The sequence below is a fragment of the Lepeophtheirus salmonis genome, chromosome 10 (assembly GCF_016086655.4).
Source record: "Lepeophtheirus salmonis chromosome 10, UVic_Lsal_1.4, whole genome shotgun sequence".
Lineage (NCBI taxonomy): Eukaryota > Metazoa > Arthropoda > Copepoda > Siphonostomatoida > Caligidae > Lepeophtheirus > Lepeophtheirus salmonis.
This window is the reverse complement of record NC_052140.2, coordinates 6,463,712-6,535,800: the sequence shown is the minus strand read 5'-3', so window position 1 is coordinate 6,535,800 and position 72,089 is coordinate 6,463,712. Positions and strand designations below refer to the sequence as shown.

At 32.6% G+C, this 72,089-nt stretch overlaps 4 protein-coding genes and 1 long non-coding RNA gene across 24 annotated transcripts; 4 read left to right on the top strand and 1 right to left on the bottom strand.

The window, feature by feature from the left end:
• The first annotated feature begins 10,734 nt into the window (after positions 1-10,734).
• On the top strand, positions 10,735-11,332 carry LOC139906516 (uncharacterized). The gene is made up of 3 exons (XR_011782093.1): positions 10,735-10,868; positions 10,920-11,059; positions 11,122-11,332. It is a non-coding gene; the product is annotated as an uncharacterized lncRNA (long non-coding RNA).
• A 1,045-nt stretch (positions 11,333-12,377) lies between these two features.
• LOC121125530 (uncharacterized) lies at positions 12,378-40,650 on the bottom strand. 18 transcript variants are annotated; one of them, XR_011781969.1, is made up of 10 exons: positions 39,472-40,650; positions 39,331-39,406; positions 39,146-39,265; positions 38,773-39,090; positions 13,938-13,998; positions 13,527-13,877; positions 13,292-13,467; positions 13,188-13,230; positions 12,888-13,025; positions 12,378-12,825 (listed from the first exon to the last, which is right to left on the bottom strand). XR_011781969.1 is itself a non-coding variant. In XM_071891311.1 (10 exons), the coding sequence occupies exons 6-10, from the start codon at positions 13,844-13,846 to the stop codon at positions 12,509-12,511; spliced, it is 966 nt and encodes a 321-aa protein (XP_071747412.1). In that variant the 5' UTR covers positions 13,847-13,884; positions 13,938-13,998; positions 38,773-39,090; positions 39,146-39,265; positions 39,331-39,406; positions 39,472-40,650; the 3' UTR covers positions 12,378-12,508. The 18 variants fall into 18 exon arrangements, 5 of the variants coding, with proteins under 5 accessions (XP_071747412.1, XP_040576663.1, XP_071747410.1 ...); XR_011781970.1 differs by having other exon boundaries at positions 12,888-13,010; XR_011781967.1 differs by having other exon boundaries at positions 12,888-12,996.
• A 1,419-nt stretch (positions 40,651-42,069) lies between these two features.
• On the top strand, positions 42,070-44,559 carry LOC121125383 (uncharacterized). 2 transcript variants are annotated; one of them, XR_011782025.1, is made up of 4 exons: positions 42,070-42,196; positions 42,290-43,376; positions 43,442-43,672; positions 43,735-44,559. XR_011782025.1 is itself a non-coding variant. In XM_071891388.1 (3 exons), the coding sequence occupies exon 2, from the start codon at positions 42,433-42,435 to the stop codon at positions 43,372-43,374; it is 942 nt and encodes a 313-aa protein (XP_071747489.1). In that variant the 5' UTR covers positions 42,070-42,196; positions 42,290-42,432; the 3' UTR covers positions 43,375-43,376; positions 43,442-44,559. The 2 variants fall into 2 exon arrangements, 1 of the variants encoding a protein (XP_071747489.1); XM_071891388.1 differs by having other exon boundaries at positions 43,442-44,559.
• A 4,802-nt stretch (positions 44,560-49,361) lies between these two features.
• LOC121125626 (uncharacterized) lies at positions 49,362-51,873 on the top strand. 2 transcript variants are annotated; one of them, XM_071891496.1, is made up of 3 exons: positions 49,362-50,028; positions 50,103-50,883; positions 51,645-51,873. In XM_071891496.1, the coding sequence occupies exons 1-2, from the start codon at positions 49,689-49,691 to the stop codon at positions 50,543-50,545; spliced, it is 783 nt and encodes a 260-aa protein (XP_071747597.1). In that variant the 5' UTR covers positions 49,362-49,688; the 3' UTR covers positions 50,546-50,883; positions 51,645-51,873. The 2 variants fall into 2 exon arrangements, with proteins under 2 accessions (XP_071747597.1, XP_071747596.1); XM_071891495.1 differs by having other exon boundaries at positions 50,103-50,953.
• Positions 51,874-53,714: 1,841 nt separating this feature from the next.
• On the top strand, positions 53,715-55,959 carry LOC121125420 (uncharacterized). The gene is made up of 4 exons (XM_040720619.2): positions 53,715-55,423; positions 55,489-55,556; positions 55,621-55,749; positions 55,805-55,959. The coding sequence occupies exon 1, from the start codon at positions 54,480-54,482 to the stop codon at positions 55,419-55,421; it is 942 nt and encodes a 313-aa protein (XP_040576553.1). The 5' UTR covers positions 53,715-54,479; the 3' UTR covers positions 55,422-55,423; positions 55,489-55,556; positions 55,621-55,749; positions 55,805-55,959.
• Positions 55,960-72,089: the final 16,130 nt, after the last annotated feature.

The following is a 72,089-nucleotide window of genomic DNA, read 5'->3' as shown; positions in this document are numbered from 1 at the left end:
CCACCCCGGGCACAAGGCCAGGACCACGCAGCAATGGCTTGAGGATAATTTTTCCAATTTCTGGAAACACAATTTATGACCACCCTTCTCACCTGACATGAATCCTCTCGACTGTGGTATCGGTTGCTATGTCAAAAGTAGGCCATTGCCGTCCTTCATCCCAGTGTCGACGCGCTAAAGACCTGTGGCTAGAGGCAGTGGGCTGTCATGTCCGAGGGGCACGTAGTCAAGGTGAGCACAATCCTCAGGCCCAGGCTTGAGGCCACGGTGGCAGCAGAGGGCGGCTATTTCAAGAAATAACATTGATCTTATTCTTCTTTGAATAATATATAGCCCACTCGTTTAACACAAAGCTGTTCTTGATCATGTCGATTTTTCGTATCCTACGCTAAAAAGTCACGTTTTGCTGTCGCACATTGTAAATAAAATAGGAAGGGCCAAAAACAGAAGTACGATGTAAATATCGGAAGATATCTAATTATCTTGCACATGACACTTGTTTTTTCATCAAAAGGTCCTCAGGGAATTTTTAGCGTTCAGCATTAAAATAAAAAAACAAACTGTTCCAATCATTGAAGGGATGTTTCATGGAACGCTGTTCAATTTTGTGTTCTGTTCACAAACTTGGATGTATTTTATGATATAGGAATATTTTATTTGGCTTTAAAAAATCATCGACGCTTTCAAGGACTGACAGTTAAGGACCTTTCCTAAGACTAGAATAAGCTGAACTGTACTGAATAAATAAGGACCGACACAACACTACCGTCAAGGCTTACAACATCTATTCAGTGTGCTATAATCACAGTTTATTGAGTGAATTATTAATTATTGTTGTTGTTTTGAGTAACTATGAATGAGCATGGATTACTTAACATCTGGATAGACTATTCACTTTTAAAATATTACAACCTCTCTATTATAACCGTTACTGTTTTGATTCAGTTATTTTTTTTATTTTATCGTTTAGGTGACACATGAATGACTTAATCTAAAGTAATCCATTTATTAAAAAAAAGTTCATCAAAAGACGTTCTTCTCCAATACATGCAAAATATGATTAACTACAACGGAATAGACAATATAATAGATCTTTGTCTGGACTCTTTTAATCAATGATGTAGCCGTCCTTAGCGGCAATGATGGCTTCCAGGCGGCGGAAGGTCTGGCAGACGGAGTCCTCTGTCATGACGTCCCAGTAGTGGGGGACAGTGGCTTCGAGGGCATCAGTGTTTGGATGACGGACACTGTAGGACTTCCCCTCCACATGCATCCAAAAAGTGTACTCAAGGGGCTTTGCATCAAGACTCCAAGGGGGCCAAACCTCTGTCATGACGTCCCAGTAGTGGGGGACAGTGGCTTCGAGGGCATCAGTGTTTGGATGACGGACACTGTAGGACTTCCCCTCCACATGCACCCAAAAAGTGTACTCAAGGGGCTTTGCATCAAGGCTGCAAGGGGGCCAAAAGTATCATTGAAAAGAATCTTGCAACGGAGGATATGTTTTTCTTTCATTGCTGGTGTCAAAAGGAGCCCTTCCACCCTCTCAAAGCTGTGTCCACCCAATATTTATAGATCTCTGGAGATTTTGGTGTTTCACATGCATGGATCCTAAAGGACTTGAGAGGATTGGCCTAGGCTGTTTTCTTTAACTCCTCCGGATCCATTTTGGTCTTTTTAAGAGAGCCCTTCTTCCTCCCCAAAGTTTCAAACTCACTAACGGCGTAGACGGGGTCCTGGAGACGCCCAACTGCTTGGAGTGCAGGAAAAGAAATTCGTCGATCAGGTACAAGTGTCGTTGTCTCAACTTGTACGCTGGCTAAAGACCTCAGGTTTATTTTGTTTAGTAACTAATTGCATATGCTTTAATATATCAAAGTATGAATGAATTTCAATCACTCAACCTTCATAAATTATTTAATTAGTAAGTGTTGAGATTTAATAAAACCACTCGGTACAGACATGGGATGAAAAAAACAACTTATTTATTTATGTTTAATCAAAATTAATGCGGATAAAATTGTAACTAAATGTTTCTGCAAGTTTAAGGTACCTGCTCTGTAATAGGTCTCCATATCAAACATAAATCTTTGATGAGTATGTTTCACTTATGTTTCATGATCCCTTAGAAATTCCATAATCATGGGGTTCTTTATAGAGGGCATGATGCACAGTAGCTCTCTTTTCTCCTTTCGGAGAATAAGTCATCAATTCTTGTGAACTGAGTGAAAAAAGATGAAATAAAGAGAGAAATATCAAAAATTTCTAATTTCCTAATTATAAGTCTTAAAAAAAAAACATCATTTCTTCTTATTTTCCCTTTCTCTATCTAAAACTAATAATTACATAGGTATGTGATTCTTATTTGATATAAAATTTTCCTTTACTCACTTACATCTCATTTTCTTCCCTATTCACTTTCTATGTGTGTCTTGGACATGCTTTTATTATTTAAGTATGTTCCAGAACAGACATAGTCTTTTTTAGTCTAGAAAACATTTAATGATTTTATGTGTGACATGCCAGGGTGTTTATTCTTTTAATGATTCATTTTACAAACACATTATCAAGTATCTAAGTTCAATAGCTCTTCATAAACCTAATAACGTCATACGTATTATATTAGATACTTTAAGTTTGGAATTCTCTATTTGAGCAGTTAAGACGGGTCACTACACATTTCGTGCACCTTTGCGTGTGGATATACCTATATTAACTCATGTAAGTTAATTAAAGGAAATCTCCGTGAGAGCAACTCTTCTCAGATATCATCTACAGTCAAATATGGATAAATGAAACTGCTATTTCTTTATATGAAAAGTTGACTATATCCGGACTTTTTTAATAACTGAAGTACATAAAAAACTACGATTTTTGAAGAGTTATGAATTATTTTTCATTAAGAGCGCTTCAACTTTTTCTATAAATAAGACAGAAAGGATTAAAGATTTTGCCAAATTTATTTTTTCGGTAAAAATTATGAGCATATGCATTTATATTTAAAAATCAATTTCTCTAGCATGACCTCCACGAGCAGGTTTAGAGAACTCCAATCGCTGAACTCAATTTTCCACTACTTTTTCCAATAAATTGACCGATATTTCAGCAATTTTGCGTTCAATATTTTCTCTGAGCTCTTCTAACGTCGATGACTTTTTGGTGTAAGCCAATGACTTCACGTGACCCAAACAAAATAATCTAAAGGCATTAAATCACGAAATCCAGACGGCCAATCAACTGGTACATTTCCCAAAATAAAGCGCTCCCAAAATTTACATTATAATAAATCGATTGTTAAGTTTGCTGTGTCACAAGTGCCACCATCTTGTTGAAACAACAGATTTGCCAAATCCATACCCTTGCACTTGGGGCAAGATAAAATACAAGTTATTATGTTGCAATAACGATTTTCATTTGCATTAACGTGACCATTATCATCATCAAGAAAAAGAATATGGCCCAATTATCTCTCCGGCATGAAGTCCACACCAAACAAACAAAAATGATGGACGTAATGATGTCTTCTGAAGCATTTGTGGATTGCTGCCTGACCAATAATGTATATTTTGCTTATTAACAAATCCATTGAGGCAAAAATGAGTTTCATCACTAAAAATGATTTAGCGAGGAAAATCAATTTTGTTATTGAACAATTATTTTGATAATAAATTTAGATAATTTACAATCATTGAACATGTGTTTATCACTCACTGATAAAATGCATACTAAATAAGTTCCTAGATGTCAAAGAAAGAAAATAAACAAGGCGTCCTTTTTTCCCTAATGGAAAAAAAAATTGAAGCGTCCCTAATGAAAAACACTTAAGTTATATAAATAAGTCGTTTTGAAATCCCATTTCGAGGCAACCAGTTATTAGCTTAGATCCTGTTTATTGATCAATCATGGAGGATTTTTAGGTTTGTTTTTTGGTGCGCAATTATGATATGTGTTGATTGCAAGGCAATGCAAAATAAAATGGTTTAACCTTCCATAAACAGTCCTAGAGTACCCTATCTGAAATAACAGAACCAATTTGAAATATTTGACTAACAAAGGATCAGATGAAACCAATTTCAACACTCTAGTATTTTTAGTTACTGGCGTCCAAAGAATTTTGAAAATTTCAAATCAACAAAAGTTTCTCCATTTCGACAACTGACTAACCATGAAAACAAATGGAGGTTTATATTCAGAAGTGTTCGCAAGGGGTGGGTTGGAGGGGTTAAAATTGAATATTTCAAAAAAAATATTCACAAAATTTAATTTAAATTTTTATATTATTTTACTGAAAAATTTAATTTTCAAATTTTTTCTAAGGCAGTTGATTTTCTTTGAAGAAAAAAAAATCGTCCATATAGATGGTACCGGAACTGGAATCGGCCGAAAATTTGGTATAGGTGCATCCCTACATGTAAGTCTTCCAAAACTTTCTCTGGCCTCATACTTGGCTCCAGTCCAGGATATAGCCCTTGGGTGGGCTTCCACATCCTTAGCAATGGTTGTGGATTTCCCATGTACACGGGAAAGATCGATGATCTTCTGTTAGTGAGCTTCTTCTATCTTTCCCATTGACAGAAGACGAAAAGTATATGGATGAAAGTTGTTTTCCCCCCTCTTGACTACCTGATTCAAAAATGTCAACTGATAATATCATAAAGTTGCCATTCTATAGCCCTACAAAAGGAAGTACATTTTAGGGCTCATAAAATGTATAATTGACTCAATGTCTATGAAATATTGTTCAGTACGACGGTCCTTTGAAAAGTCCGTGCAAAATACGATAAATGGCACTAATGGCACGTATGGAGGTTATATTTAGTAAGTAGTATCTCTTAGAAGAACACACACCAGCTTTCAGCCAGATCGGTCTATTTCTTTCTGTTTGACATTTGTTTGAATCGAAGAAGTGGAGTGATTTTCAAAAAATGGACGAAAAAGAATTCCGTGGTTTGACTAATCACTACATTATGGTAGGCAAAACGCCTCAATAGACTAAAAAGAAACTTCATAGCCATTATGGGTACTCTACACCTTCGATTAGAACAGTTTATAAGTGATTTTAATATTTTTGGAGTGGACATATAGGCACAAGTGACTATGAACGTTCTGGACACCCTGTTGAGTTTACTACACCAGAAATCATTCATAAAATCCATGATATGCTGATGGATGACAGAAGAGTCAAGTTGCGTGAGATTGTTAGTGCTGTGAGGATCTGGAGTTGGAACCCTATTTCCATTATTTTTGCGACCACAACTGCTGAGGTGTGAGCTGGTGCATTGTTGTGGTGGAAAAGGACTTTTTTGTGGACCAATCGTGCTCGTTTTTCTTGTAACTCGATTTTCAAACGGTCCAATAGTTATGAATAATATGAATCTATAATAGTTTTACCCTTTTCGTGATAGTTGATTGATGAGGATTATTCTTTACGAATCCAAAAGAGATTCCCCATAATCTTTCAGGACGATTTATCGATTCAAAAAATGATAAAATAGAAAGAAATTGACCGATCTGGCTTAAAGTTTGTGTGTGTTCTTCCAAGAGATCCTACTAACTAAAGATAACCTCGATACATCGATTTTATGTTGACGCACAATATATATATAATACTAATATAATAAAAAGGCTAAAGACATTAAAAGTATTTCTTCAATTTAATTTTGTTAAATCAAAGGATGCAAATTATATGTACGTTGTTGTTACATCCCAAGATTACCGCATTCAAATATAAAGAGTGTGAAATGCAATGAATTTCACAAGGAAAGAAAAGTTATTTGTTGTATATAGGCATAGCCATGAAACTTGGATGAATAAATGGTATTGGGAAACGTGACATTGTACCAATGAATTTCCAAGTTTACCAATTGTTTATATTATTCATTTTTCGCAAGGACTTTAAATGTTTGTTTGTTGACTCATATAACTAGTTGAGTTCCTTCATTAACATGATGAGACCAAAAGGAACAAGGCTATAAGTCTAGGTTGTAAAATATAACAATGGAATATTGCTCTCTTTTTTGTAATTGCAACCTAAACAAGATTTTGCAATTTTCAATAACTCTTATCCCTATTTCTGAAGAGGAAACAGGGCAACTAAAATCATTAGTTTGTACTTATTAACTGGTATTAAAGACAATAATTATATACATTGCACATCTGCCACTCATCAGGTCAAGGGTAAATCCATTTGTGTATTGATATCATTAATATGATATCTCTAAAAAAAATATTATTTACATATTATATTTCATTAACAGAAAAGGATCAGAGTCAATAATTCAACTTTACGAATCCCGCGTACTTGAAACATGTTTATAAACACTACATGTTTATAAAGTAATAACACTTTTATATGTAAATATATTGTAGGATAAAATATAAAAGAAGAGGTGACAATTTCAATTCTGCGGGCAAAGTACAATTGGTACGCTCGATTTTTTATATTTGTACACTACCCACAAACATATACTAACTGTTTCAGCTATATCATATGTTTAATTTGTTTGTGAGAGGCATAACAGGAAGTATTTTGCGTGTTTGGAGATTTTTTGTTATTGGAAAACATGGATCAAAGAATTTGTATCTTTATGTAAAAATGAAATTAAGTGCTCCAAAACACTTACAATATTTACAATCACAACAGATGAAACTGTTCTGAGTAAAAAAAAAAAAGTTTACAACTGACACAAACTCTTCCAAGATGGCTAGAAAGATACCAATGACAAGCCTCGCTTTGGACACCCAAGAACGTCAACAACAGATGAAAACGTTGAAGCAGTGAAGAAAATTGTTTATGAAACCCGTAGAATAACTATCAGAGAAGTTGCTGAGGATATTGTCATAACGATTGGCTCGTGCCGTAAATTTTTTTCGAACATTTTGGGCATGAAACGAATGTCAGCAAAATTTCTTCCCAAATCACAATAATGTTCCTCCTCACTCATCTTTGCTTGTGAGATATTTTTTGGGCACAAACAACAACACAATCATGCCTCAGCCACACTAATCTCCGGATTTGGTGCCATATGACTCTTTTTTTTTTTTTTTTTTTAGTTCCCAAAGCTGAAGAGACGGATATTTGCAACAATTCAGTAGATAAATACAACATCGCTGGAAGAGCTCAAGTCTATACCGAAAAGTGCTTAAAAGAAGTGCTTCGAGGATTGGAAAAGTGTACAAGCGTATTGTATCTGAGAGGGATTACTTCGAAGGAGACAACATAAATATTGATGAATAAATAAATATATATATTTTTTTTTTTTAAATATAAAGTCACCTAACTTTTTGAGCACACCTCCTTTGCATCCACACTCGTTAAGAGTTGGAGCTCAATGCCGGTTCAAAAAAAATGTCTTAAATTAGTATAAAGTATATAGCATACATAATGTGTCTTGTACAAGTTGCGATTTTGTGCAAGTTACAACTCAAAAATGAGATGATACATTTTTAATGACGATTTTAGATAATAACTTGTTATGAAAATAATGTAACAATTCAATATTCCATGAATAGTCGATATATTCAGGCTTTCCGAACCAATGGGTGGAATTGCACCCTACAAATTTTGCAATACAAAATTTAAAATATGAAAAAATATGAATTTTGATTTATAACAACTTTGTAATCACCTGGCCAATTATTATAACGCTATGGGTTTTTTTTTCAAAAAAATGTAATTTTTTTGTGGATAACTGTGGATTGCGGGATTTTTTTTCCAAAACATTCAATATTTGAAATTTAGTTTTTAGAAAAAAATTTAGTTTTTGTAAATAGCTCTCGCTTTTTTCCAAAAAAATTACAAAAACCAAGAACCAAATATATATATATCTGTGGACGCCCAAGGTTCCCCCAAAAAATATACTCCCCTGCACTTATGGATACAGATATATGTAAGTGATCCGTAACATCACGAACGTAATAATGTTTGTATGTGTCACCTTGATCGAATAATTATATATACATAATATATTGAAATATATGCATTTTCATACATACATTTATATTTAAGAAAAAAGATAGAAAATAGGAATTTTGAAATCACATCTCCAAATTATGCATCACCAAAATATCATATCAATAAAAAGTAATTTTCAAAGGTCATTTGAAGTGTGAACATTTGTTAATTTTACGCCATTGTAACTACATATGCAGTTTATTCTATACTCATTCCCTTTTCATTGGAAAATAGGTAAAACGGACAAAGTAAAAAGAATGGTAGCATTTTTAAGCTTTCTTCAGCAGCGTCCACAGGGGGTGGGCTGGAGGGCTGTAGTCCAAATAATTCCAAAAACCAAGCCCCCACTCGAAATATATATATAGGTATATATGTAATACTGCGGACACACCCCTCTTCTTATAAACTTTAAAAAACTCAAGGAATAGTTTCATAGGCTTAATTTAATTATTTATTTTACTTTTAAATTGAAAATTGAGTAATTGAGAGTTCAACAATTACTGTTATTTTTGTCAAGTATTTTCCCTCAGCTTCAAGGACACACGTTGCCGAAATGAGGAGGAAGTTTGAGGCAATCTCCTTCATGGATGGGACCTCCTATGCATCCGTGATGGCTGACTAGTAGATTCGGTACTGTTGTGGTGGGGGCTCTTGAATTTACTCTCCAGGATGGTCTCCCAGAGGGTTGAGGTCGGGAGATGATGGGGGCCAAAAATCCAAGGGACAGAAATCTGTAAATTTGGACTTGAGAATGGCCTGGTTCTTTTTGGCTCTGTGGGAGGGACCACCATCCTGCTCCCATAGATAATCACCCACTTCGTAATTGACATTTCAGCCACTGCAAAACATTGTTCCTCAGAACTTCCACGTCGAAAGCGTGTCCTTATTAGAAAAGTAGGGGACACACTCTTCATGACACTGCAATTGAGCCCAAATACAATTATTTTGGCAGGATGCTTTGTATGATAATCCTCAGAGCATTTGTCCCTCAAGAAATATTGAGCGCTCTCACTCTCAGTTACTAATTTTGTGCAATGAGCTCGCTCTCGCTCAATTAAAAATGAGCAGTGCTCTTTTTTTCGCTGTTATAGGAGTTGATGATTGTAATTAATTGCCTGACATTTATATAAATCATTTATTCAAAAAAAATGGAAAGAAATAGGGTACAAAAATAAATAAAACTTAAATGTTTAAAATTATATTTATAATTTTAAAAAATCCCTAAAATGATTAATCCAAATCATTAACTATGAAATTTTTGATTCGTTCACAAAAGTTTTTTTTTTTTTTTTTTTCAAAGTTTTTACCTTTTAAACTTTGATATTTAATTTTGCATAAGAGACCACCTTCAGAAAATACTCTCTCAAAGGAAGCTGAGGACAGCAGTGTACAAATCAGAAGATAACATTTGTGTTTGATTAGATCTAACGTCAATTCTACCAAATATTCAAATATCTTCAAATAATAATTATTAAATTGATATAATTCACATTACCATAGGGTCATTCCACCTCAATTCGCCCAAGGGTTGTAACCCTATCCTCTCCGATTTTTATGAAACTTGACACAATTAATGCTTGTGGGTAGAAACTAACTCCTATGAAATTTTTATCACATTTGGATAAATAGTCTATTAAGTTGTTGTTTTTTTTTTTTTTGGGGGGGGGGGAAATTGAGATGGAATTATCCCACACACAAATAAGAAAAAAAATTGAATCGGTTATGAGTTTATGACTATCAATTAATTTGAAAATGAAGCATCCATAAAATTATTTTAATCCCCTTACATCTAAGTTATTAATTATATTAGTGTATATTATTAGTTATAAACTAATCCATTTTTGTTACCCGGAATATTATTTTAATTTATAGTCAAGCAAACTAACCAATTTATTTTATTAAATTTCTTTAAATATTAAAAACTAAATTGACCAAAAAGGGTCAATTAAAATCGACCATTTTTAGAGACTTTTTTTTTTTTAAATTGAAATATAATGTCAATTCTATAACTCCAGGTAGGATGTAGAGCACTTGAGGAAATAATAAAAAAGATATTAGCTTCTAAGTTTGTTATTTACTTTGATTTTCATATATTCATTCTTTTATGTCGAAATATGTCACTGAATCGTAGTGATACCCTAAAAACTTGATTTTAAAACAAGGCATTTAAGACCAAACCTGTAAAGGTTGAAAGTCTTAATGGTCAATTTCATGTTTTACGGCTTAAATAACAATGACAAATGTGGGTTTCAACCTGCGGGCCAAAATGCTGTTGCATGTTGTTATCCTCGTTTTAATGAATGTGTAATATGTTTTCTGATCATTTATCTACACATGGAACTCCCAAATTTATTTAGGTAGGATCCCTATTTAAAAATTATAACAAAATAAAAAAGTTTCATCAACAAATTTCAACACCTTCTTATTGCATTATTTTCTCTTGCTCATTTGGCAAACTCGTTACCCTTCTAGTTCTTTATATTTATTTAACCAGCATCCCATCCTCATCAAAACCCTCTTGACCTTATTTTCCATCCCTTGAGGTATTCCCCTTTTATTAGTCCTCGCCGCGTACTTGACTGATAGTACTTTCGCTATCGAGGCTTCTATTTTGAACTTTTCTGGGTGACTTGACGGAATTGACACAAGCCAATCGTCCTTCGAGGATTCTGCAGTTCCATTGCTTCTGTACCATCTCCTTCACTCTGTTAATTAATTGCCACACTGACATGGGACTTCTCAGCCTTAAAATCTATGCATCCCCACTACTTCTTAACTATCATCCCTATAAAGTTGTAGACATGATATATTTCGACTTGTTTTTTAAGCCCTAAAACAGGAAAGTTTTCATTAAAACATTCAGTCGCAATAGGTTTGGTTTCAAATGGAACTTTGAATTTTGTGCCATCTAACAGTCAGTATTCATTTTTTTTAAATCTAATCATAAAATATGATTCTATTTTAGCTAAAATTATCAAGAATTATGATACACAACTCATTAAATGGCAAAAACAAGTGCTTAAATGGTCACAACAACGGGAGTAGTAGCTTTGGATGGTTTGCAACTAGTTTGTCTGACATTAGTTTCTTCACTTAAAGACTTGAGTATGATCATTAGGTTTTCCAATATTACATAGTCAATAATTCTTACTTTTTTATCACTTAAGGATTAGCTATGGTTGATAAGCCCCAAGAAATGTTGTTCAGAAAACTCATAAAAGGCAAAAACAACTGCTTAAATGGTCACAACAACGGGGGTAGTTACATTAGGTGTAGCATTATAATTAGCAATTGTGCGTATCCTTCATGATAATAGTATGTTGTTACACAAGCATAAATAACGGGGGAAATCTTTTTGAATGCCCTTAATAAGGAGTAATATCGCAGGACATTACTACATAATTAGCTTTTGCACTAAATCTTTACGATGGATTTAATTCTAACATTTTTTTTTATTAGTATATTTATTGTCTAATTTTATAATTTTGGCATTTACTTTATTATTAATAATTATTTAGATCTCATCGGTAGAGATATATCTATCCTGTGCACAATTGTATATAGCAATTTCCACATGAAGAAAAAGGGGTGATTATCTTTTTTATTAAACTCCACGTCTGGCTTGTGTTTTGCACCCTAAAGTTATGACATATTGAACTGAATTCCGATGTCAGAACAAGGAAATATTATTTGGATTAATCTATTATTTCATTTTCTGTATTTATAATTTATTGTTATTATTAGTTATATGATTACAATTGTTTAATTTTGTTTATTTAACATAAATGTATGATGGTATATTTTTTAGTATGTAGATTATATTTAATTTAAGCTTTCTTTTTAAACTTAAAACTTCAAATATATTTCGAAATACTCTAATTAGTAGTTTCATGAGTTATTATTCTGAGAATATGGTTCATAATGAATTACAATTTCATGGAGTGTGACGTTTTCAAATCTACTTTAACGGATAATTCAATTATACGTAGTTTATCTTCATTAAACATTTTGCTAATAAATACTTTCGTTATACCCTCAAAAATCATAATAAAGCAGGCAAATGATAATCACATCAGTATTTTAAACAACGATACCATAAGTCAGACTTTTCTACAAATTACCATGTTGACTTTTTTAACAACCATTCAATACTGGATTTTCATAACTGAAAATAATAATAGTAAAAGCTTAGGAAAAGAAAATGACTTTTCAAATCCCCAATTCCTAAAAAATATAATCAACTTTCATAACTATTTATAAATAACACATTTGAGATCATTACCTATAACTCCCGGGCAACCCCTAATTGTTACTCTCAGTCTTTCATGTGCACACGCACTAGTTATTAATTAATACTTCAATGAAGTAAGTAATGTAGAAGCGTACATTACAGACAGAAAATGAGTAAGTATATATAAACAAATTAAAATATAAATGCATTATATAATTTATAAAACAATATACACATTAAATGACTAAATACATAAAAAACCTAATTGAATAACAATAAATATTTTGACATGCAATAACATTTGATAGAATGAAGCAGGAAATTTATGAGCTTAAGTCCTCTGGAAATGGGTACAGAACGTTTTTAGTCAATTCATTAGTCGCTTCATTTCCTCTAAGAGCTAAATAGATATGTTTGTCATCAATTTCGTACCTTGGATTTTCATCCTTTTCCAGGAACACCTTGGCCATATTAAGAACTTCATGCGTAAAATACTCTAAAACCGAGGAAAGATAGACAGATGACAGAAAACTAACTTTGATTGCCTCGCCATAAAATTTTTTAAGAGCACTGTGTATGGACTTGTATTGAAAATTTGGAATCCGATTTAAATCATATATTTTTTCGGTAGATTCGTCACCTAAAAAACATAAAATAACTAGTTATTTAAAAAAAAACATCCGCAATAAGAAACAAACTCACCGATATTTAAGACATTAATCGAATGTGAAACTCTTTTTTTGAAAGGTATGGCAAGGTAAAGGAGAGGATCCTTCCTCTGACTGTTTATGGTAGCTCCATTAAATATGATCTTACAAATATTAGCTTAAGTTTAGAGGACTGAGTTCCATTATATATATAAATATATTTCCTTATAAAAATTAAAATTTGAGCTACGTGGTGAAAAGATAAATCAAAGGAAGTTTTTTTAAAGAGATTTGTTTTAAAGTAGCTGATAAAAAATAGTATGTATATATATGATAAATCTATGGAACTACAGACCCCACATCTTCACCATTTTGGATAGGATTTTTGGGATGAAGACCTTAGGATAATATAGTTCGTAGTCATTCTAATCAGACTGCATTAATAACGATTATACTTACTAGAAGAATACCCTGTACTGAAAATCTGAATAGCTCCATTATAATAAGACTCTAGTAAAACCCTTTGAGGGGTAACGTTGTACGTTCCTTGAATATTCGAAGATACTTCCAACTCAAACTCTTTACTTTCCATTCGAGTTGATTCTAATTGATAACATCCGACGTTGTCAGCAGGACTAAGTATAACGTCAAGTTTATGATCATAGAATAAATATACTATTATTTTTTCCCTTACCTCTCACAGAGCACGGGCTTCGCACTAAAAACATGATCTCTCAACAACTCTTGAGTATCCATACAAGTCTCATCACTCTTTCTTGAACTCATTATTGAATCTTTATTCACATGATGTTCTTCTTCATTGCTATTAGAGGATATATAGCAGTCTTCTTTAAATGATTTATTTGCAATAAAATGACGTATCAAGTTTTTGTGAGATATTTTTGTTGATATCCGAGATCTCTTGATTGAGAGAAGGGCTACGTTCCGAACCTTTGGATTCCCCTCTCGAATACGGTTTATGACAATACGAGAGCAGGGGTCATCATGGTCCATGAATGGTTTACGGATACTCTGTATAAATCAGCTAATAACTTATTGTCATCGAGTCATTCAATTATATTCTTTTCTAATTAAGTTTAGTTACCTTACGAAACCGTAACTTCTCCTATTGCTTCCTTCCTCGTCCTTTCCGTTGAAGACGCGAACTAAAGAATATATTTTAATTGTAAATACTTCTTGATTTAAAAATAAGTGTACCTAAACAGGATCTGATTAGTAAAAGGAGAAGATTGAGTTGCTCGATGAAGAATAATGAGGGGAGTGTAACAATATAATCTTCATGATTCTCTAATAGTACTTTATTAATGATTTTTGCTCATTAATACGTTTGAATTTTCAAAAATAGGGAATAATTATTTATATGAGTATTTATATTTTGCAGGTTAAAACATAAATTTTCTTATAAATGTAATACTCCCGAGGATTTTGGAAGTTTTTACGTTCCTATTCTTAAGTAAAGATGTGAAAATTGTCGAAATGCTCATGAGTTTATATTTAAAATATAGGTATATATTATATATATTGGTAACTTGCAAGATATTAGTGTTCTTATTAATTATACAGAATAATGATTATTAAGGATGATTATTCATCCCTATTTTGAAAATTCAAACGTATCAGCAAGCAAGGAGCCGTGATCTCTGTCAGCAAAAATATCGTTAGTGATGAAAATCCAGTGAATTTTTCAGCTTGCCCGGTTTTGTGGAATTGGTGATTTGAATAATGCATTTTCTTTTCTTCAGCTGTTGTCATTATTATTTAACTCCTAAGTAGTTAATTTACTTTTATAGAGCATTCAATTATATTCAAAATCTAATTAAACATTTGTGTGTGTGCTCATAAATGACGGGAGAGTGCTATTTCCAATCTGTTTCAATGCTTCTATTGTAGAATCATGAAAGAACTTCAATGATAAACTCACTTTGGTTTTTTCAATAGGTTGAGGAAATAAGACTTGGTGAGAGAGTTGATGTGCATACTTGGTTTCTAGCCCCATTTCTTTCTGATAAATTTGTACAACATGGTGATAATGAGCACCCAAGTGTTCATCACAATGACAGGGCCGTATGTATCATAATGACTGAAGGGGCTAAAACCCTAAATGCCCTCACTGCACTTACTACAAAAAGTGCCTAATAGGTCCAGCGTCTCCCCAACCTCCGCAGAGGAATTGCTCAAAACATCCAGCATCCTTCTCCCACTACATTATGGGGACTCCGTACGCTGTTTATCCGCCCCTGGAGCTTGGAGTTCACCAATTGTCTGATGCAGAAAGAACTTGACATAATAATTAAAATCTTGCCTCTCTCCTTCAATTATAATCGAACGAATCATCTCTAGTAAAAACCTGAGGATACTTTTAATAACTAAATAAAAAGAAAAAACAAGGCGGATCTACTAAGATAGTAAATAAAAAAGAGTACTATTTCAATCTCTCGTGTACTCTCTGCATTATTCAAATGGTCAAAAGAAACCCGTTTGGAACCATCTAAATCGGAGTATTCTAACTATGTTATTTTTATTGTCAAAATAAAGCGAAAAATTGCTCAGACCTTTTTACACAAATGTATATATAAATGTTAGAAGCTTTCAAGCAAAACTTTCTGTACTTTTTGAGAAACTAGAAAAGGTTTATCATATGTGAACATTTTCAGGATTTGCTTCCCCCACACTATGTTAAAGAATGAACAAAAATGAACAATCTTTTTAATGTATTGGATGTGATCATTCCCTACATTTTGCCTTTCTCCACACTTTTTGACTTCCAATCAAACTTGGCTGTTAAAGGATCCCAAAGATGGCTGACATTACCCTAAACGCTTTATTGCTTTATCTTAAATGACTACGACAAATTCCTTTACAGAATATATTATGTTCTATTATTGTATTTAAATACTTTTTTCATTCAGTAAATAAATGTGATACTAACCCACTCAAAAATCCATAATTAAACTAGAGTTATTTTTGTAGTAGGCAGTGTGCCGAATATTATGGGGGTATTTCGTAGCGTACTATTGTTATTTCATTTTGAATAAATATACCAAGCTATGTAATCAAACTCCCTTTTAAAAACCTATTCAATGAATAGAATGACTAATTATAATTGAAACGATTTGAATTTATTCATAAGAGATATCATGTATTATTCAATTATTCACAGTTACTTCTGAATAATTAATTAATCCTCATTAGAACTCCATAAGCCACAATTATATTATTACTACCTGTCAGGGCTTCCAGCGGATCATGAAGACCATTATTAAAGATAAGGGAGGCTATATTGAAGATCAAAAATTGCAAAACATGTGTCAACATCTATACAAAGTTTAGCTAATGTAGCTCTCCTAATCTTGGAAATTAAACTCGTTAAAAATAGTTTTTGTGTGTAATATCCAAAATAAACGTTTACAAGGCAAATATTAGGTCGGGGAAAAAGTAATTTCGCATTTTTTACTTTATTTCAATGCATTATAAGAAGTTTAACAATCATCCCATTTAAGCCAACTATGCCCCTTTCTGTTCGATATATTTTTGCAAACGAGAATCCAATTTCATAATACCCTTATCCTTATTGGCAAAAAAATAGCCCAACCAATTTTGACAGACCTCTATTTAAGCCAAATTTGCACCCCCAAAGACTTTCACTTTGTTACAGGTCCGGAGGGAATGCTAGATTCATAACAACTTCCCATCCGAGCTCGCAGAACTTTTGACGCGTCATCAAAGATGTGTACCACATGGTGTTGTCTTGATGATGTCTTGTGCTTCTGTTCAATCGCCAACTTCAAATGGGCGAGTTGTTTATAGTAAAGAGCAGAATTGATTGGAAAAAAATCGTTCGAACCACTGTTGTGCAACTCGAACCGAAAGAGTATCGGCCCAGTATACATCTCAAATTTTCTTGGTTTCTTTCGAGGTGTTTTTCCTTTTCAGAACGTAAAAATGTAAAATATGGTGAATGTCTTCCATTGAGACCTTTATACTCGACGCAGGATAATTCACGGCTTAACCACAGCAATACCCTCCAAAAACAAATGTGGTATACACTCAAATCTTTACAACGTCTTATCGTATGACCTGATGTGACCAATAATGAACAAGATATACTTAGTTTAAAAAAAATGGGTGTGAAACTGGACCTAATATACCCAACCTAATATAATTTGCCTAATGTCAAATACAATTTCTGTTAGAGTATTTTCTTATGATTCATAGAACTAGTTTGTTAAATATTTGAACAAGCCGTGTAGCGACGCGTCTCATGGCCAAATTTTCAGGCAGAATGGTACGAACGGACTCGTGAGAGATATTAAGGCAATGTGATAACTTCCTTAAGCTGTTATGACAATTTTTCTGTTCAATTATTTCGTTCATTGTAAAAATCGTGGAGCACTAGTGAGGTAGACTGACTTATCCAGCTGTTGCAAGCAAACTAAAGTACAGATCGCGCTAAAACTTGGCATCATAATGAAAATCAGTGCTGCCGACCTCGAAAAAAAATGTTATTAAATCCCTTCAGCGCGAGCAATTAAATTTTTTTTTTTTTTCGATAGAATGTAATGTATGGTGACCAATCGTTCTCTTCGTTTTATCCGAACATGTCCTCTTTTTACTTTTTTATTAATTCATGATAGGTCCAGATTTTTTCGGAACAAACAGATGAATACTTTATTTATTTGCCTCGACCTGCAACAATAGTTAAAACGGTTCTGGAACACATTGCCAAAAATCTTATTGCCGGAAACCACCATGCCTAATGTCATTTTGCCGAAAAACATATTAATCATATTTGATGATAATTATTGTGAGAGACGACCTTAGGATAGAGGAGTATAGATTAGGACTCGGCCATGTACATAGTAACTCCAACACAAACCATAGATCAATTCGTATTGTTCATTGAATCTCAATCATTTATTGATTTATTGACCTCTTCTCTTCTTGAAACATTTTTTCTTTTAAAACTAATTTATATAATATTTGGAGGGTCGATATGATTTTGGTTCAAATAGTGATTCGAGCCAACTGTTGAAGCATCCTTATAACGAAATAAATCAATTATTACTTAATCATTGCAATACGTGGCATATATTTATACAGTTTATCTTTTCAAATTTGTGTAAAGTGAATGGGAATCTTATATATACAAAAATAAACTTTTGAATCTTCCTCCTCCTTCGTTTTTTCTGCCTAGCATCATTTTTTGTTCTACATTCTACTATTAAAAATTAGAAGGAATGATTGCATTAACCAGTTGATTCGTCTGGGTTTGCTGCAATTCAAATGAACACATGAGCATTCAAACTTTTCAATAAAGCCAAATAGTGACATTGAATAATTCGTCTTGGATTGTTGCAATTTGACATATTAATCTGCTCAATAAAGTCAAATAGGACATAATATTTGTTTTCTTTGAATATGTTTTCTTGATGACTTAAGACAACATCAGCTTTATATATTGGATGAGGGTACAAAAATAGATACATTTCGAAACAACATCATATCACACTTTCATTATAGTGATCATATCCCCATGCGTACGTGGAACAGGCAGGCTCATACTAGTCCGTAATATACATATATTATAGGAGCATGAATCATCATTAAATATATTGACTATTATTTTCGCCCATGCGGTCGTTCAGCAATGTGTACTTTCGGCAAAAGTAGCTTTTCGATAAGGATGTACCAATACCCAAAGGTCCGCCGATTATGATATCATCTTTAGGAACAATTCCGATAGCGATTCCTTAATAATATTATGTATAAAGAAATTACATAAACAAATAACAAAATTATTTACTTTTTTTAAAGTACACTTTTTATTGATTGGGATTTGACGAGAAAAGACATAACTGGTTCATTCCACGTCAAGTGTACACACTTTTTTGCAATTTAGGGTATAATCATCACCGTATTAAATGATCTTTGGTGAACTGGCTTTTCTATATGAAAAAGAGAGTGTGTGAAATATTAGGGTTCTGTGACTCGCCTGGGCTTTTCTAGGCCAGCTCAAACTTGGGCCAAATGCGTTGGACCAGTGCTGTTCAGAAGACAATTATTTATTTCACAGTGACTCGATTCTAACAAAAATTACGTCAAAAGATGCACAAGAACAAAAACTATAACTTATATTTTACAATTTTTTTTTAATGTTTATTTATTGTATAAATTTTTAGTATAGTTTTGTCAATAAAGAGGTCTTTAGGTACAAATTTTAAATTACAATGTTTATTTATATTTTAATCAAATATAATTTCCCAATTTATTATGATGTATTTTTTTTAATAAAAACCTTAAAAAAAACTTTATCTAGTTAAATTTTAAGTGAAAATCCGTAGACACATTGGCCTCCTCCGGTAGTTATCTTACGAAGCAAGCTTCCCTTATATTGCTTTTCCGCTTCAAAACAAAAGATGTTGGGAGTTTGAATATGTATTATTTTCTTGATTGTTCAATTGGAAGTGGAGAAAATCCCAGGCAGACAGACCGACAGAATAATCTTTATTATGTAGGCTTGATAAATTTCCCAATTGACTTGAACTTAAATAGTCATTTTTAGCCTCAAAATTAACATAACTTAACCAAGGTTCTGTAAGTTCGTTAAACTTAAATTACTCTGAAGTTAATTAACTTCACTACTTTAAAAAAAATTAACTCAAAATTAACTTTAAATTAACCAGTTAATTTTTATAGAAATTAACTCTACCTCAACCAGTTATTAAAAGACAAAATAATAATTAACTTTAACCTAACTAATGAAAAAGTTAAGTTAACTTGCCCAGTACTGTAATATATTGCCCGCACTACAGAATACTCTTTCATTTTCTATGGATGGAAGTCCGAATTTTGTTATCCAGGTCTTTTATTATTGTACTTGTTATATGTTAAAATTATAGAAATAATAATTTTATTAGGAGCACCGATAGGTGGGAGCCCCCGGTCTTAAATTAAGTTTGTCCATACTTAACGATCCTCCATACCTTTTAATGGTTGACCATTTCAAAAATTAAAGTGATTTTTTTTGTTTCTTTTTCCTAAATGAGATATATAATTAAGTAAGCACACGTTTAATTGGAATTGGTATTATTGAGACAATTCAAATACTTATTCATCGGTACACTCCTAGTTTTCGGCAAAGTGTGCGCGCATGAGTTAAAGCCCATAAGGGTTACTTTTTAAATATTAGTGTAATGAAAAGAAAATATATGAAAATAGAATGTCAAAGATATTAAAACGAACCTAAAAGCTTATAAACAATTCATAAATGTACATCTATGACTCATAGTCATGTATATTTGGGTGCAAATAAGGGGCATGAGTGCATCAAAGTCTCTTATCAGATGAGAAAAATAAATTTCTATTATGACATAACACTTTCTATTTCATTACAACGTATATAGGTTTGTTTTTTGTGGAGATATCGAACAAGGAGAAGAGAATCTTGCCCACAAACAACTGTAATTAAAAAAATTATATCCATAATAGCCGTTGGTAAAAGAAATTTTAATGTTGATAATATGATTGATTGAAAAGCTTCTTGTTATTCAAATCATAATATTTAGGAAGTTTAAAATACTTCTTACTTAGGTATTAGGTTGGGGAATAAGTTAGTAGCGTTTTTATCAACAAAAAAAAAGACTGTTTTATGACCGCAGCTCATTTGTTCGTCAAATTGACGAGTTGTCATCCGACCCTTTTCCTTTAAAAGTGCTTTGAGACTCTCTTCTTTTCGAATTCAGTATGTCTTCCGCTTCGGCGTGAGTCGTCGACGTCAAAATCGCCATTTTTGAATTTTGCTAGCCATTTAGATTCTGTAAACATGCTATATGATATAAATAAGGCGCACAACCTATCTGTGCTTCAAAAATGATTTATTCGAAAGCAATTCATCTCCAACCCCTTATAAGATGAAAAAATAAAACCAAACTTTGAAAGTTGATGGATTATGATTGATTTTATTCCATAAAATCACTTCTAGCCTCAATTACAGTCTTTATATAAGGGCGTTTGCACAAGCTGACCTTTGCCACCTGGTCCCTTGGTCAATCCTGGAACTCCTCCTTGATCTGACTGATGATTTTGTGTTTGGTCTGTCGGTTGATAGCGCCACACACACAAAAAAAATCATCAGATTATGATCCGGCGAGTTTGGAGTCCAAAATTCTAACAAGATTAAGTCGTCAAAATTGTTTTGGAGCTTTGCCCGCATTTCTGTTTGCTCAAAATCACCTTTAGAGGCCTCAGATTTCCTCAAACGAACGTCTCCCTGAGTTTTAGAGGTCAAACAATTGTTATGTTGTCGTTCCCAGTGCGGATTCCAAGGAGGGCTCCGCGCTTTTCCAAATATTTGGGCCCACGAATTTTTCAATTGATTCTATATATATTTTTTTTTTTTTACAGCTGGTGCAGGTTTGAACAAGCTATCTAACACAAGGAATCAGTTGTCTAAGTGCCTGTGTTTGCCCAAGATAGCGAGTCAAAGTAGCGACATATATAGCTTCTGCACCCTGTATTTCGTTATATTTTGTAAAGAGAATGGACATTTTGATCTAGATGAGTTCTTTTGGTCTTGTTTTTGAAAAAAGAAATAATATTATGCAGGAAAAATTTTCACTTTTTATTTTTTTTTGTCTAATTTAGAAATTTAAAAAAATAAAGAATATGGAAGATGGGGAACATTTCCGACACTTTTTTTTGTTTTTAGGTCAATTACTCAGAGTTGATTTTATTTAGACATGCCAAAAGTTAACATAAAATATATATGTCACCTATTAATTGAGTGTTAAAAAATGTGGAGTATCAACATACAAATAGTCTTGAACAAAAATGAAGATAGCAAGAAGCTCCCAATTTATTTTTGTACTTTATATATATAAAGTGCAATATTTCACAGATATAAAGTGTGAGTAGTCAAAAATTAGAATCTTCTTTGAGGCAGTCTAGCCTTAGTTCTAAAAGTCTAACAATTTTGTACTTGGCGCCATTCGAAAGAGCTGACAAAAAGCTACGATTTGATGTTTGTTTTGTTTTTGTTTGATCAAAAATGTCGGAGCAACAGGCAAAACGACAGAGAATGTGTGATCTTCTTCGTACACAAGTCGATTTCCAACAAGAAGATATTCACATTGGACGCTGGAGAAATGATCGCTTCTTGGCTGAATCAAGAATTCAGGTCAAGGAAAACTTCAGGACCAAATATCCAGCTCTGGTCATACTCCTCGGTGTCGTGGTGTCTGACGGCAGTAAGATGCCTACCTACTTGGTCATGACCAACGAGAAAGTAAACACGGACGTTACTACAATATCCTCAGATACCATGTCTTGCCATGGTAGAAGAAAATGTTCCCTCTGGACAACTATGTGTTTACCCAAGACGACGCCCTGGCACACACGTCCAAGAATGTGCTGCATTTCTGCAGGGAGAACGTGGCTGCCTTCTGGCCTTTGCCCTCCCCCGACGTGATCCCTCTGGACTTCGCTATTTGGTGTTTCTTGGAGGTCAAGAAGAACAAGACTTGTCGACTGAATGTCGATGTCCTGAAGGAGTGGCACAACTTGTCCTCGGACTTCATCAAGGCCAGTTGTGCTTCTGTTCATTCCAGTATTGGATCCATCATTCAGAATGGAGGGGACATATTGAATAAAAAGTGTAGAAAATTGTTGAACTACCAACTTTTGCTTCAAAAGTTTATCATACAAATGGTACTAAATAAAAATATATAAAAGTGAAAACGGCTTTTGTATTTGAGTCAATTATAGGCCATATATTCAAATTGGTAGGATGAGTTTAGATATGCAATAATTTTGGTTATAGTTTAAAACCTTTATTTGATTTAAAAGACTGATATTGTCCCGAATATTGTCTTTTAAAAAATATATATATCAATATCCCATTAAGTGCTACTATTAGTGCAATTTGCGGCGAATCCTAAGGAATAATAATAATATGTAATTTGTTGATAGAAATTAGCGATAACCCCTCAAGAATAAAAATGTAATCCACAATCAATTTTGAGAAAAATCATTCTAGTTGGCTTTTGTGTTGACAGGCCACATTTTATTCATTGTAAAATGATCGTGGTAAAAAGGTTGGAGACAAAAATTTTGGGTTAATATCGCTGCTTGGTAAAATTGTTGTGTACGTTATTATTCTGAAACAATATTTTTGTGCGTAATACACCGCGAAGCAATATTATGGTGTACAATTTCATTGCAATTATATTATATTCGAGCAATCAAATTATTGAATGATAAAATATTTCACCGCAGCCGCTTTCTTGAGCATCATGGACTCCTTCAAATATCAAAAAATACAGTTCAGCCCTCAGGTTTTAAAGACGAAGTGCTGCACTACAAGGAAGTTTAAACTCCACAAAAATATAACCTCTCCAAATCAGTTTTTGTCCAATATCTCAAAGGGGAATTGACAAAGTATTTATTTTTTCACAATAATTTTCATTATTTTATACGATGGTAATGTATATTTTATAGTTTGCCACAAAAAGACCTAACACAAAAGTCCGATGATGTCCACAGTCTCTTCTACATTATTTTTACATCAACAAAATATACTAATCAATTAGTCATTTCATCACAACACAGGTTAATAGGAATACAAGGTGAGACCATCATGTAATCGGGCTTGCTAAAATGTTCAATCTGATGTATTGTACCGACTGCTGAACAAGACAGTCAGATTTTGACAAAATATGCAACCACTCATAGTTTATGACGTCACTTTTTCTAGAATTTTAAATTTAATGTATCGTACCGACTGCTAGGGAGGAAAAAACAGATTTTGATAAAACATGAAACCACTCATCTATTATGCCATCAATATTAAAAGTGTGGTGCAAGTCAAACATCAGTTGTACACAGTTTTATGGTATAACCTTGTATTTCTATTAACCTTGATCACAACGAGACCTCACACCCAAATGTGGACTCTCAGAAGCCCTCCATAGTGGCTGCATGGGACAACTTGTCAGAAGAGTTTGTCATCAACTCCTACATGGCCTTCAGACGACATGTAAAAGCTGTGATAGATAATGAAGGTGTCCATATTGAGTGAAAAAGTTTTGTAAAAACCTTGTCTACATGTTAAAATTATTACATGACTCCATAAGTTATTTGTACTTTAGGGTACAAGCCTCCGGTGGGGCCGGGTGAGGGATATGAACCCTCAATTCTTTGCAATTTATATAGTAATGGCAATCTTTTTGGAAATGGGAAAAAATAATACATAAATTATATTTTGCCTTGAGCATAGGGAGGGGGAGAAAAAACCCTCGCAATTTATATAGTAATGGCAATTCCTGACGTCCACCACGAGCCAACACTATAGCATTACAAAAAAAAGTTTATTTATTCTATCACCTAATTTTAGTTCTGATCTGATCTGAACCATAAATCAGGGATCAATTCATATGAATTTCAAGAAATTTAGTGTGGGGATTTAACCTTATGCCGTGATTATGTATTTTAACTTTTTATTTTACACAAAATATGGGCGTGGCACAAAAAGTCTTGCTTTCATTGTCATTTGAGGAAGTCGATTTTCTGTAAATATATTTAATAATAACACATTTATATTTAATTTTCTTTTTTTGTACAAAAGTTGTGCAACAATTGGATTTGCTAATTTTCATAAATTAAAACCCCACCTATTTATATATGCCTGCAAATCAATATTTCATAGACATATAGGAGTCAATTGGGGCCTTTGTATTCCAATTAGTGCAGTGAGTTAAAATAACAAATAATTTTATATATAGCCTCTATATGACCTACGAGACTTATATTGGCCATTCAAATAAAATCCATGCATTTCTCATTCTTTTATTGTGACTATCAATTTGGCTACTTCAAGTGTAATTTATAGCACATCCAAAGGGTTGATCAATATAATTTGTTGATAGTAATAGACGAACATTCGTCAAAGAGTACAAATGTAATCCGTATTCAATTTTGAAAAAGATCCTTTTTGCTTGCTTTTGTATTGACAGGCCACACATTCGTTTGTTACATTTTGAATTCAAAGAATATTTTTATCATTATTTGATGGCATAATATGAACAATTATAATGCAAATAGATTCGTTTTCCATAATGCATAGACTTAGACAAAATGCCTTGCACGAAACCAGAAGATTATTATGTAAGTGTTTTTCCACGACACAACTCCCAAAAATGCAAAAAAAAAAAAAAACACAAAATTATATAGGCCCCTTTGTTTAAAATAAGAAAAAATTTAATGACGCGCTTGTGTTCTATTTGTAATATTTCGATGTTTAACCCTCATAACTTATTGTAAGCAATTTTCTAAATAAAAAGTAAAAAAAAAATAAGCAAAGTCAATCGAGAAATAACAGCGTCATAATTAAAAACAGGAGCAAGGGAGAGCTGCAATTCTGGATCTATCTGGCGTAAAAAACCACCATTAGAGATCTCAAAAGTGGTGGGCTATAACTGATTTACTCTATACCGGATGACCGCGAGAGGAACACCAAAAGCTTCCACAATGTCAAAATCTAGACCAAAGAGAGTGAAGAGTTTGTTGAGGCAGTTAAAGCCACCATTTTATTCAGAAGAGGCAAGGTGTCTCTCAATGGTCTTGATCGTAAGTTTGACAGCAGCCATGCTCCACTTGTTGAAGCCAGACTTAACCCTTAATACCTACAAAAGAACTCCTCCTCAGGATTTGAAGATTTTGGATCGAGGGAAGTGACCCGGTACAAAATAATTCTCAATAAGCTTGAAAAGCAAGACTCCTGGCCGCCCCAAAGACCCGATTGTTCCCCCTGGACTTTGTTATTTTTGAAAAGTCAGGAGGAAGCTTTTGGGAGTTTAATACCCAACAAAGGACCACCTGAAGGCCACCATCATCACTGCTTGAGCCAACCTAGAGTCAAGCTTTGTAATTAACTGCTGTGCAAAGTTCCGCGCCATTCTGGAACTGGTCAATAAGACAAAAGGCGGTTATATAGATCGAAAAAGTAAAAAAATGTGTTCCTTGATTGTATTTAGGAAGTTAATTATCCAAATTTGATGATATTTTTGACGTATAACAATTTTTGTAATTTTCAAAAAGTGGCCTATTTTAGAAAGATGAGGCTATATATAGCCCCACAATACATACGGAAGAGGTTTGAGTCTCAAAATATCTTGCTTTACAAACAAGCGGAAATATGTTGGTGTACTCATTATATACTTAGGTATGTAGAATATTCATATACAGACTTGGTCTTTGATGGATAAGTATAATTACAGTCGTTTTGTTTTCAATTACTTAATTGCTTTTTAATAAGAAGATTAATATATCTGGTATTTCATTCGTTCATTTAAAAATATTGAGTAAGTATCTAGATGAGTAGTGCAGATCAATTATACAATAAAATAATTAATAATTACGTAGGCATTTATAATTTATAATACTCATTCATATTTATCAAACATGGAGGGATGAGCATTTCGTAGAGCACGAGGAGATGGTGGGAGTGAGACCTATGTAACTACTGAATTAAGACCATTGTTAACATCTGATTTTGGAAGAAATTTTTTTTTACCCCTATGGAGAGGAGAGCATTTAATATTTATTCAAGTCCCTTGAGTCTTTACGGAATGTATCCTGTTCCGTACTCTTTGAACAAGAAAGAAGGTTCATAAAGAGATAAAGAACATCGCTTTCATCTCCAATATCCACTCTAGGTTTCTCCAACTGTACTGAGATTTATAGTTTTCCTCTCTTAGATCTGTCATTTCCTTGTGATCTCCTATGACTTACCATTTGAGTGCCTCCCCGAGTCATTTCAGTGATTTGCCTCTCCATATCCAATCCTGGCCAATAATTAAATGGACATCGCTGCTCTCGGCTAATTTGATGTTATGCTTGTTCGTCCGTCTATGAGACTTCTTCAATATGAATAGCCCATCATGTTTACAGTCTAATGATAATTGATAACGGATAATTAAGTATTAAGCAAATTCTTCCGTTCGAATGGCTGTCGCAATAGATGCTAGATAGTTGTGACTAGCTTATATTAACGAGTGTTGCTATCTTCATGTTGATATCGGAAAACTTTTCAGAACTGCCTCGTATGAGCGCCTGCTATAAATAGGGTAGAAGAGCTGAAAAACTACTCTAATGACATAATATAAGTTCAAAAGGCGGCCATTTATCGGCAGTTTAGACTTAAATCGGCAAATACATATATAACTATATATTAAAAATCAGGCCTGTGAAACTCATAAATCACAGTTTTTATGTAATTATTTAATTCCAATATCAAGCCTATCAAGTGTTTTTTCCATACAAATATTACAAATTGTCTACCATTGGCCTTTTGATCTTATTTTATGTAATTCGCTTGAGCCTTTGCTTACAGGTTTCTAGTATAATATGTATGCATAATATATGTCCCCGCCGGTATGTTATGTTGAAACAAAAGAAACCGAAAATAAACGGGGGAAGCAGGTGCATTGCTAGCTTTCATCCTTGCGGGGGGGGGGGGTTAAACAATGGTATATAATTACTTATATAAATAAGTATATTTTATTTAGAAACGATAAAAATTTGACGTGGGGAACTTTAGAAATTTTAGATGGTATTAAGCCCCCCCAGGCAAAAAAAAAAAAAAAAAAGGACCTAGCGATGCCACTGTTGGCTCCCCTGATAATTTGAATAATGTTCCGGAGGAGAACAATTTGGCTGGTATGAGGTTTAATTAGATAATCTGCAAGCAACCGTGAAAGGAAGGAAATTAACACAAATCCCACTCTATTACTATTGGATGAATTCTAGGACTGGTTTCCTAATCAGTCTCCTTCCTCCTATAGTCTTCTTTTTTTTATGGGTCTGATCTTTTATACCATTCAACGGTCCTAAGGACCGATACGTCGGTCCTTCAGTCCTATGGTCTTAGCCATCTTTTTATTTTCTTTACTCCTAGCTAGGATTGAAGAATACAAAATAAAGAAAATAATGAATGATAGCTAGAATGTATAATAATAAGCTGTATCCACAAGCCTACTACTTCAAACTTCAGATAACTTGTCTCTTTGAAAGAGGTTATGATGAAACTTCAACAATTGAAAGGGCGTATTTAGTAATTGCGTCATTTCAGCTGTTATAGTGCACTTAAAAGACCCAAAAGGACTGTTAATTTTTTTAGAGTGATCCAACATAACACTCAGTATACTCGTATAGAAGGGACATATGTGCTGGAATTACTCCAATTTCGATCCTGAATTCTACTCGGTGTCCAACAAAAACTTACAATTATAACTCTGCAACAAATCCTGATTGTTACTCTCTTTTCTAAACAATTAAGAATTGCAAAGCCCTTGTTACCTCAGAAGTTCCACCCTCCTTCTTTGAAATTCCAAAAAGAACAAGACCATTAACATATTTTTCTTCCCCATTCGTGAGCCCTTTTAGATTTATAGATACCAAATATTTTAGGATATAGATGGCAGGGCAGTCCACAAACGCATGAAGTGTGTTATTATATATATACAGTCCTCGTAATCCTTACAATCTTTACACTTCGTTTTTGCTAAATAGTTCATGCTTTTTTGAATGTGATAATATCGTTCCGGCCAAATACTAAAAATAAACAAGAAAAGAAATATATAAAAAAACAAGATCTTTCTAAGTGTCTTAGAAGTCGAGAGGATGTCATCTGAACGTAACCAACGAATTTTCGTCTGCGCACTTTTGGACGCTGGCAAGAAACCAACGGAGGAGAAGTTGTTACCATGGGTCCAGACCAACAACTTGGACATGAACATGGGGTTCCAGCAGGAATTTGCGCCTGCATACACGTCCAAAAAGGCCCAGAAGTGGTTGGAGTACAACTTGCATTTCTGGCCAAATATGATGTCGCCCACTACTCACCAGAAGCCAACCCATTCACTTTTTGGGTGCATGTTGGGTCCAAGGTCTGCATCTAAATATCAACAACCTCAAGCACACCGTCAACCAGCACTGTGATGCTATGTCTGATAACTACATCCACAATGGGTACAAGGCTTTCCATGGCCGCCTGGAAGCCATCATTGCTCCAAAGGGACATACATCGATGATTAGGGTGGCCAAGCCATCATATTAGTTATTTTTATTTTATTGACATACCCTACTACAGCTGGTTGTTGAAATACATCTTCATAAAGTTCTAGAAAGTGTAAATATTTTTTCGCCGCACCCGGTAGATGAAATCTTTATTTTATAACTAGGATTAAGATAAATCCATTCCATAAGCTTTTTAAGACCTGGAAAATCCGTTGGATCTTTTTTATTACCCCTAAAGTTATGGTACCCGAAGCCAGTTCAGGTCTCGGATTTTTTCGGATAATAAAAGTTTACTTATCCAGTACCTGGGTACTTCAGATCCGGATCCAAGACCCGTCCTATCTGTAGTGGGCAGCAAGGCCAGATAGTGGAACTGGAAAAAGGGAAGAGTAGGAAAGAAAAGGCAGTAACAAATTCGAGGAAAAAAAGAAGAAACATCGACAGCTGACATCAAAATACAGAGTGCATTTTTTGTTTTAGTGACGTATCACCTTGTCACGCAAAGCAACTATTTACGTAGATTTGGCTCCGAGCACAAATCAAGATATACAGATATTGCTATAGATAATATCTTTTTTTAACTAGGATTAAGTACCAACTATAAGCTTTAAGCTTTTTAAGGTCCTGAAAATACTTCAGATCTTTTTGAGGATCCATAAAAGTACAAGTACCTGAGGCAGGTTCTAGTTTTGGATCTTCTCGGATAATACAAGTTTACTTGTACCGTACCCGGATACTTCAGATGAGGCTCCAATACCCGTCCTATATCTAAAATACAATAATCACAATAATTTATCGGACCACTTCATTGTTGTCTTGGATTATGTATCTAGAAGCATCATCTACTTCATGTAAAGGATTTATTCGTCGAAGATAAAAAAGAGCTGTATGATCAAACACGAGGAATCAATTACCTACGCAAAAAATAGTTAAAAACTAGACATTTTATTGTCTGATGGAAGTTCATAGTAATAATATATCTAAATTATAATTATTATTCGTTAATTAGTCCTGTATGAGGTTTAATATAAGTGGAATGCTTGTTAGATACTTGGCTAGAACATGACATTGGTGTACAGGGTGATGCTTTGAAATTTCCCCTTTAAAAAAAAAGTAAGCAAAATAATAGAACTCCCTCAATGATAATACTATTTAATCTATACTAATAAAGCAAAATATGTCTGTACGAATATCTGAATATAAAAAAAACGCTACTGGGTGCACTATAAACAGTGATCCATGATGTATATCATAAACATACTTTGATCGAAGAAATAACAATGTAGCCGTATTAATGAAATATTGCAAGCGTGCTCATAATATATATATATATTTTTTTTTTATCAGTCAAAAAAAAAATCTTGAGGAGGGAAGACGTCATATGGATTGATATAAGTATTGAGTAGTTACGTGTGAGTGTGCACATGAAAAACGGAGAGTAACACTGAGGAATTCTTGGGGAGTTATCTTCTACATTGTTCAATCAAAGATTGTCTTTTAGCCGACGCCTAATAACTCGAGGCAATGCCGAGTACTACCACTAGTATTAAATATAGTTATCATACTCAATTAGAGGTTGCTGTGAAAAATATATGTTACATATCCAAGCTACAAACTGTCACACCACCTTGGAGATCATATATTTTTATTAGTTGGCTCGCGCCCTATTAAGTGTATTCTTGAGTGTGTCGTTTTGAGGAGGTTTGATCAACTTTTTCGAATTTTGAAACGGGGTATCTGGGAATTTTCAACTGAACTTGGTATCCTACAAAATGCATTCAATTGTCCGGAAATTTGCCATAGAATATTTTTTCATACTATTCCAATTTTTCGAAAACTCCATCATTGATTTCTAAAAACTTTATTTTTTTACCCACTTTTGTATACATATTAATGCAAAGTTAGTATTCAAAGTTTGAGCCTCTGGTGACGACATATTTATCCAGCTTGTAGCAGAAGCTTGAGCATACCTGAAGAATTTCTTCCTCATTAATAAACCTAAGACGTCAATATTTGGATGGCAGGCATGACAAACCTTCCATTCAGTTACAACCGAAGAATATTAATCGAGGGGATTGAGATCTAAAAAAGAGGGCAGTCAAATCCAACGATTTGAATGCCCTCATTTTTATCAATAAATTTGTTTTTTTTGTTATCCATACAGCATTTTTGACTTTTCCTACCAAAAATATCCTTCATTTCGATCATGTTCTTTAGACGACTTCTTGGAGACACATATGTAGAAATGGGAATTCACTTTTGGCCCTATCTACCCTTTCAGGATTTAACTCAACCAAATCATTCCTTTTAAGAGATTATAACATTTTCACACAACGACTTCGGATATACCCTCTTCTAGGTCCTTTAGTTGATCACCACTCTTTAGTATTGTCTTGAGACTAAAAAACAAAGGAACATAGAATAAACTAAATGATTATTTGTCAATTATATTCTTAATTCTTCACATACTGGGTGCATAATTGGAAAGTAGACATTTGGAGTTTTAATAAGTTTAATTTCGGAAACTAAGTCTTGGGACTGTCAGTACTAGAACACATTGAAAAATGAGATAAAGTTGAGTAACGTCATCAAGGACAGACCTTTTTGAGTTTTTAGGACTGATTCCAGGACCACACTGGAGGGGACTGAGACTGAACTGGAGGGGACTGAAACCACACTAGTTATAACCATAGAAAAAGAAAATTATAGTTAATTCATAATCACATCCAGAATCTTCCGGTTTATTTCTGACTTTCCAGAGAAAGGACTCGTCCATGTTTAAGAATTATGCAATATCAACATTGTCTTGTCCGGTTCAGATCGTAACAAGGACATTGCATTTTCCACAATTGAGGACTAAATACTTCAATGTTCGATGCACTTTTTTTAACTGACACTAAACACTTCTGGCTACCCGCCAAAACAAAAAGCAATGTCTTATCTGCTTGTGTGTTGCTGCTGCAGGCGTTCAATATTTGTTGTTAGATAACGGCCGTACGCCTTACTCCCCTTTTTTTCAACACAACACTAGTTACACACAAAAATATCCAGACATTATTTGCTTTATTAAAATAGATTACCTTTTTAGAAACCAGGCTAATTTTTTTTTTTTCAAAATATTTAATTTTCTGTTACATTTTTTTCCAAAAATTTAATATTTGAAATTTAATTTTAGAATTTTTTTTTAAACATTTTAATTTGTGGACCTTTTTTCAAAAAAATCAAAAGACCAAGCACCAAAAAATATATGTAATCCTGCAGACGCCCTGGAAGTACTCCAAAGAAACTTTGATGTTTAATCAGACGTAAATGCAACTCTTTGTAACATTACTTACAGTAGTTCGACCCTTAGAATCCTGCATCTGCTGTCCGTTTAACTGAATATAGATACTACCATTTTCTTTTTCAGAAAGAGTTCCTCCTTCTTATGCAATGGACTAAGGATGCATGGATTGTATTACTCGTATTTTCCCTTAGTCATTGGCTCTGAATGATTTGAGATGAAGAAGAATAAAATGATATACCCTTGAAATACATTAATTTATTTTAAATTCATTTTTTTTTTTTTTACTTTTTGCAACTCAGTTCATGATAAGTAAATAATTATAATAATAATTGTATTAAATCAGTTGCATTCATAATATAACTTTAACAAAGGATATTCAAGAAAATAATATAACGACTATAACTACATGAAATGAAATAATTACCTAATCAAACAAAGAATGCTTCTTTAGATATATTCGATAATATATACCTTCTCGTATGTACAAAGTCAGTACGTTGAATTAGATTTTTTTTTTAAAGAATGTAATCACTAATTATGCTAACTTGTTCCCAATTTTGATATTACTATAAGGCCGATTCATTGATGGGCATGCGCCTCTAAAAATACCTACTATTAACATATTTCAAACGGTAAGTCCTAGTTCTTCCATATTGCTAAAATGGTTCAACCTAGTAAATAAGTAGTAACAGAAGATACTGCTCTCATTTAAAAGATTTTTTGGGTGGTAAACCGGAAAGGTGCGTTAATCCTACGGGAAATACGTTCCTAGACATTCCATACAATGTTCAAGTTCGAACCGATTTCAAAAAGTTAGTTTCATGTACATTATTAATAAAGGATTTGGATTGACGAATCTAGTTAATTACAATCTGTGATTATAGGCAAAGTGTTCAACTACAGGATTGGAGAAAGAAATCTCTTGGGTTTAGCGTATATGAAGGATTCCTCGCTGTCACATAAATCAATTCTACTCCAGGCGTATGACAATGAGATGACAATTAATATTGAACTGAGTCATTAATTAAAGGACATTCACCAATGCGGGTAACATTTGAAGGACTAGCCCAACTCCATACTCGAAGCACGATAATTCACGGCAAAAACGACCAAGTGCAATACTGGGTTTGTAGCTTAGTTGTTTGTAGTATACATTCACACCTTTACAACACATTATCGTATAATCTGATGTGACCAATAATGAACAAAATATATTTAGTTGAAATAAAAGACCGGGAAATACTAATATGCATAATACTTATATTTTGTGTAACTTGTATTAAAATAGTCTTAAGCTAGACCACTTATAAATCGATCATCCATGGAATATTAAATTCTTGTATTATCCTCATCGGAAGTATTCTAAATTCTTTATCTTATTTTTAGGGGAAATATAAAGATGATATATTAGAAGCATTGTGAATGTGTCTTTCTTTTGTATATGTAATATATTCGTGATTCCTTCCCCCTTGTTCTCTTCTCTTATTTTCTTGTATATATATATGTGTGTAAAGTACAGTCTTTTCACCTCGCTTTAAGTTTAAATAGTCGTGTATTTTATGTATGTATTAGAGTAGGTTTTTGTTTAACTAATAATATAGATGTTCCTATAAATAACCTTTTTATTATTCCTCCACGCCTTTCCTTCTCCTCACTTCTCTCGGTCGTCCTGGATCTCTCCACCTTATAAATAGTTTGTGTCTCCTCAACTTCGTCAAGACACAAAAGTATAGTTTTCTGAATTGTCAGGATACATCATCCAAGAATGGTCTGGCATTATGCTTTCATTCCAAAATCCTCGGTAGCGATTCTCCATTGTGTAAATATCTTGGTGAAATCTCTCTCCTTCTATGTCAATCTCCGCACCAAGGTTTTTGGGAAAGAAATCTAAGTGTAAATGCATTTTCAACTACATTCGTCACTCAAGTTCTTTGTAAGCATCAAGCAAGTTCTTGACTCCATCTTTAAAGGCAGGCGACTTTTTGTTTCCAAGGAAATTTTCATTTATCCATTTGAAAGCCAGCCAAGCTTTTAATTCGAGTGGACGTAAGACTTTCTGAAATCAGTTTCATTCAATACCTCCTTTATTTGTATTTCAACAAAAATTATCTATATCAATTTTGCTGCACTATCTGTCGAAAATTTTCTCGAAAGGTATTAGAACCTTTCAGAATTGACTTTACCCATTGTTTTTACAAAATTCTTCGTTAAACAAAGTTTAATGTGGAGAGGTGGTAGAAAGATTTTTTGGAGATCCACTAAACAGACAGACTGGACACTGCTTGTCCCTGGTACATATATAGACTTAAGATGGGGAGTCACTTCTGGTGTAATGTTACATAGTGGCAAAACTGTTCCACTGACATATAAAACAACAAAATTTTGTTAATCCTGATTGCATACCCATAAGCAATCCTATAACTTTGAGATATCAATAGATTTTCCATTTATAACTGTCATATTTAATTGCTTTTAGAAGTTTTTCCATATTGTCATATGAGTCATTTAAATTGTCAGAATGAGCAATGGGAACGGATGTCATTTTATTACAATTATGCAGGAGGACAATATATTTAATATTATACTATATTTTAGAAAAATAATAGGGGGATATGTGTACAAATTTTGAGACTCATAGATCCATTTTTTATTTTAAAAAAATATAATTTAAATATGCGGAAGCTTTATCAAAATTATTGATTTACCACAAATAAATAAGCAAACTTATAAAAAACAAAATTAACTTCCTCTAAAAAACTGTACGTGCTAGAAGAAATTTAAAGACAGATTTTGAATCCGTTAACTCTAATTGAAATAATTAATGCATATATTAAATTATATTAATACAAATGTCTATCAAATGACCCCGGGAATTACTAAGGAATCCACCAAAGTCAGAGATTGTCATCAAGAGAGGAATTATTCAGGGTAAGGGGCAGATACGTGTCTTGTTCTTGACCTAAAAATCTCTTAGTCGCACACACACAGTGAAACTGAGGCAATGGACTCATAACTCCATCCTTTGAAAAATGGATTTTAGTGAGGCCATCAAAGTGTTAATCAAACTATAGGCTCAAATATTCAAAGATCCGTAGATATCTTATTATGTTAGGAATAATTTTAGGATTAGGATTCTTACAGCTTGGGTATTCTGCTAATCATTAATCTGCTCATTTTTCTTAGTCCCTAATTAGCGGAAGTTGTTAGCGGAAAGGCTAAATGTAAAAAATAAATAATTGAACCCAATAGTTGTTTGTCGATGCTATAATTACCAAGGGGCATGGGTCCCAATAATTTGCTCAGCAGTAGTATTTATCGGCTTATTAATGGTGAGTCATACAAAAGTATGTATATTCGTTTTGTGCAAAAGAATAAAACAGAGAAAATAATAAAATTAGTGTTTATCAAAAATACACAATAAAAATCACAAATTAATTAACAATGCATTGGTGTAGAAATACAAAGATTTTGCCATTATAATTACAGATATGCTTAAAGCTAATCGATTAATTATATTTTAAGTCCCTTTTCAAAGGTTTAGTGACTCATAAATTAAACAGATTCCGTATTTTCTATGAAATATCTTCCAGCTCCATAAAAAACATATCTTATGTGCAAAGATGATTTTGTTTATATATTATCCGTCTGACGCTCCGACGTCTGTAGCAAACCCATGAACAATTTATTTCTACTAATTCTGGATGTTATTATCCTCATGATGATGAAATCAAAAAAAAAAAAATACATTCTCATGTGTTGATGAAAATACTTATTATAGATGAGGGTGCTTGAATCTTGTCTAAGTATCTTGGCTACAAGTAGATCTCATTTCATCACCATATGGATCTACAAATCCTCATCCGAGCTTTCAGATGAATTCATTTCATTAACCTTTTAATTTTAGAAAAAATATAAATATACAAATTAAATAGTCATTAAAAGTAAATTTCAGAATCAGGTTTGTAGTTGGGCTTTCAAAAATGTGATATTTTTCATCCTACAAACAAGAAACATCTATGTTAAATCAAATTATTACTGAAATATACATTTAAGATATCTAATTATTCCAATGTAAAAAGTTTGATAGCTTTTGATATAGTAAAACTGACCATAAAAATAGATTTAAGAGAATCAAGAGATATTTTTCGAAGACATAACAATAATATATTGATTATACGTATAATTGATGAGTACATTGTATAAGTTTGCCTGCACTTCATACTTTCAATTATCGAAACTTTGAAATAATACGGACATAATTTTTCAAAGCGAACATTATATTATTGGAGTGGGAGGAGAGGGATCTCGACTAAATCGATCCCAATTGTTCGAATAAGTTACCACAAAGGATTAGACAGTAATTGGAGTTTCTACAGTATATTTTATTTAAGTATGTTTATATTAATTTTCTGTTTCAGGAATTAATAGACTTGATAGCATAGAAGCTCCTCTCCATGATACCTATTACTTTCATCTTGTAATTATACTGTAGTGGTTCAGAGTAGATACAAAAAAAATGTCGTAGTGCTTTACATAATGAGATGTAATCTCCTCCTGCCTCATTTCTCGCTCCACAGATTGAGTTCGAGTCTCTCCTCTTCTCCTACTCCAATAATATATTATTCGCTTTGCGAAGTTGTTCCCTTATGATTGAAAGGTTGCGGTAATTGAATTTCAACTATCCGCTGTCGTTGTCTCCAATTTCTATATAAAAAGAGAAAATATGACGTGCAGGAAAATTTAAACCACGTACCCGTGCTAAATGACCTCTTTAATTTTTAAGAATTTATCCTGAATAAATTAATCAATAGAAATTATTTTACTCTTGGCTGTTGGACCGAATATGAATGATAATAATTTAAGGTCATATATTTTGCTATTACTAATTATTCAAAATACCACCATAACCATCTTTGAACATTCATTGTCCTTCATACTATCTAGAAACAGTCAGTTTGAGTTTAATCAATTCAAAAATAGTCAACTCAGGGAACAATAAAATTATGAAAGAACATAGAACGACGTATATTTTTTTTCAATTTCTTTTTTGTGTGCGCATATTTTGACTGATTTGCAAAAATAATTTTCTCTTATTAATAAAGTAAGTGCTAGAAATTGAATGCTTTAAGAGGTCATTTCTAACCCAATTCAAAGAATATTTAATTTTTATTAATAGAAGGTTAAACAATTAAACAGTTATCATTTCAATGACACAGAATATGTATGATATATTTATTATTTAACCTAATTTATATTATGTACAATATGCACTTAAAGGTAGACTATTTTTGCTCATCGTTCATGCGTGTACACACAATTATATAGATGGATAACGCATACAAGTATAAATATGGATAACGGGAGAAATGTTGCTCTCACGGAGACTTCTTTTAAACCAACTATCCGCTCTCGCTGTTTCCAATTAATATTAATAGATGTGGTTATAGGACTCAAGGGAGTCCTTTATATGAGGTAACTAGTTTTTTCATTTGGTACAGTCCAGTGATAGGACAGGTCCCATCAGTCCTTGACACAGGTCATTAAGACTGTCAGTACTAGAAATGATTTCATCATTCAGAAATAATGCAGTGCGCAAGCCTAGTGGTAACCATTTCAACACTGCAGATAAAATAGAGCTAATTTACAATTCCATCAAACTTTTTTGGGGAAAAAATAGTAGTTCAATATTTTTTTGAAACAATTCCTTTTTTAATTTGCATGAAGTTGACTGCTTGCTTCAGAAACCAGATTTGTTGCATAGAATTTTATTGAAAAAAAAAACAACGGAGAAGGTGTTTGAAATAATGTTTGTTCGATAGAAAATTGATTTGCTCTCTCTCATGCAAAGAAATTGGCTTAGATACATGATGTGTAATAGTGTTTATTTTACATAATATATAAATTTCATTATAAAAACTTGGGTTAAATGGAAAATATATGAACACATTCTATGTCATTGAAATGATAAACGTTAAACATTGAATATAAAAATGTAATAACTTATTGAAATGGCTAAGATATGAGCTTTTCAAGTTTCAAATTATTCGATTTATTTTTTTAATATGATAAAAATATTTTGTACTTGCGTCAAGCACCAAAATGAGAGCGCGTTCCATACACATTTTTGTGTTCTATTGCGTACACAGAACAATATGAAAAATAAATTGCAATACTTATTTTAAGGGCTTTTATCAATGTAATAATGTGAAAATATCCTTAACAATCTAAATCCTAAATGCACGGTATCATATGGGGTTATCATAAGATGTAAAAAACTTCATTTTTCATATGAAAACATCCTTATTACTACATGAATCCAACAATTATAATTTCAATTTGTGATAAAAAATTAAAACATTTGTTCAAAATCGGAACAACATGAATGGGAATCAGAACTACTTAGTAATAATGCTTAAGGAATTATTTATCAAATATTTTTTGGGCAAAATGTCATGGAATCGGTAAAGAAAAGGGAGTAATTTCGATCATATAAACCATCGAAATAATTAATGATGAAACCAATTAAATTCAATGACAAATCTTAATAATTTCAATAACATACCAATTAACAAAATCAATCAAACATATTGTAGAAATAACATCCGTCTTCCCTCCAATGTTATGTTTCAAATGGCTTATAGAATCTTCTTTCGCCAAAGTTAGACTAATACTGTTAGGATTCCAGATAAACAAACAAAAAATAGTCAAGTGAGTCGAATCTTAAAAATAACATTTCAAAGCTGTATTCTTCAAAAACCAATATAAAAAACGTGATTGCTAATGCATGGAAAAAGTAAATTATAGCAGCAGTCTGATGAAGTTATACGTTCATCCATGTTCATTAAAATAGCCGTGGGATATTTGTCGAACTGTGAGCTTCCTAAAAATATACGTACATACAGAAAAATAAGGGCATTTAACGTATTGAAATTTACCAAAAACGAAAAGCTGCGTTTTGGATCATAATCATTCGAGCAATCTGTTTGAACCATTCAAACAGCATCGTTTCGTATTCATTACCATTTTTTTCTAAGTTCCTTATTTTTGACCAACACCTGTTTAAATGAAATGAAAAGTAATGTTATATATATAATAAAAGTGTAAAAACCAATCAACATACCAAAGTCTTAACGTGAAGAAACTGGAGTTTCAAATTACAAACTTTAAAAATTATGTGTTCTTTTTGATGTTGCAGCCTATTTAGAGCAAAAATATAACTAATTAGACCTTTTTAAATTGTTATTCATCGCTAAATACTCACACTCATAAATCCGTAAATTTGCAATTCCATTTAATGATAAGCAAATCTTTAAGCGTATTTACAGAGAGTCTGGACCTTGTATCATAAATTGATTTCATCATGGTGAGGAAGCTCCGTTTTCTATGTCCAGAGGATAAAAACATTTTATTTACTTCGGATATAGCTTGGATTTCCTCGGAACATTTGTTACTATAATCTCCATCAACATTATCGAGCCCAGACTCCGTAGGAGAAATATGTTCCAATTGGGGATATACTCTCTGTAGATCTTCGCCAGCTTTTTTACAATGTGGTTTTCCATCCGTGACGAACACCTTTAATCTAGCTTTGTTAAAAGAATTTCCTAAAGTTCCTTCGATACTTTGGACGACAAAATCTACTATATTGTTAGGATTTTCAGTAGAGATATCTGTTAGATTGATCAGGTACGGGCGATACAGGAAATAGCCGTCCAAAGGACCTATCAGTATCGATGTCATTGGTCGATCTCGATTGTCCTTGGTCTCATCTACAGCTATGAAGATATCTTTACCCTCAACTTCCTCCTTAACTTTGCAGATGACATCCTTACTAACTTCTCCAACCAATCTAATCGTGGACTTTCGACTTGGAACGGATTTACCAACATATTTCTCCAAGAACTTCTTGAAATTAGGGTGATCGACGGTGGCTAGGGGTATGTTACACGAAACGAGCATCTTTGTGAGGTCTGTATTGAAGTTTCCGGAGTCTGTGTCCTCGTGAATTACATGTTTTCTGAATAACTCAACATTCCTGATATGGGTAGGGCATGCTAAGTGCCGTTTCATTCTAGAAGGAGGGCTAAATGGGCACTTATAACGACATATCCGACACATTATGTTATCTTCTTCTGCTAGGAAAGTCCAAATTTCCTCGCCTCCATTATCAGAAATCCACGCGTAGGGAGAAACAAAGTTTGACATTTTTAACAACAAAGGTAGTTGTCAGTTTATGATTTTTCTATTATGTTAATATTTTGTGGAACACGTTTCAAACAGAACGATCTTGTAATGAATGGATAATGAGTACTGGAGTACTGGCTTTTTTTTTTCTTTTCTTATTTAATGATGTGGCTTTTGTAGAGCGTGATGAGAAGGAGCAATTAATGTATAGTGGAAGAAAAGTTGCTAATAGGTGGCAGTTTGGCATAGCGAGACAGTACTAGTTTGGAAATTACTATTCAGGTTGAAACAATGTAGATGGCATAGAATTATAAGGGATAGAGATGCTCATTGTTTGAAAAACAAGTTCGGACTCTTTCACGTCAAATATAATCATTGTTTTTCATTTTTTAGATAAGTGTTGAAATTATAAATGGATTTACTAAAAAATACTACGTTAATAAGCATACTTTGTCTGTTTTTATGTATGAATATATGGCAACAAGTCAACGGGTGCACTGTATATAGTGCTCCATGATGTATATCATAATTCATTAACATATTTTTGATCTAAAAGATAATAATGTAGTCGTATTAATGAAATTTTGCAGCCGTGTGCATATAATACCGAACGTGTATACAGGATGCACTGTATGTAGTATTGTCTGGTGCAAATCACATAGATATTTTTGACATAAGAAATAATAATGTTGTTGTATTAATGAGATATTGCTGGCGTGTGCAATGTATAACAAGATCACTTTTTCTGTTTGATTTTGTTATTGTGCTATCTATATCATTATTCATGTGCACTTTCAGTTTATAACTTGATTATTCATCTTCAGAGAGCTGAGTCGACTCTTCCCTTGCGAAGAAGATTCCAAGATTGAAACACTGAAGAGATCCATTCCCGATGAGTAGGGGATTTCAATATTTCAAATATAATAATTATTTACTTCATTTGAATTTGTACGAAGCATGGTTTTATCTTTTGATATTAATTGTAATTATTATTTATTACAAAGTATGACGTCTTTATCTTTACATTGAAATAGTAAAGGTTATTAAGATAATGTAATGAAGTATTATAACGTATTTTGTAATAGTAGATAAAATAAGTATGTGTAAATTAAAAAAAAAACACAACTAATAAAAAATTATATACTTTAAAATTTTTAATAGAAGTTATATGCAGAGAATCAGACAAATTTAAAATGATACGATATAGAAGTTATTAATATAAAATAAAACAATTAGATTCAACAAATTATTAGCGGCAATTGTAAATTATTATGTATATGCATATGAAATGAGACATTTATTAAAGGAATAAAAATATTAAATAGCAGAATAGAATATCCATTGCAAACAAAACTATCGAGAAAAAAACGTATATTAATTGAGATAAGTTATTTCTGCATTATATAAATCATGGAAACTGAAGGACTCTTATTAATAAAATCGTTTTCTTAGAGTAAGAGACGGCGCAGAGTTGACATAAGAAGAAAATAACTTCAGAATTTCAATGAATGAGCAAGGGATGGAGGATGAGAACTTGGGCTTTCTGTCTTTTAATAGAAGTGTTCCATTATTCCGTAGAGGATCTGGAGGAATTTAAATATATTTGAGCATAGAAGCAATGATTCACAAGGTCGGAAGTCACTATCACAGACCTTGATGGAAAGGACCTTCCATTAAAGGAGGTGAGATCAACCGAGTGAGGCACACAGACAAGAGAACCCTTGAACAGAACATGAGGCGACCATCAAAACGCTTGTGGCCAGGATATCCAAATGGAAAAATATGAACTCCTAGGAGAAATGGTCAGATGAAAAATATCTTCTTTTTTTTTTTTTTTATGTATATTTTTTCCCTCCTTCTCATTACAATCTTCAAAAACCACATCTCTAAATTAGAAAAGGAAAAAAAAACGTCAAGCCCAGGGCAATATTCTTTTTTTTATTATTATTATTATTCATTCGTTACAAGATCGTTTTGTTGGAAGTGCGTTCATCAAAATATTAATTTGGAAGATACTAGACTACCTTTGTTCTTGAAAATGTCAAACTTTGTTTCTCCCTACGCGTGGATTTCTGATAATGGAGGTGAGGAAATTTGGACTTTCCTATCGGAAGAAGATGACATAATGTGTCAAATATGCCGTTTTAAGTGCCCTTTTAGTCCCATTTCTACAATGGAGCAACACTTAATATCCCCCACTCATCTCAGGAATATGGCTTTATACAGGACACATTTAATTGATGATACTACAGACTATGAAAGCTTCAACGCAGACCTCACGAAGATGCTCGTTTCGTGCAGCATACCCCTAGGCACCATTGACCACCCCAATTTCAAAAAGTTTATTAAGAAATATCTTGGTATATCTGTTCCCTGCCGATATACAATGAATAGATGGGTTGGAGAAGTTAGTCAGGATGTCATCTGCAAAGTTAAGGAAGAAGTTGAGGAGAAGGATTTTTTTATAGCTGTTGATAAGACGAAGGACTGCCGAGATCGACGATTAACATCAATAATGATAGGTCCCTTGGAAGAGGATTTCCTGTATAACCCTTACCTCATCAATCTGACTGATATCTCTACTGTCAATCCAGACATCATTGCACATTTTGTGGTCCAAAGTATCCAACGAACTTTTGGAAATTCTTTTAACAAAGCTAGATTCAAGATGTTCATAGCGGATGGAAAACCACATTTAAAAAAAGCCGGTGAAGTTCTCCAGAGATTGTATCCCCAATTGGAACATATTTCCTCAATCGAGTCTGAATCTGATAATGTTAATGAAATTACTCGTAAAGAATTTTCCAAGGAAATTAAAGTAATCTTCGAAACAAAGAAAATTTTATTATCCTCTGAACAAAGAAAACAGAGATTTCTCAAAATGATGAAGACCATTGATACAAATACATCCAGACTCTCTTTAAACTCTCGTAGAGATTTGATAATCATTAAATGGAATTGCAAATTTACGGATTTGTGAGTGTGAGTATTTAGCGATGAAATACAATTAAACAATGCCTATTTAATTACATTTAATTTTTTATTAGGCTGCAACATCAAAAAGACTACATCATTTTCAAAGTTTGTAATTTTGTAACTCCAATTTCTTCAGGTTAAAACTTTGGGGTTATTACTTTTGTTTCACTTAGACAGGCATTGCTCATGATATCAAATATAAGAAACGTATATGGTAATGTATACGAAACGATGCTCTTTGAATGGTCTCAAATTGAGTGGTCGAATGATTATTATAAGAAATACATTTTTTTTTGCGTTTGGTAAATTTCAATTTATTTAATCCCTGTATTTTTCTATATATAAGTATTTCTCTGTTCTTTAGGAAGCTCACTACTCGACAAATATCCCACGGGTATTTTAATGAAGATGGATTAATGTATTACTTTATCAGAGTGGTGCTATAATTTGCCTTTTCCACGCATTAATACTCACGTTTTTACATAGGTTATTGAAGAATACAGCTTGGAAATGTTATTTTTAAGATTCGAATGACTTGACTATTTTTTGTTTGTTTATCGGGAATCCTAAAAGTATTAGTCTAACATTGGAGAAAGAATATTCTATAAGCATTTTGAAACATAACATAGGAGGGAAGCCGGATTTTATTTCTACACTATATTTGATTGATTGATTTTGTTAATTTTTATGTTATTGAAATTATTAAGATTTGTCATTGAATTTAATTTGTTACATCATTAATTATTTCGATGGCTTATATGATCGAAATTACCCATATTTTTTTGCCAATGTAATTTAGTTAAAAAAATATACTAGTAACTACTAACGTATTTCTGTACAGTTGCAAAGGAGTGTAATGTTTCGGAATATGCTGGATATATTTCTATATAAAATTTATTTTATAGGTCTATTATGAATTTTCCCTTACATGGATCTACGAAGATACTAGGAATTTTTTTAAATATATGAAAAAATGTCATTTTTAACAAAATTTTCAATAATTTTGTCTGTTATTTTTGAAACAGTTATAGGCAGTCTACAATAAAATGGGAAGTAACCAATAGCGAAGTGCATTCAATTTTGATCTAAGGAATAATATTTATAATCACATTTTATATATTTTGTAGATTAATTTGTTCGTTTATATACTAAAATGTAAAAAAATAAAGAGTATTATCATGAAGAATAATATATCTACATCCGTCTCTAGCCTTCAACATATAACATTCCATGTTTGAAAATTCCCGGAATTTTAGTGATTATGTAATGATCAGCATGTGTACATATGAAGTGTTAAGTTCTTAGCTCCATAGCTCTGATCAATATTGTAACTAATGTTCAACATCCAAAATTAGTGAAATCCTTCAACAGTCTCCCCCTTCATTTTAAAATCCTAACTGCGCCTCTTGATTATTTTGTTCTCCAACTATTAAATTGGTAGTAGGTGTACGTGGTTACTTTATAAATCTAATGTAGATACTAAAATCTCGCCTGTACCCTTAAATTTTTTTCCTTTTTTGGCCTGAAAATAATTTTATCAGGCGAAGAACGTTTCATACAAGTAATATAACGAGAGAAAAAATATTTTTGATTTTTTTTTTCGAATGACCTACTTACCATACTTTATGATGCAAAATTATGCTAAAATCTACTTACACTTACCAACAGTTATTTCAAATGTAAAAAAGTTACGATTGGGCATATTTCAATTAAACATTTTATAAAAAATCATGAATTAATATACTATTAATAGAGTAATTTAACTATCAACGTAAGAATTTTAAAGATAAAACGCGCAACCTCTGTCATTTTTTTGAAAATATTGCAATACTATATGTGACCAAGGTAACTAGAAATACATTTCTAGTTTTTAATGTATTTCTAGTTACCTCGATTGACCCTAGGGCTATAGACCCCCCCACCCCCGGAAATATATATATATATTGCAGTTAGAGTAAGAAATCTGTTAATTTGCAAAAAAAAAAAAATGTAATTTGCATAATAACTGAAAAAGATCGTTAATGTGCAAAATCATAAATTCAACATTATCTTCCAAGACCCTTTCTAGAGACACAAATTGATGATCGGTTCAAGGGATACGCAGCATGTCCACAAGGCGTGATTTAGAGTGAGCACCCTTCGTCAATTCATGTATTACAATAAGAGACGCCATCCAGTGTAGCCCCGGTTCATATCCTATCCCACGGCTTGTATTGCGTGCCAACGCGACTAACAAATGGGTTGGATCCCACTGCGAATTCATGTAATATCATCAGAGACACCATCCACTATAGTTCCGGTTGATATCAGAAACCACTGGTTGTTTTGCGTCCCAGCACAACTAACCAACGGGTTGGAACCCAGATTAAGAACCACTGCTTTATAATTTTTTCTCTGTGTTCTTTTTTAAGACATCAAGAGGATTTAATTCCAGTGATTTATAATGCCTTCCATAACGAAGGATTACTTTTCATTACTCTGAAATGTAGATGAAACCAGGAACACTACTAACGAATAGATTCCTCAGACATTCACTTTGAGAAGCCTTTTAAGTTTTCCTTTTGACGAACTAGATAGATCTACTCTATAGTTATGTGTCATTACTGGCAATATCTACAATGAAGTTATAAGAGAAGTTTCAGGGGTTGTTATTCTCAACTTGACCTTATGAAGAAGATATGATTAATAAATGACTTTTCAGTATAGGAAGGATGCTGCTCCTATTTTGGCAGCAAAGGGTATTAATCTATAGCAGAGTTGTAGTAATCTGATCCGGACTCAGAAACATTTGGAAGACTAGGAAAAGATGTATTTTACCAAGCTACTGAGACCTCTACTCATAATGCAAAAATATTTTATAAGTTTCTTAAGCTCTTGAAGAACTCTTTATATACTGGTGATTATATGTTCCTCTAAGCTACTGCTCAACATTTATTTGACTTTATAAGAGAATGATACCCTCCCATTCAACTTGAACAGAAGGCCTATAGTGATTCCTATTTTATAATAATGTCTGATACTTCATAAAAATATAATAATTGGTAAAATAGATTCAAGCTTAATCAAATGTGGCATTCGTGATTAAGTGATATTCATTTCGTAAGAAGGACTTTATAACCTCGTTGAAAATTTAAAAATCCATTTCAGAAATTTTGATTTGAGATACTTTTCCAGCATTAATGGTCTATATGGACAATTTGTTTTACGTTCATTATTTTTTTCAACTAATTAAAAAAAAAAAACAGAAATCATTTAACACTGCTAAAGGAAATAATACTTTTCTACATCATTTCCCTAAAAATTTGTACCTTCAATAATTATGGAAGATTGCTATTCCGAAGGAATATATATCTGGTAGTATATTCATATTTTTTTAAACTACATAAGACATATTTTTGCATACAGAAGTATCTGTCTGGATTTTTTCAAGTATGGTCATTAAATTCTTTATATTCTTTGTTATATTAGATATATCCTATCAACTTTATAAATGCAGAAAGAAAATCACCGTACTTATTATAGCGAGTTCACTTTATTTTTATTTTTTTGCTTTATTCACTTTTTACTATCTGACTTTAAAACAGCCTCAATGGAGTAATGACTCATTAAAAATAATCATTTTAAAGAAAATATCTATACCATCATTACATCTTGGAGGAAGCCCTATAATAATTCCTAGGTATACCCCTTTAATCACTGCTGAAAATGGAAAGAAACATTCTAATGCAAGACTGGAAGGAAGATGAACCGAATTAATCGAGAAGACAACATAAAATCATTATCCAATCTTAAATTAAAAATAGATTTAAATTATATACTTACAGGTATAGAAATTAATTAGGTTGATGAAGGTGAAAAATTTATTTAGACTACAAAAAATCCAATACGTGGGGATTTGCATGTGCTTGTATTATTTATAGGAATCCAGGGATCCATGAATAGACTGATTTTGTTGGCCCATGCATGACCTATACTCACAGAAGCGTCTGCAGGGCTGTAGCCTCCCTCCCTAAAAAAATAGGAGGATTTTTTTCTTTTTTACTGGAAATTTTTTTCATTATTAGAGAGCATAAAATTTAATTTTTGAAATTAAATTTTGAAAAATATTTTTTTTTAAATTTAATTTTTTTCTGAACAGCTGTGAATATCTGAATTTTTTTTCCAAAAAATTTAATATTTGAAATTTAATTTTAAAATTTTTATTCCAATCAGTAAATCCATTTGATATCTTGAAAATATTTATATAATAGAGTGATGAAGCATTTTATAATGATGATCATCATGGCGAACATGAATCTGACGACTCAGATGGAGTTTTAGCTCTTTCACACCGAAGCAAGACATCAACAGAAATGAGCTGTGACCTTGGTATCTCCAGGCAGACTGATGCTGAACCTTGGAGAGAGGACTGCTAAGGCTCCTGAGAGGGTTAGGTAACGTCCAACAAAACCAGATGAGATTTTGGAGGCTGTCAAAAATGTCATTAATGAGAAAGAAGAGAAGGCCAAACGAAGGACTTTGGACTTAAAAGTTACAAGAGAACAACGAAGCAACTCCAGAAGCCAATCGATTACAAGAAGAGGTTTACAGGAGGAAAAAAGGGATTGAATCACCTGAAGAAAAAGCCACATAGAGTTGTCATCTTGCGCTTGGATGAGACGCAAGTCTTTTCTAATATGAATAATACTAGGAGGTGGACCCTCCTAGTATTAGTGTCAATTTATGAAAATGAGCAAATTAAATTTTAGGCCAACTTTTCTGATGCAAAATGATCTTCAAACACTCTGGAAAAAAAATTCTGCAAAAGCATTTCTTAGTACTACAATTTGTTTTTCTTCAAAATGAAAAATAAGGATTCTATTTTTATGAACCCCTTGAAAAAATGAACTTTAATGAAACTTTTGAAATTCAACAACATAACTTTAAAATTCAACAACACAACTTTAAAATTCAAAAACAAAACTTTAAAATTCAAATTTCCGAAATTATGCAACATGACTTTGGAATTCAAACTTCTGAACCCCTTTAGCAATAGATAATGTTGTTAAAAAAAGTAATTTCCAAAAGTCAAAAAACGGCCTTTGAAGACTGAAACTTTTCAAATATATTTTTTCATAAAAATACAATAGGAGATCGAATTACTCTAAAAATTGGACCCCTATTACACACGCTAAAATAAAAATTTAGAAAAAATTTAAATTTTTTTGTAACCTAGACCTTAAAACTGAACTTTATAAAGTTAAAATGTTATAAAACTATTGCTTTAAGCATAAAAAGGCTTTAATGGTCACAACATTCGCGAGTTTCTTCTTATTACCTTGAAAATGGATTTAAAAAATATGTATCCATGGGCGACCAAGTAATATTGGGGTGAGGAGGCCGGCCAGATCCCCCAAAAAAAAAAGTGCTTAGAAGATCCTTTTGCATCCGAGAAGTTGGGCTAAAATTGAATTTGATTTACCCCCCTACTAATACATTTTTTATCCCCAAAATCATATAACAGAAAGCTTATATTAACAATAGTCATAATCAGTGATGAAAACCCAGTGTAGAATGGGCATCTTAAAAAAACAACCAAGAAACAACATACTATCCCTGACAATTTGAATACTCTTTTGGAGGAGAGAAACAATAATACTCATGACGTTTTATTAGATCAGCTACAATCAGCTGGGATAAGGGATGAAGGAAAAAGGATATAAACAATGACATTTCTAATATTACTCCGATGTCAATCTATTAAATTCTACTCTGAGTCCGTCAAGTAATTACAATTATAATTCCGCAACAAATTCTCAGGCTTTTATGAGAACACACGGATCTTCAATCAAGTTTTGAGTATAATTGAATCTATTTAGGAAAGAATGTTCACTACTCAGGAATTAAATAATAATGACAAATGCTAAGGAAAAGAAAATTCATTCTTCAGATTACTAATTTAAAAAAAAACGGGCCAGCTAAAAAATAGACCGTAATGCAGGCCATAGGACTGAACCAAGGAAGACGATATAACTGAAATAGTCACTATTTTTCCTTTTTCCTCTACTCTTCTTGTGTAGTACCAGTTGACTATAACAGTTGAGTATAACGTGAGTTCTATTTAAATTCAAGCGGCATCCATTTGGATTCTTTGAAAGATACCTTAGTTAATCATTAAGGTGATTAATTAACCATGCCAAACCCCTGTGTGGTACCTGGTTGTGTTGTTGGTCAACCGAGGAAGAAAATCCCCTCTCACGTTTCAACCCACCGGCTCCCTGCCAATCCCATTCGAAGACAAAAGTGGATTCATGCCATAAAAAAAAGTTCGAAGCAATTATGATTATCAAGAAGGTTAAAAAAGTTATAGTTGTTTGCTCACTTCATTTTCGCCCCGATGATTTCACTTATGAGTCAAAGGATAGGAATCCTAGTAGAAAGAAAAAGAAAGTCCCCGATGGGAAAGTGAAGAAACCTCGCTTAAAAGAAGATGCTGTTCCTTGCATTTACCCAAACTTACCCAGTTATACATCCATTCCTTCAACATCAAGAAGATCATCTACGGCCACTTCAGCTTCTCGCTTTGAGAAAGAGATAGAAAGGATAGATTCAGCGTCTATAGCTTTTTTTGAAGCTGAAAAAATCCCTCCATTTGAAACTGTCAGCTCCTTATTGAAAGGTATTCATTAATCTGGTTTCCATCTCTGTTTTTTGTTTAGAATCACTTTCACGGTTTCTTTTTCTTCATTTCAGAAGGGAACATTTCTCTACCCAGCGGATTTCAAGTTCTTCAAATCAAACCCAAAACTATAGATATTTTCCAATTTCGTGAGGGTGAAAATGGACTCCCTATGGTAGAAAGAGGAATAATTATAAAAGAAAATCTGAGCTTCAAAGCTTTTCTTCAAGGTTGCATTGTACCTACTCATCGTCTTAATCACTTAGTTAAGAAAGGAGGAATACTTACAGAGACTTCGCAAATTCCAAACATTTTGTCTCTTTTGAAAAGCATTGAACTAGAAAAAGAAGAACTTCTTATTAAAGATGCATTGAATAACTTAGAAGAAAAATTCAAAGTGGCGGTTCTTTCTGATGAGAAAAAGATGAAGTTGGAATTTGCGATGGAACAATGCAATTTGGCTCTCGGAGCCAGAAAATATTCACCAGGGTTATTAGGTTTATCGACAGTTCAATAATATTCAAGCTACCACTGAAGAAGAAGCTGAGAAAAACAGTTTAATTGAGTTGATTAATAGAGAAGGACTTATTACCACTTCGAATTTGTTCTTCTTGTCATTTTGCTACATAAACAACTTCCTAAGTAGTATTTTGAAAAGCCCAGATTTAGTCAAAAAGTTGTTCAACGCTTCATCTGCTACTAATACTTTCAATTGTGGAGTTATCCAAAGAATTAATGGCGATGAAAGTGCATTCCCACTTCTAGATAAAATATGTGAATCTGGTCACAAGAACCAGGATTTATTGAGCAAGATTTCAGGCAAAGTTTTTTGTTTTTGGTACTGCACTTGAACAGGTAAAAAATTGGTGGGTATCCCAGTCTATAGCTACCTTTGGGTTGAACATACGAACGAGTTCTAGGAAAGGTTAGGAGCAAGAATTATGGTACTATTAATTACAGTTTATTAAAAAAATCAGCTACATATTGTGTCATGTTTTTGGAAGATATAATTTCCCATGATTCTGCTATAGAAATGAGAATCTTCACTATTTCAAATAACACTAGAAGAGTTAGTATAAAAAGTAGTGAAAATTTTCAAATTCAGGATACTTGATTTAATTTATAAAAATCACAAAAAACTAACATATTTCTATATTTGAGATCTATTAACATTGTGATATCTTAAATTTATTCCCTGAAAGTTGCTAATATGATATGTTATACAATTAGTAATCGAAAACTAATGACTAACACTTTCATCGTAGCAGTAGATTAATAGTAAATCGACAAGTTTAAGTATTATAACGTATATTTGTGATATTAAGGTAAAGAAGTAGGGGGGAGGTTAACCAAAAAAACGATTAACTATTGCAAAAAATATTAATTACCAATTTTAATTGAAGTGATACATATACAGAAAATCAAACAAATTAATGATGACATATCATAAGATACATAAGTTATTAATATTAAATATTACAAATTTATTCAACAAATAATTAGCAACAATTGTAAATTATAACTATAGAGAATATAATGCGACATTTTTACGCAGAAACAAATATACTTATTATGAGTAAAAAATATAATTACCTTTCATTATTTTTTTACTACAGATTTGAACGAGATAAAAGTTGTCTTAATAATAGAATTCACCAATTTTTAAAGAAGACGTTATCACAAAAATCAAGGATATTAAGAAAAAGCTTGATAAATCATTCTTTCTGGAAGGCAATGCACCTTTTATTTTTTTCTACCTAAAGACGATCTTGTTCCTACAATTTTACATTAGACTTTAATTTATATTTAGTGTAAAGTTGAAATAAATTTTTATTAAATAGTTTAGTTTTATATTGTCATTTTTCAAGAAATTTAACTTGATAGGTTCTGCAGCCCATTAAATTATTTCAAGTGGCAATGCGACCCATTATTTTAAAAGGCTAGACGTCCTTGATATAGTACATTTTTATTGAAATTTATATTGTATTCAGACAATCAAACTATAATATGATAAGAAATTGTCATTAGAGACTCCATTTCATTTTTAAGAAATTTAACTTGGCTAAAAGGTTTTGCGGGTGGATCAAAACCTATCGCCACCGCCATCCTAAGTATCAAGGACCCCTTCGAATATATTATAATACACCCCGGTCCACACGTTACGCTAGTTAACCGTTCGTTCACAAAGGGGATCAAAATCCATCGCCGTCACTATCCTGAGTATCAAGGGCCCCTTCCGATATCCTATAATACACTCCCCTCTACGAGTCGTGCAAGGGAACCCCTGGTCCAAAAGGTGGATTATTACCCACCGCTTCCCTGAGCATCAAGGATCCCTTTTACTATCATATAATACGCCCCACCAACGGATTGAGCGAAAGACCCGCAGGTTCAAGAGCTTCATTGAACATCAAGAACCTTCGCTATTTACACAACTCAAGCGATTGGGTTTTTTTTTATATTATACTTAGTGAGTTCCGTAAAGGTAAAAGTAACTTTGGTTTTTGTTTATGACCGTCACGCGGCTCCTCTGCAACCGGAGGGTTCAGGTATTTTTTTACTAAAATGTAAACCAAATAGGTGAACAATTTGAATAAATGTGATAAAATGTGGCCATATCAGGATGACAGCAGCGACAAGTAAAGATCTAATAGAAAATTTCCATTAGAAGTTAATCCTCTTTAATAACATTCGAACTACACGGTTGTATATTTCATATAAATTTGATAACTATTTAATTCCTTTACAAAAATGTCTCATTTCATTTTGTATATGTATAATAATTTACATTTGTCGCTAATAATTTGTTGAATTTATTTGTTTTATTTTATATTAATGACTTATATATCGTGACATTTGTCCTTTTATTCTTCTGCATATAACTTCTATTAAAACTTATAATTCTTTTTTAGTTGTACTTTTTTAATTTACAAATACTTATTTAACTTAATATTACAAAATACGTATATCAACTATAAGCTTAAATATATTATCTTAATAATCTTTACTATTTCAATGTAACGATAAAGACGTCATACTTCGTAATAAATATCACAATATAATATCATTCTTCGTACAAATTTAAATTCAGTAAATACTAATTATATTTGAAATATTTTAATTCCTTACTCATCGTGAATCTTCAATCTTGGAATCTCCTTCGCTAAATTACAATAATTAACTTTACTTGCTCTGCTACATCAAACATGTATATGTGAGATGTCCCTGCTCCTTCATCTTCAACGGCAAATAATTTGATCTTATATAAAGATAGGAAATGAGTCTTTCCTCTTTGAATTGATGAATATGGAATGGACGTGGCCTCCATAAGGTCATGGTAAACAATTGAACTTCAGTGTTTAGGGTTACAAAATTCCCGCAATTTTCAAATATGGAACCAGGGAATGCCCAATACTGAATATATACTGAAAGTATATTATTCTTAATGAAACTAGATTTTTTTACATATTAGTATATAAACGAAGAAATCAATCTAGAAAATATAAAAAATATGATTATAAATATTATTATGTTGAAAGTTCGTTAGATCGAGATTTAATGTACTCCGTTATTTGTTACTTCACATTACTGTAGACTGCCTAGTCTAAAGAAATTACAAACAAACATATTGAATTTTTATATAAAATTATATTTGTACAGTTACTGAAATTTCAACGAATCGTAGTAAGTAGTATATTACTATTTGTCTTTCTAATATACACAAAATAAATTGAAAAATTGTTTAACGACTTCCAAACGACTTTGATTATTCTTCTTTTGATAGGTCCACGTCTTTGGTTTCGAAAAGAATTTGTATCTGTTCTTTAACTTTTAAAATCTTTCTCCAAAAAATACCTACTACAAATTCTTGAATTAAGATTTGGCTCCTAATTTTGGCTTCTAATTGATATAATCAATTGCTTCAAGAACTCAGGATCATTGGGGAGTTTATAGAGGAAATAACTTTATTATGTTTCCTAGATTTCGTTTTAGGCTCATTTCGAGTTCGAGACGATCGGTTACACCTTCTACGCGTACACACTTCAAAACAACATACATAAGTATAATGTTGTTTATAATTTTCTTTTGCACACTGGTATAAATATAAAAGGGGGGAGCCTCCCATATTTATTTCAGTGTTCCCTGCATTACTTATAAATTCAATCTTCAAACAATAATGATAGCAGCCTTGCAAAATGTAAAATATACTGTTCCATTATAAGTCATTATCATATTTTTTTTATCAATACATTTTTTTCCTATCTCACTCCTACTCGTTACGATCTTCAAAAACCACATCCCTAAATTAGAAAAGGAAAAAACCCAGTAAAGCCAGGGCAATATTCTTCTTCTTTTTTTATTATTATTCATTCGTTACAAGATCGTTGTGTTGGAAGAGCGTTCATAAAAATATTAATTTGGAAGATACTGGACTACCTTTGTTCTTGAAAATGTCAAACTTTGTTTCTCCCTACGCGTGGATTTCTGATAATGGAGGTGAGGAAATTTGGACTTTCCTATCGGAAGAAGATGACATAATGTGTCAAATATGCCGTTTTAAGTGCCCTTTTAGTCCCATTTCTACAATGGAGCAACACTTAATATCCCCCACTCATCTCAGGAATATGGCTTTATACAAGACACATTTAATTGACGATATCACGGACTATAAAAGCTTTAACACAGACCTCACAAAGATGCTCGTTTCGTGCAGCATACCCCTAGGCACCATTGACCACCCCAATTTCAAAAAGTTCATTAAGAAATATCTTGGTTTATCTGTTCCCTGCCGATATACAATGGATAGATGGGTTGGAGAAGTTAGTCAGGATGTCATCTGCAATGTCAAGGAAGAAGTTGAGGAGAAAGATTTTTTTATAGCTGTTGATAAGACGAAGGACTGCCGAGATCGACGATTAACATCAATAATGATAGGTCCCTTGGAAGAGGATTTCCTGTATAACCCTTACCTCATCAATCTGACTGATATCTCTACTGTCAATCCAGACATCATTGCACATTTTGTGGTCCAAAGTATCCAACGAACTTTAGGAAATTCTTTTAACAAAGCTAGATTCAAGATGTTCATAGCGGATGGAAAACCACATTTAAAAAAAGTCGGTGAAGTTCTTCAGAGACTATATCCCCAATTGGAACATATTTCCTCTATCGAGCCTGAAACCGATAATGTTAATGAAATTACTCGTAAAGAATTTTCCAAGGAAATTAAAGTAATCTTCGAAGCAAAGAAAATTTTATTATCCTCTGAACAAAGAAAACAGAGATTTCTCAAAATGATGAAGACCATTGATATTAATAAATCTAGACTCTCTTTAAAATCTCGTAGAGATTTGATTATCATTAAATGGAATTGCAAATTTACGGATTTGTGAGTGTGAGTATTTAGCGATGAAATACAATTAAACAATGCCTATTTAATTACATTTAATTTTTTATTAGGCTGCAACATCAAAAAGACTACATCATTTTCAAAGTTTGTAATTTGTAACTCCAGTTTCTTCCTTCACGTTAAGACTTCGAGTTTTAAACTTTTATTTTATAAATAATATTACTTTTGTTTCACTTAAACAGGTGTTGCTCATGATATCGAATATAAAGAACTTAGAAAAATATGGTAATGAATACGAAACGATGCTGTTTGAATGGTCTCAAACAGATTGCTCGAATGATTATGATCCAAAACGCAGTTTTTCGTTTTCGGTAAATTTCAATACGTTAAATGCCCCTATTTTTCTGTATGTACGTATATTTTTAGGAAGCTCACAGCTCGACAAATATTCCACGGTTATTTTAATGAACATGGATGAACTATAACTTCATCAGACTGCTGCTACATATAATTTACCTTTTCCATGTATTAGCACTCACGTTTTTTATATTGGTTATTGTAGAATACAGATTTGAAATGACTGTCGAATGACTTGACTATTTTTTGTTTGTTTATCGGGAATCCTAAAAGTATTAGTCTAACTTTGGCGAAAGAAGATTCTATAAGCTATTTGAAACATAACATTGGAGGGAAGACGGATTTTATTTCTACACTATATTTCATTGATTGATTTTGTTTATTCGTATGTTATTGAGATTTGCAATTGAATTGATTTTTTTACATCATTAATTATTTTGATGGTTACTATGATCGAATTTCCCCATGTTTTTTTTGTGTTTTTTTTGTGGTTCCGTGACAATGTCATTTTGTTAAATAATATACTATTCTCTCTTAACGCATGACTGTACAGTTGAAAAGGAGTGGAAAGTTTTGGAATATGCTTGATATATTTCTACAAAAAATCCATTTTATAGCAATTTATTTAAATATATCAAAAAAATGTCATTTCTAATTTAAAAAAATTCAATATGTTTGTTTGTAATTTCTTTAGACTAGGCAGTCTACAGTAATGTGAAGTAACAAATAACGGAGTACATTAAATCTCGATCTAACGAACTTTCAACATAATAATATTTATAATCATATGTTTTATATTTTCTAGATTGATTTCTTCGTTTATATACTAATATGTAAAAAAATCTAGTTTCATTAAGAATAATATACAGCTGTCTCTAACCTTCAGTATTGGGCATTCCCTGGTTCCATATTTGAAAATTGCGGGAATTTTGTAACCCTAAATAACGAATTTCAATTGTTTACCATGGCCTTTTTGGAGGCCACGTCCATTCCATATTCATCAATTCAAAGAGGAAAGACTCATTTCCTATCTTTATATGAAATCAAATTATTTGCCGTTGAAGATGAAGGAGCAGGGACATCTCACATATACATGTTTGATGTAGCAGAGCAAGTAAATTTAATTATTGTAATTTAAAAAAATATATATATTCTTAATTTCTCTATAATTATTAATGGAAACTTGCAAGACGGGTTCTAATTCTACTGCGTCACGTTTATAATAATAATATTATAATAATGGACAATAGTTTTGCTCCTTGACTTGAAATACAATTCGACAACTGTGGGTATGTGATTCCTTTCAATAATATTTTTTCAATGCATTTCAGAGGTCAGAACTAAAATGTCATTGTTATGGGTCTTTTAGCATACATTGTAATGCTCAGGAAAGTGGATAAAATATATATTCATTTTCTGGTAGAGTATCATTCCATTTTTTCTGCCGATCGCAGCTTTGGAATGATATCTAAATCTTTTAAAAATTAGGGAAGTATAGATTTCATAGATGAATTAATTGCAGTAGTAAAAAATACGTCTCCAAAATTGTTTGCAAAATCTACAAAAGAAGATGGAGTTAAATGGGTTAATTGGAAAAAAAATTATATCTGAATACTTAACTAAAATAAGAGGAATAAAAAAGTATGACTTATTTATATTCTCCTCTGATCATCCTGGAATTGTAAAAATAAAGGAGTGGTTCAATAGTAAAGAAATTACTTCTTTAAGGCATTAAAGAATCACATTTCATCTAAGGAATTGATCATTTCGATTCCTGAAAATTACTTATGTGAAGAAGCTCTTTTAACAGAAGAAAGGAAAATATATCTAGAAAGAAATATAACTGATCTAATCTATTGTGAAAACAAGAGGAAAAAATTTCTTTAGGGACTATTGGAGCAATCTTCAAGCCATCTACCTTGAACAATATCATTTACCTTGAATCCTTTTCCTAACTCAAGCATTAATCCTACTTAAGTCAATTGACTACCTTAAATCTGTTTTCTACATCAAGCCTTCTTTCTACTCCAAGCTCTCCTCTCACCTTGAATATGTTTCCTACCTCAAGTCCTCTTCCTGCTCCAAGCTTTCCCCCTAGCTCAAGTATGTTTCCTGCCTCAAGTTCCCCTCCTACCCTAAATCCATTTCATACCTCGAGCCCCTTTTCAACCTTAAATCCGTTTCTTACCTCAAGCTCTCCTATATTAATTCAACTTCATTCAAGCCTCGTCCTACCTCATCATCGGCAAGAGTTAAAGGAAGGTGTTTCAATTGCATTGGGTGTTCTTTATACAAAAGATATGTAAATAAAAAAGAGCGAAAATGTAGAATGTGTAAATTTTGCATCAACAAACATTTATAACAGTCATGTAAAAAATTTATATGCAAAAACATTAATAAATTGTTAAATAATTTTATCTCAATCCTGATGTTTTTATTTCAAAAAATGTATTATATGTTTAAAAATTAAAGCCTGTGTTATGGACATAAAATCAAAAAGTTTTTTTGTTGGTCTGAATTAATTCGGTCCAACCAAAAATATAACAGTCTCAGACCGGTCTAGGATTTCCAGACCGGAAGCCAACACTGGTGTTTACTCAAAGGCATTAATATAATACTAATATAAAATGAAGACTTCGTCATGTTTTTTACCTTATTATCACAGGATCTTGTTCCTCACATTTTGTATGGTTTGAAAGTGAATAATGGCCTCTCTTTCTCAATTTTTTCAAAAGAACTTCCTATATATATTGACGAAGTGAATCATATATGTTCATTAAAGAGTCTGAGTCGTTATTCTAATATAAATAACATTTTATCATATTTAAACAATAAACAGATGGAACCCAAACTAGCTTTAAGCATAAAGTATGCCATTGATATATTGGAAGAAACAGTACGTCATCAAGATTTTAATTCAAAAAATCATATCAGCTTTATTATAAATCAACTTCACCTTCACTCTGTAAGTGCAAAAGGACGAAGATACTCTCCTGAATTGTTAGTAATTTTCAATACTTTTGCACAATTAAAGCCCAGCTTTACATAATCAAATTAGAGAATCTGGAATTATTTACTTGCCATCTGAATCGCATACAAGAAGAATAACAAGCGCTTTCTCAATTAATTATTTAAAACCTAGAGTTAAATTAATGGATGAAAAAGACAAGTATGTTTCTGTAATAATTGACGAAGTTTATTCCTCACAGAGAGTTGAATTTAGTGGTGACAATTTTTTGGATGTGATAGGAATGGAAACTATTCTAAAACCATACCTTGTATTATGGGGAAGAGTGTACTTGGGAAATATAGTGAGATAGTAGGTATGGTACCAATCACAAATATTAAATCTTCATTTATAAAGCAATATTATATGAAATTTCTTGAAGTAGTTTCCAAAGTTGACCTAGAACCCGTTGGTGTATCGTACCAACTGCCGGGCAAGACGGACAGATTTTAACAAAATATGCAATCACTCATACACTATAGCGTCAATATTAAAAAGTGTGGTGGAAGTCAAGCATATGTTATGGTATAACCTTGATAAAAACCAATTTTTCAATTAACGTAGCAATTCACCTAACAAGACTTAATAATTTTGAAAAATCACAGAATATATATATTTTTGAGCCACTTTAATTATGCGTGATTTAAGACTTCTCACTATCGAGAAAGAGATTTTTCCAATCGACGACTGAGCAAATGATAACAATGATTTATAAATAATTAACAAAGAAGTTTTAAATTTGCCGTTTTTTAATTCAAATTGAACGACGTGTATTACAGTTAATACTTTACAATATGGTTCATTTACAAACATTTTATGAATATTAAAACGTAAGAATCCAAGTCATGTTAAAAAATCTAATTCTAAAATGACAGAAACAGAGAAATATAAGATATACACCTCCTGATCATAGTGAATCATTTTTATATGCCGTATTATAATAATGGCATTAGATAGAATGTTATTTAATAGATAGATAAGAGACTATTAGATAGTTATATAACATTAATAAAATAACACAATTAAGTCACTGTCGTAGTAGTTAGAATTTTATCTTTCAATTATTTACAAAAAATCCTCTTTACATAGAGAGGCGTTTTTTTCCTTGAATTTCATTAAAGGGGTATCATCACGGGTGTAACAGAAGATGAAGCCATAGCAATTAACTTGGACTTGAGACGACCAATGAGATCCTCCTTAACTCTAACTTGTTCTTTCAACTGAGCATTCCTTTCACATAGTACATCCACTTCACCCAACATGACCTCTAGTTTAGTTTTTCGATTCATACGACATCGACGAGAGGCTTCATTATTTAATTCTCTTGTCCGAAGATATTTAGCCTCATTAACGGATTGGGGAATGGGAACAACTCTACTTTTAGTGGCACTTCCGATTGGGCGTCCTCGAGGTTTTTTCTTGAGCACTTTCGGTACTTTGTTGCTCTTGGGGCGACCTCTTGATCTGGATGGTGCTGGAGAAGGGGTAGAGAGTGTGTGGTGCATGATAGCATATTCTTCGTCGTCTCCTTCGAGGATGATCGTGGGTATTTCTGACGCGTCCAGGGGGGTTAAGGATTTGATGTCATTGATGGTGATGAGATTACTTTCCACTTGCTTCTCCTCTTTGGGAGGGATTTCGAAGGCGATATTTAAATCACGTGGATCAACAAAGGGGCCCAAGTCTTCCTCAGTGCTTGTTTGGTTTAGGGCCTGATCTGAGAGGAGTTCTCTGATGAAATCATCTGAGAGCGCATTGTAAGACCAATTGTCGAAAACATCGTCTTCGAAAGTATTGACAACAACTTCTAGTGGATTGAGTTGGGGATGGGATGTACTAATAGATTGATGAGCCTCAGTCTGCCTTGAAGGCTCCACCACGCTTCCTATGCGGGTGGGTGCGAATTCCATTACCGATTCCGGATTTTCCTCCAAAGACATGTTGTTGGGACATGATTCTCTTTCTAAATTCCATATTTCCTCAAGATCCTGGGGATTCGTCTCGTATGAAGAAAAAATCGTGATCGGATGAGATGAACTCGAATGCGAAATTCTTAGGCTCTTTTCAGAGCTTAAATGCAAACAGGGATGAGATGGGGACTTGTCTCGTAGTCCGCTCTTCTTCTTTTTATTCACGGCTGAAAACTCTTTCTTTCGCTACCCAAACACAAAAGGCCGAAGCCATTTACTGACAGGTACTGATCACTCTTTTAACCTCACCTAGAGGAGCCTGAAATCTGACTAAGACATAAACATATTCAATTCTTCGAATTTTTTTTTGGTAATAAAACATGACGAAATACTGCAAAAAAATCCCCAGAATAAAATACACAGAATCTTCCTCGCGCCCGCTCTCTCTCTCTCTCTCTTCTTTTTCTTGTGTAGGTATCTAATTAGTGTTGAGACTCAATGCAGTATCGAATTATTCTGCTCGGTTCGTTTTTTCCCCCGTCTTAATCCATGAACAGATTTTCTCCTCTATCCTGACTTATTTATGAGTTGTACAAATATGATTAATACAAAACATTTAAAATCATATGATGTTATTGTACCGATGTTCACAGTTTTAAAACACACACACGACGTCATCAACAATTCACCTATAGAATCAGTCTAGACCATAGCATGGAATTCTAGAGACTAGTAGGTCTAGAATTCTATGACCATATAGATAAATATGGTCTCTGTGGTCTAGAAGGACTGAGTGATATTTGAGCTTAGATTTTTCACGTTTTATAATGTAATCCGTGAGAATTTTGTTTTAAATCTTGTTGAATTTTGCTGCGATACTAGCGCTATTCATCTGCAGACAAGCCGTGTCAGATGTCCTTATAGGGACTGTTTAACAGACCGGCTTAGGATTTTCGGACCGAACCCCAACACTAGTAGGTATATAAAATTATTCGTTCCGCCCTCTTTTCCTCTCTAATAGTGTTTAAGGCGTGCATCACTACACTAACGAAAATACTATTTCTCTTTTCTGACTCAAGAGGACGCCCCAAGTCATTCAACTCTTGACTTACTTTTTTTTTTTACAGAATGTGACGAGTCTATTCCTGTTCAAAATTAATGTAACTATTATTATGTTACTATTGCAAACAATTTTTACTTGTATATGTGGGAACTATTGATGTATGTTTGCAAAAATTAAACCACCTCGTAATGTAAGCAGACAAAAATGTTACATGATAGAAGGATTCTTTTTTTCTTTTAAAACAAAATATGAAACAAATATTAGGTGCTTGCATGCATTTTAAAGATGATAAGAATTTAATATCGAATTTCATCATTTCCGGTAAAAATTCCTGGCTAAAGATTGACTATGTCTCCTTTAGTATACGGGAGTCAGTGAGATAAAGCAATATAATAAATCTTTTACTTTTTTTGTGATCCATTTGTCAATATATTAAAGAGGACAGTATGTCTAATTTGAGAGAGTACGGTACTCAGCCTAAAGGAAAAGCTGGGGCTTGTTGAACTTTGTAACCGGTGTTTTTTTCTCTGACGTCTACCCAGGTTTGCTAATAGACATGCAGCATGCATAATTCATCTCTAACAGTTGGAGAAATGAGTAACCTTGGCTCAAGTTTCATCAGGCTCAGAGAGATGTTTCTGGAATGGAAGAAGGAGTGGTTTGAATTTTAGAAAGGGGAACAGCAATGACTTAGTCAACGCACGATATATATTGTCAAGAAACATTAAATATATACAGGCTGGGGATTTTAAATCTGCAACAAGTTTAAACCTCAATATCTTGGCAAACACAAGATCTATGGGCTCAACAAATTCAGCCCACAAAACTATAGAATTTTTTTTGAGATGTCCTCTGAATGCGAACGCCGTGTGACCATTATTGTGTACCTCCGGGCCGGGCACATGCTCAAGGATACATATAGTTCCGTATATACTGATACTAGAATGCTTACATTGACGTTAACAGATCATGTGTTATTCCAGAATTAGTCTGGTTTGTCCAAATCTGGTATTGTTTCCGGATTTATTCTGGAAAAACCAACGTTTCAAATATCTCTATGTTTTAGACGAAGGAAATGTTGCCTCATAGAAACCCGGATCTGAATCCAAAAGAGTGTCGAACAAACGTAAACTTAACACTGTTCACTCCTTCTGGGCTTCCCATGTCGAAGGAGTGCTCAACATGGACAAGCAGTTCCTCATCAAGGTCTGTGTCAGGTTCAAGGCCTGGTTGGAAGCAGTGATTAAAGCTACATGTGGTTTGGTTTGAGTGATTGACTTCAATATGTACCACGCCACGTAAGAGCAAAATATTTGTGAGTTGCTTAATTAATTTTGGTAACCAAATTATAATATACTTAAATATCCTTAAATAGTCCGGGTTTAAAATCCCACACTGCATATGTATTGGGGTGGATCCTATAATAAGCATAGTTGGATATAATTAACGTTCAACTCTTATGGAAGAAAGGGTAGACCACATCTATAGTCGCCGGCCCAGAGAGGTCATTGACCCACCTTTCCCACTTTTTGAAAGACAATAATAATCAAAAGTTGTTCGATTATGTTAACATAACAATATATGACGTCATTTGTATGAAAACACTGCCTCCCCCATAGAGAATATTACCCTCCCCTACTTTATAATAGATTTCGACTTGTGTTGGGGTTCAGTCTTGAAATTCTAGACCGATCTTAGACTATTATAATTATTATATGACCAAACTACCGATACTTATTTCTAATATTTAAGAAAAGAAATTTCATATTTACAATTTAAATATTCTTCACAGTTTGAAACCGCTGTTCGGATCAGAATATTTGTAATCTAGGTACATATATAATTTTAGTCTTTTGGGGTTAGTTGATTTTAATTTCACTTAGAATAAAATTCAAATTTAAAGTATGGAGTATCTATGAAAGTTATATTTAGTAATAGACAACAGTTTCAAAACTATGGATCCGACAATTATAATTAATGAGTCTTCTTAACATTTTAATAAACAATACAATCATGATTCCCATCTTCTTGAATCAAAGTAAAAACCAATAATATTGTTTTCAAACTATTCAATTAAATGGAGGTTTGAGGAACGAGTTAATCATGGATTTCGTTCCTAATGATACATTGCGGCTTTTCAATTCCTGCTTCAACTATAGAAGTAAATCCATAAAATCTTTAAAAACTCCTCTTTTCTTAATACAGTTTGTCTCTCGATTCGTCATGGACAATATATGTTTCAGTTTGTTTTTGTTATTTGTCTCTTTTACGTACATTTTTAGTATATGTTAAGATTTGAATTAAATAAAAGTTGGTATTTTACAAGGAATTTTGTTAGTTTTTATTATTAAGCACTCTAAAGATTAAAAGTACTCATCAGTCATACAAAAATAATAAATCTAATTATTATTCTTTCATTCTTGAGGTGAGAATTGATTTTAAGTATTGAGTAGTTTTGTGTGAGTGTGTTCATGAAAAACAGAGAGTAAGACTGAGGATTTCTTAAGGAATTATCTTCTATTTTATTCTATTAAAACTGCTTGGAACGTCTCGGATGGTAAGAAGAACAAGGTTTCTCAACTGTTTGTCGATGACCTGAGGGACATGATCACGGAGGAGTGGAACAACTAGTCTTTAGACTTCATCAAGCCAGTTGTGCTTCTGTTAATCACCGTATTGAAGCCATCATTCAGAATGGAGGAGGACATATTGAATAAAAAGTGTAGAAAATTGTTGAATTATCAACTTATGCTTCAAAATTTTGCTATAAAAATGGCACAAAATAAAAATATAGAGAGATGAAATGGGCTTTTAAATTTTTTAGTCCTCACCCTGTAGATTGATCTATTTTTCCTCTTCAGGATTGCAAGTGTCTATAGATGATAGAGAGGAAATCCTCTTTGCAAAATAAATTTTTAACACTACACAAAATTTGGAGATTTTAAACTCCCTGTCGTTGTTTAATATGGAGTCAAAATACCATCTTAGTGTACCTTATATGAAGGTCATGTTTCTTCTTTAAATATAGATTTTTATTGTATGAAAGTCTGTTTTTATTCGCTTTAAATTTATGAATTTAAAGAAAACTGTAATTATTTAGTAATGCTTGAATTTATATTTATTAAACTTCGGGATATTTTTGATTAATAATTTTTTTTATAGCATATTTTTAATTTTAATTAAAATTTAAAATTGTGTTTAATTATTAAACATTATGAAATTAATATAATTTTTGTAAATCAATTTCCCTCTTGTTGCAGGATAGATTGTAAGGTTAATTTTGGAAGTAGGACTTAGTTACAACAAAATACTTAAAATTGACGTTGATTTTTTTAGTACGCAAAAAAATATGTTACGTAACTACATAAAGTAATAAATATATAAACAGAAATTAAGGTTGCCTTTAAGAAAATCTGCTTAATTGTTCATACATAACAGCCTTAATAAAGACCACATCATGTTTTCATTTTTTTCTCATTTGAAACTGACGTCAATATGGAATTTATTGTATCATTGAATAAAGTATTTCAGTACCCGTTCACACTTTTCCCGTTCATTAGCTCATTTACCTTTAAATTAAAAAACGATCACGTGTTCAATTTTTGTGCAAATTTAGTTTGTTACTAATATAACTTTTTTCCACGCATGATATCCACTTTGAGGTTCCACAAATGACGCCACTTAATAATTTTTCCTTGCTACGTTTGCAATTTTTTTGTAAAATTCACCTAGTATTATTTTAACCAATTGAATTGCACAAAAGTTGATGGATTTGGTCGTCCTTTCGCCATTTGCTTTATGCTTTGGTGTTAGAGTAAAATATATCTTTGGAGAACAATATTATATCTCTAGTTATACTTAAAGGGGGATGTTTGTAAAGAAAAAAACTATGTATAGCGATTAGAAAAGGAAAACATTTGATGCGTGTGCTCTTTCTTCTTCTTTGTTCATTATTTAATAAGTCTTGGCGGTGTTAACATCTCCCTCTAAAAGAAGAATTATCGCCTATCTTTGCTGTAAATTGATTGAAAAATGTATAATATAATAAATATAATTATAATATTTCCCATAAACTAATGGTATTTTAAATGTAGACGGTTCTCCTCTTTATAACAGTAATTAATTTTTCCATCCAAAATCATAAAGTAGGCAGCTGTTATTAATAATGATCTTAATTCAGATGTATTATATGTCTCACTCCCGCCTTCTCCTCGCGGTCTTACAAAAAAAAAAACCATCCCTTATTATATTATAGTTATGCTCCGTTTCCAAAAGGGCATGAATACAATTTCTTGTTGATCTTTCGTTGTATATAAATGTATATGTTGGCTATTTTATTATTCATATACATAAATTTTGGGCTATCATATACAAATACAAATGTATAGCTAGACTTTAAACAGAATATATTATTTTAAATAATCCAATTACGTACTATGTTTTATATTTTGAAATATATTTATGCAATTCATTTTTAAAATTGTAGAGCAATAATATAGTCTAGGAATGCTTATGTGATAAATAAAAGTTTGTATGATTGCCTTATTTAGCTAACTACCGACTGGATTTTTTTTTTTTTTTTAGGAAAGGTTACGTGATATAATAAAGCTAACGATGTGTTTACTGTTTACTATTATAGAACCACGAAATCTAAGTCTAAGATCCTAAATCTAACATAATCTGAAGGAGTAGAGCAAACATAACATGATGTTTTTGTATCCCACCGAGTGGTCCATTAAAATCTGTACACTTTGAATTTTAAACTTCAACAAGATATGATTTTTATTTGTTTGGTTTCGACTAGTTACTAAAAAAAAACTCCAACATTATCAACTCATGATAAAATATAATGATCTAATATGGTAAAATGAAATGATATAATGTGGTAAATTAATGAGATATTATGAATAAGATTAGATGAAATAATAAGGGGGAATTGTGATTTAAAATAGACTATTAAAGTTATTTGAAATAATTTAATGATGAAAGCAAAAATGAAAATTAAAACAAAAGTACACGTGAGTTTCCTAGTGTGGAATTAAAGTAGATGTGGATTATTTTTTAAAAGTCTCTTAAAACCTGAAAGTGAAGACGTTCTTCTCATCTCTTCGGGGAGGCCGTTCCATATCCGAATAGTTGGATTAAAAAAAGCTATCTTGGAGGTAATAAGTATTCGCCCATGGCTGAACTAAGTAAAAATGGGAAGACGGCCTGGTGTTGTATTAATTATAAATATAATTTAAACAAAATTAATACTACAAACAGATGTGTGCCTGAGCTCTCTTAATCTTTAATGAAGCTGCCTTTAGTGGTAATGATGGTTTCCAGGCTGTGGCGGAAGTCCTGGCATCCTTGCGTCCCAATCCTGGCTGACAGTTGTTTTCAGTTCCTCAGTGTTTCGATGACAGACACTACAGGCGCCTTCTCCTCAAAATGTACCCAAGGGTGTAGTCGAGGAGGTTGGTATGATGGCTAGGGGGGGGGAGTAGTCCTGGAGACTTCTTGGAGTGCGCGGATGGAAATTCATCAATCATGTTCAAGTGTCATTCACTCGCCTGTTACGTATGCTAGAGAGCTTTATTTTTTTTTCTAACTAATTATATATGCTTTAATATATCGAAATATGAATTAATTTCAATCACTCAGCCTTCATTAATCATTGAATTAGTGAGTGTTCACATTTCAATGAACCACCTGATATTCCCTCCTTCTAAGTTGAAAAATGGGTGTTACGCTGCGTCAATGAATGTTTTATGTATGTATGATATATACATAAACTATCTTTTAAAACATTACGCATTATACCTAAGTCACATGTTCAAAAAACATGAGGTAAAAATACCAGCTTTCCTTCGTTTTTTGATTTTCGCCAACAATTATTTTCCCAATATTCCTTTACTTATAACTCAAATTATCCTATAAATTATATTCATATCATTATTATTCGATGGAGCAGCTGTTTTGAAAAATCAAATTTTCAGAAATAATGTCCTAATTGATAGAAAAACCATTTAACAAATGATTTTTTATAACATTTTGCTTCGTTTTCTACCTATACAAAATATTTTCAAGAAAAATCATTTTCTTAGTATTGCGATCAATTTTTTGTTCATTCTTATTTTTTAATATAAAATTTTATGATATTTTTGGGTTTGATTTTGCGTCTAAAATATTAACCAACTGCATAGCTTGTCTAATTAACGAGACACTCAATTAGGCGCAAATCTATTGTATTTTAATAAGCAGGTCATACCAGCTGCTTTAATTTATACATTGACAACTTATGAAAACTAATGAATTCAGCTGAAAGGAGAAGTACATTACATCTTTGTTTATTTAAAAAAAGCGAGCTCTATGAATGAGAGTGTCACGTAATCGATAGCATTTTTGCGTAGTTTTCAGGATAAAAAATGATGTTAAAAAACTGTGAATTACTTGAATTGCATCCCTCTTGTAGGAGTAAATTGTCGCACAAAAAGGGAAATACTCGACATTACCTATCAATAGTGATATACAAGGTATGTTTAAAAAGTAATGTGACTTTGTATTTTGAGGAAAAAATATTTATTTATTCATCAATATTTATGTTGTCCTCCTCAAAGTAGTCCCTGTCAGATACTATACACTTGTACCAACGGTTTTGTCCAATCCTTGAAGCACTTTTCGGTATAGCCTTGAACGTTTCCAGCGATGCAGTCTATATCTCCTCAATCGTTACATATCTCCGTCCTTACATAGGTCTATGAAGTTTATGGAACCAAGAAAAAGTTACATGTGGCAGAATATCGTGGCTGAGGCGTGGTTGTAGCGTTGTTTTGGGGCAAAAAATCTCTTACAAATAAGAATGAGTGAGCAGGGCATTATCGTCATGCAGAAACCATGATCCCCCCCAATTCCAGGTGTTTTCTTTGTATTGCTTCTCGCAAGGTGCCCATAACTTTAAGATAATACGGTCTTTATAGACCGTGAGATATTATGATAATAACTCCTGATACACTACACCATGGTAGTAAAAAAAACAGTGATCAAAACATTGGCATCTTCCCGGCCATCTTGGAAGAGTTTGTAGAAGTTGTAAACAATTTTTTTTCTCAGAACAGTTTCACTGTATGCCATTGTCAACATTTCAAGTGTTTTGAAGTACTTGATTTCATTTTTTACATAACATTTAATGCATATTCTTTGATCCATGTCTTTCAATTGCAAAAATCGCTGAACACACAAAATACTTATAAGAGTTATGCCTCTCAATAACAAACTAAACGTATTATATAGCTGAAACAGTAGATATATGTTCGTGACAAGAGTACGTACATAAAAAATTAATTAATCGAGCCCATCAAATATACGTTGCCGTGAAAATTGAAAAGTCATCGTACTTCTTGAGCACACCTCGTATATATAGTTATACTAATTGAGAGCGTTTTGAGTATATTAAAAAACAACTAAACAGAAAATCAACTTAATAACCATGTTGACTATAGTAGAGAAGAAATTCAACTACTCCGAAATTAAACAACAGCTCAAGAAAAGAAAATTATCTCTTTAGTTTGCCAACTCCAAAAAAAAAAACCGAGTGAGCTAAAATTACTCCCAATTCTCATATATAAATCACAGGTTACCTCACTAACACAATAGTATAGATGTTATATTTCTGTCAGCTGTCGATGTTTCTGCTTCTTTCTCATAATAAGTGTGCTGATTGATTGAATTAGCTTTTTTAAACTGTAAACAATTTCCCATAATTGCATGGAAAAATAGGCCAACTACCAATAGATTTCTGGGCTTTTTGATTTGGTTTCTTTTCAAAGGGAAGGTTGTGTAATACAATAAAGGTATTGACGTGATGACAAGTACCTGAGTAAAAATGAGGACCTCAATAAATAAGATCAGATTGTTTTTTTAAAGAGTTTAACCGCCTACGCCGTTTTTGGGGGTAAAATACGGGTATTTTTTTATTAAGAGAACTCATCCATAATATATGCAATTAATGAATAAGAAGAAGAAGAGAATGCAAGGTCCAGGTTGAAGGCAGGTAAAGTGAAAGGGTTTCATGATTGTTCTTCTAGTCATTTATAAAATGATGCAATATTCTCCTCGTATAATCGTTTTTTTACACTCCAAGAAAACTTTTCTTTGTAAGCAAATGTAATGAATACTTTTACAAATTGTTTTTGCTACAAGCTCAGTGTACATATGTATAAATACATTTTTTATACCCCATGCCAAGACTTTATTGGTTTTCTTTTGGGGATTTCCTAAGAATAATTCATGCACAAAATATTTTATTGAGATGGTCTCCTCTAATTATTCATAGATTGAAAAATCCTGAAATCGTGTATAGGAGGGATATTGTCTTGATTTTTTAATGCTTGAAAAAGGTTATGAGGACTCTGTTCCATAACGCGAATCATAAATAATAATCCTTTAAAAGAAATCTGTTATTATCTACAAAAACAAGTTTTTTTGTTAAGCCCAAGACTTGCCCATGTGTTATGTATCGCCTTTTTTATTCTTCTCCATCTCAGGTCTCTTATGTCTACGTTATCATCATCAATCATTGAAGAAAGGATGTTCTCTGGTGGTGAAAAGTGTGAATTTCTTTGAATGACTAGGGAAAATACTTTGATTACCCTTTCATCAAGACTTCGAGTAAGCTCAATAAACTTTAACACATGCCTGGGGCCATGAATATATAAGGAATTCTGCTTAATTGAGAACCATATTTGTACAGTAACAATAATTATGTAATACACAATCACAATAAGTAGGTCTCCTACAGTTCCTCAGAGGAAACATCAGGTCGAAGTAAGCGATTAGCAATAGTTATCCAACGAGAATGGGACATCTTTCCTGGATTGCAATTAGTAAGATCTGGTGTACAAAATCCCTTTTATTATGGCTTTGTGAATTTCAAATAGGTATTTGTGGTCAGTATTTAAATCTTCGAAATCTATATTTGGTACCCTTGCATGAACTATTTCATATGTTATAATTGCTTTGCTCTCACAAGTTTGTAATTATTTTTCCATCGAACCTTTCCATCAAATGGCTAATTGGCAGTTCATGGCTGTGTAGCTGAAACTTAAACGATCCATTAAGTTTCACCTATATTAGTCTGTGTGGACTGCAGTTTCATCACACCTTATTTACTTTAGTTCTGTGGAATTCCTTTGGACAGATTCAAATAACCCTTTACTAACTCCTTCTGATGATCTAGATTTCAAGCTATAATGGCCTATGAATTTTGCTCCTGGCTCTTGGACCAGTGTAATATGTTCTTCTAATACTTTTTTTAGTAACATTTGCTAATTATGTTTTTGCAAGTTAATGTTTAATCCTTTCGACCGTCAAAATAAATCCTTTTTATTTTGGCTGATACTTTATCTTTTTTGGAAAGACAATCTCTTCTTATGTCTGGCTTGTTTAACTTTGTTTCTGTTAATAATGTCAGATACATCTTGACTGGACAGAATTCCAATATCCTTCAAAAGAGAACTAGTAATGAGTGCTACACCTCAATCAGATATTTCGACAGGATCACAGGCTATTGCAACGTTGGTAAATAATTAATTTTCTTCTTCTTTTGTCAGCTTGTACCTAGTTCTTGAAGTTGCCTCTTGGATTTTGTTATGAAAAACCTTATGTGTCTTTTCCGATCAAGTATAAATAAGCATATTGCCTTTCAAAACAATGACAGCAAACATTCCCAGGTTTTTTCGTTATTTCTAGTGATTTCATATATTTTTCACTGCCGGTAGGTACCTGAACACGTAAATATATTTGAACGCTATATTGCATGATTAAATTAATTCTTATCCAGCACCAAGGTTTTTTTTTGATCCGCCCTACCGGGACTGTCGTCTTATTACATCTGGCTCGGGTAATTTTATTAGTGTTGTGGCGGTTCTTATTGGACTGAAGTCCCGTCCAGTTTAGACTCGGCCCAGTCATAAAAACTTATTTATTTCAGCCTTTGATGACGTCACTCAAATTAATTTGTATTTTGTTAAAGTAATTATAATATTGATAGTCCAAAGAACCATTCCCAAAGACCATTAAAACCAGTCCTAAAACTGGACCGAATGAATAAACAATACCTTTATTGCATCATGCAACGTTTCAAAAAACAGAACAAAGCCCCTCATTCAGTTGGACAAATTCTAAATATTTTTCTTAAAAAAATATCTTACATATAAAGTTCATCCTCCTCCTCTGTTTTTTTCTCTGCCTAGCAACAGTTTTTGTTCTTCACTCCACTATTAAAAAATAGAAAGGAAAGGGGAGATTGCATTAGCCAGTTAATTCGTCTTGGATGAACTCTTATGAGAGTTCAATCTGTTCAATAATTTTTCAGGTAGTAACATGAAGGGC

What these genes read in the sequence shown, in the direction of transcription:
- LOC121125383 (XM_071891388.1), top strand. Translation starts at nt 42,433, where the DNA reads ATGTCAAACTTTGTTTCTCCCTACGCGTGGATTTCTGATAATGGAGGT.
- LOC121125420 (XM_040720619.2), top strand. Translation starts at nt 54,480, where the DNA reads ATGTCAAACTTTGTTTCTCCCTACGCGTGGATTTCTGATAATGGAGGT.
- LOC121125626 (XM_071891496.1), top strand. Translation starts at nt 49,689, where the DNA reads ATGATTATCAAGAAGGTTAAAAAAGTTATAGTTGTTTGCTCACTTCAT. An exon ending in TGTCAGCTCCTTATTGAAAG is followed by an intron (nt 50,029 to 50,102) that starts GTATTCATTAAT and finishes TCTTCATTTCAG; the next exon opens with AAGGGAACATTTCTCTACCC.
- LOC121125530 (XM_071891311.1), bottom strand. Translation starts at nt 13,846, where the DNA reads ATGGACCATGATGACCCCTGCTCTCGTATTGTCATAAACCGTATTCGA. An exon ending in CAGTACAGGGTATTCTTCTA is followed by an intron (nt 13,231 to 13,291) that starts GTAAGTATAATC and finishes TATTATCCTAAG; the next exon opens with GTCTTCATCCCAAAAATCCT. An exon ending in GATTAATGTCTTAAATATCG is followed by an intron (nt 12,826 to 12,887) that starts GTGAGTTTGTTT and finishes TATGTTTTTTAG; the next exon opens with GTGACGAATCTACCGAAAAA.